General features: G+C 41.7%; 4 protein-coding genes across 4 annotated transcripts; all 4 read left to right on the top strand.

Annotated features, from left to right (window-relative positions):
* The first annotated feature begins 11,028 nt into the window (after nucleotides 1–11,028).
* Nucleotides 11,029–20,621, top strand: LOC112230283 (ADP-ribosylation factor-binding protein GGA3). Its single transcript, XM_024396514.2, has 17 exons — nucleotides 11,029–11,623; nucleotides 12,241–12,325; nucleotides 12,570–12,645; nucleotides 12,739–12,837; nucleotides 12,946–13,069; nucleotides 13,173–13,276; nucleotides 13,669–13,749; nucleotides 13,938–14,075; nucleotides 14,307–14,388; nucleotides 14,498–14,617; nucleotides 14,859–15,095; nucleotides 15,315–15,376; nucleotides 15,530–15,792; nucleotides 17,337–17,632; nucleotides 17,774–17,943; nucleotides 18,575–18,685; nucleotides 19,019–20,621. Exons 1-17 carry the CDS (start codon nucleotides 11,584–11,586, stop codon nucleotides 19,127–19,129), a joined length of 2,199 nt encoding a protein of 732 aa, XP_024252282.1. The 5' UTR covers nucleotides 11,029–11,583; the 3' UTR covers nucleotides 19,130–20,621.
* A 250-nt stretch (nucleotides 20,622–20,871) lies between these two features.
* Nucleotides 20,872–23,377, top strand: LOC112230284 (small ubiquitin-related modifier 2). The gene is made up of 4 exons (XM_024396516.2): nucleotides 20,872–21,016; nucleotides 21,622–21,753; nucleotides 22,112–22,183; nucleotides 22,673–23,377. Exons 1-4 carry the CDS (start codon nucleotides 20,996–20,998, stop codon nucleotides 22,736–22,738), a joined length of 291 nt encoding a protein of 96 aa, XP_024252284.1. The 5' UTR covers nucleotides 20,872–20,995; the 3' UTR covers nucleotides 22,739–23,377.
* Nucleotides 23,378–25,599: 2,222 nt separating this feature from the next.
* On the top strand, nucleotides 25,600–35,917 carry LOC112230285 (jupiter microtubule associated homolog 1). The gene is made up of 5 exons (XM_024396517.2): nucleotides 25,600–25,805; nucleotides 28,912–29,054; nucleotides 33,877–33,977; nucleotides 34,163–34,190; nucleotides 34,499–35,917. The coding sequence occupies exons 1-5, from the start codon at nucleotides 25,750–25,752 to the stop codon at nucleotides 34,660–34,662; spliced, it is 492 nt and encodes a 163-aa protein (XP_024252285.2). The 5' UTR covers nucleotides 25,600–25,749; the 3' UTR covers nucleotides 34,663–35,917.
* Nucleotides 35,918–53,406: 17,489 nt separating this feature from the next.
* LOC112230286 (CD276 antigen homolog) lies at nucleotides 53,407–64,855 on the top strand. The gene is made up of 7 exons (XM_042310634.1): nucleotides 53,407–53,495; nucleotides 55,354–55,436; nucleotides 55,628–55,957; nucleotides 56,798–57,118; nucleotides 58,720–58,845; nucleotides 61,525–61,572; nucleotides 61,967–64,855. Exons 2-7 carry the CDS (start codon nucleotides 55,364–55,366, stop codon nucleotides 62,008–62,010), a joined length of 942 nt encoding a protein of 313 aa, XP_042166568.1. The 5' UTR covers nucleotides 53,407–53,495; nucleotides 55,354–55,363; the 3' UTR covers nucleotides 62,011–64,855.
* The last annotated feature ends 5,307 nt before the right edge of the window (nucleotides 64,856–70,162 follow it).

Here is a 70,162-nt window from a genome sequence, read left to right as displayed (position 1 = left end):
CACCTCCAGGCTGTGTGAGGGCTATTTGACCAAGAAGGAGAGTGATGGAGTAACATGGCCTCCACAATCACCCAACCTCAACCAGATTGAGATGGTTTGGAATGAGTTGGACCACAGAGTGAAGGAAAAGCAGCCAACAAGTACTCAGCATATGTGGGAACTCCTTCAAGACTGTTGGAAAAGCATTCCAGGTGAAGCCAATGATGTTTAGGTATCTGCCTCCAGCTCTATCAGTAATACATACCCTAATACATAAACAATAAAGTACATACGGGTGACTAATTGCAAATTCTGGTTATTTGTCAGAAAGCAGAGATGGTTGCGTCAATGAGGGAAGTCGGTGAGAAGAATGAGGAGGGCAACTGTATAGATACTGCCGAGCTGGAGAAGGCTGAAGCCAAAATCAAAGACCTCCAGAGGCAGCTGCACAGGAAAACCTTCTCCATAGAGAGATTCCAGGGAAGTGCTGGTGATATATGGTTTTACACCGGACTTCATGACCTTTCTGACCTTTTACGACTTCCTCCGACCAAAGCAAAGTGGCCAGCTGCACTACTGGGGCTCTGTTTTCAAAGGGAAGCCGGCAAAAGATGGCCAAGAGTTGGGGAGACACAGACAGCTTGGTCCCATGGATGAACTGTTCCTGGTCCTTTATTCGTCCCCGAATCAGACTTTTAAGGAGGGACCGTTGCTGACTGCTTTGGCGTTTCGGTACAATATCATGTATCATCGTTTCAAGCAGCTGCCCAGTCTGCAGTTTGCACAGAAGCGTATGCCTGTCGCAGTCAAGACAACATACCCGAACTGTCGAGTCATAGTAGACTGCACAGAGGTTTTCATTGAAAGCCACCCAGGCTTGCCGCACAGTCCTGCACCTGGTTCAACTAACATGACCAAGGCCTTAGTGTGCATTGCACCTCATGACTCCGTTATGTACATGTTTGGTCTGTATGGGGGGCCAACCTCTGACAGACAGGTCTTTGGGGGAAGTGGACTACTGGACATGCTGGAAGCAGGGGACGGGTACTGGCGGATCTGAGTTTTGACATCCAGGACTTACTTGTTTCCAAAGGAGTCTGTCTCTGTAGCACCATTTGTGAGGGGGAAGTCTCAGTTCACTGCTCCAGAGATGTGTGACACCCGTCGCATTGCTCACCTACAGATTCATGTTGAACCTGCCATTGAACGGGTGAAAAGACTTCTCCAGCAGCAAGTTCCCATCAGCATGTGCTCAGAACTGAATGAGATCTGGCACATACAGTGCCTTGCGAAAGTATTCGGCCCCCTTGAACTTTGCGACCTTTTGCCACATTTCAGGCTTCAAACATAAAGATATAAAACTGTATTTTTTGTGAAGAATCAACAACAAGTGGGACACAATCATGAAGTGGAATGACATTTATTGGATATTTCAAACTTTTTTAACAAATCAAAAACTGAAAAATTGGGTGTGCAAAATTATTCAGCCCCTTTACTTTCAGTGCAGCAAACTCTCTCCAGAAGTTCAGTGAGGATCTCTGAATGATCCAATGTTGACCTAAATGACTAATGATGATAAATACAATCCACCTGTGTGTAATCAAGTCTCCGTATAAATGCACCTGCACTGTGATATTCTCAGAGGTCCGTTAAAAGCGCAGAGAGCATCATGAAGAACAAGGAACACACCAGGCAGGTCCGAGATACTGTTGTGAAGAAGTTTAAAGCCGGATTTGGATACAAAACAAATTCCCAAGCTTTAAACATCCCAAGGAGCACTGTGCAAGCGATAATATTGAAATGGAAGGAGTATCAGACCACTGCAAATCTACCAAGACCTGGCCGTCCCTCTAAACTTTCAGCTCATACAAGGAGAAGACTGATCAGAGATGCAGCCAAGAGGCCCATGATCACTCTGGATGAACTGCAGAGATCTACAGCTGAGGTGGGAGACTCTGTCCATAGGACAACAATCAGTCGTATATTGCACAAATCTGGCCTTTATGGAAGAGTGGCAAGAAGAAAGCCATTTCTTAAAGATATCCATAAAAAGTGTTGTTTAAAGTTTGCCACAAGCCACCTGGGAGACACACCAAACATGTGGAAGAAGGTGCTCTGGTCAGATGAAACCAAAATTGAACTTTTTGGCAACAATGCAAAACGTTATGTTTGGCCTAAAAGCAACACAGCTCATCACCCTGAACACACCATCCCCACTGTCAAACATGGTGGTGGCAGCATCATGGTTTGGGCCTGCTTTTCTTCAGCAGGGACAGGGAAGGTGGTTAAAATTGATGGGAAGATGGATGGAGCCAAATACAGGACCATTCTGGAAGAATGGAGTCTGCAAAAGACCTGAGACTGGGACGGAGATTTGTCTTCCAACAAGACGATCCAAAACATAAAGCAAAATCTACAATGGAATGGTTCAAAAATAAACATATCCAGGTGTTAGAATGGCCAAGTCAAAGTCCAGACCTGAATCCAATCGAGAATCTGTGGAAAGAACTGAAAACTGCTGTTCACAAATGCTCTCCATCCAACCTCACTGAGCTCGAGCTGTTTTGCAAGGAGGAATGGGGAAAAATTTCAGTCTCTCGATGTGCAAAACTGATAGAGACATACCCCAAGCGACTTACAGCTGTAATCGCAGCAAAAGGTGACGCTACAAAGTATTAACATAAGGGGGCTGAATAATTTTGCACGCCCAATTTTTCAGTTTTTGATTTGTTAAAAAAGTTTGAAATATCCAATAAATGTCGTTCCACTTCATGATTGTGTCCCACTTGTTGTTGATTCTTCCCCAACCCTGGTTTGAATGTCCTGGCGTGGTGTGGTGGTCTGGGCCGCTGGCCCTGGGGTCCCATGTGTTTGTGCTGTCGCGTTCAAGTCGGGCCGCTGTCTTCCTGGCACGGACACGCCTCCTGGCTTTCCGGTCTCTCTCTCGCACTGTCTGTCCAGTAATTAGTATGTAATTGAGCATACATTTCATTACATTTCAAATAGAAAAAGGTATCTGTTATAAGTATGTTTTTGAACATATACTCACCATCAACATGGAAGACAATTTAAGTGTATATCATTTAGGTACAGCTCACATTTTTTGGGGAGCAAGATTTCTGGGCAAGCAAGTGTTTTTTTGTATGTTAAATGTTCTAACTATCTTAGTGTTTATGGACATTTAAAGTATAGTAGTGGTCATTCACATTTTCCTCTTTGATTATATGCTGTGTGTGTGTGTGTGTGTGTGTGTGTGTGTGTGTGTGCCAATGTTTGTGTTGCTTCACAGTCCCCGCTGTTCCATACAGTTGTCTTTATCTGTTTTTGAAATCTAATTTTACTGCTTGCATGATTTACTTGATGTGGAATAGAGTTCCATGTAGTAATGGCTCTATGTAGTACTGTGTGCCTCCCATAGTCTGTTCTGGACTTGGGGACTGTGAAGGTCAAGGTGCGACAAAACTAGGGCCTGTAGGACCTGCCTTGTTGATAGTGTTGTTAAGAAGGCAGAGCATCACTTTATTATAGACAGACTTCTCCCTATCTTAGCTACTACTGCATCAATATGTTTTGACCATGACCGTTTACAATCTAGTGTTACTCAAAGCAGTTTAGTCATCTCAACTTGCTCAATTTCCACATGATTTATTTCAAGATTTGGTTGAGGTTTACAGTTTAGTGAGAGTTTTGTTCCAAATACAATGCTTTTAGTTTTAGAAATATTTAGGGCTAAATTATTCCTTGCCACCTGGGGAATTCCCTGGGGAATTCCTGATTCTAACTGGATTATATTTGAGAGGCTTCCATTAAAGAACAGCCTCTGTGTTCTTTCTGTTAGACAAGTAACTATTTATCCACATTATAGCAGGGGGTGTAAAGCCATAACACAAGTTTTTCCAGCAGCAGACTATGATCAATAATGTCCAAAGTCACACTGAAGTCTAACAAAACAGCCCACACTATCATTTTATCATTAATTTCTCTCAGCCAATCATCAGTCATTTGTGTAAGTGCTGTGCTTGTTGAGTGTCTTTCCCTACAAGCATGCTGAAATTCTGTTGTCAATTTGTTTACTGTAAAATAGCATTGTTTCTGGTCAAACACAATTTCTTCCAGAAGCTTACTAAGGGTTGGTAACAGGCTGATTGGTTGGCTATTTGAACCAGTAAAGGGGGCTTTACTATTCTTGGGTAGTGGAATGACTTTAGCTTCCCTCCAGGCCTGAGGGCACACACTCTCTAGTAGGCTTAAATTGAAGATGTGGCAAATAGGAGTGGCAATATCGTCTGCTATTATCCTCAGTAATTTTCCATCTAGATTGTCAGACCCTGGTGGCTTGTCATTGTTGATAGACAACAATCCTTTTTTCACCTCTTCCAAGTGGCCCCACCCCTCTCCAAAGTTCACAGTTCCTAAGTAATTTCAATACACTTTTATAACTCAAAGAAGTCTTCAACTATAAGGTGCTTTTTTGAGCTCTCCTAGCTGTGCCGTTGAGGAACTAGAACAAGCACACTTGTAGTTGTTGTGTTTGGAACACAGCCCTGCATCCCCGCCGTCACACAATTGCTGTTGTTTAAGCAATCCAAAAACATACCATTATAAATCACAATCTGGGTCAGGTGGGCATCATTTGAAAGTCTGTTCCATTGCCAACATGACTAGCTAAGTTATGAAATCCGATCTTACAATGTTAGGCTTCCACCGGGTAATTCATAGAAACAGATCGTAATTTTGGTGCGCATTAAAAAGGAGTCATGCGTGCATTCAGATTTGTGTTCTGCTGCCAATTTCCCTCACAATAGACTCATTCGGCTCATTCTGTTTTCGAGCAACCCGGGGTAGGAAGCCATGTTACCTTGTAACTGTACATCAACCATAGTGATCATAAACACTAACACTGTATTTGACGTGAGTTTGATTATGTGGGTCCTAGTGTAAAGGGGGTACTCATCTGCATGTCACTCCCATTCTGAACCAGAACATAAGACTGTGAATAAAGCCAGCCGCTGTTGAGCCTCAGACATGTCTGTTGCTCATTCACATTCACAGGTGAAAGAAGCGTCGAACATATCCCATTGTTGACACAATCAAGCTACATCCACGGCAGCTGGACTGCTATTAATTCACACAAGTCAGTCACTCATGAAACAAGATAGAATAGCTTTATTAGGCCTTGGACAAAAGTAGTATTTCGATTGAAAGCTGAAGAAACCAGACCAATATTAACAGATGAAACAACTCTGTGGGTACACGTACCGTATACAACAGGCAGAAGAAACATAGAAAGCTGAAGAGACCGCTTCCTTTGACCACCTAAGCGTACGAAGTGTCGTTTAGTTAGTAAAACGCCACATTTTTTTGTTTCTTTTTTGCCTCCCTCACATCATGAGATGATATCCGGCTAATGTATGTATTATACGTCAGAAGCAGGAAGAGTGAGGAAGTGCTCATCAACAAATTTGTGTCAAGGTGCAGGCAACAAAAAAAAAAGCGACTTAGATATTCCTGGGTAAAAGTATGACTTTTATGTGACTCCTCATTCATGATTTCTTGGTGAGCATAGGCAACATACCGTATGTAAGAAACAGAACCTCTCCAGAAGGGAACACGCAGTCCTGCCATAGGCGATCACCGAACAGAACTCGACACACCTCCATTCCTCTCTGTCTGGAACACCACGTCGCATCAATGTGTTCCCATAATGGCCACTTGCCCCATTACTCAATAGTAGTACGGATGTTTCGAACTCAATCCGAGCTGGTCATCTGAATCTACTACAGCTGACGAAACTCTTGTCAAGTCTTGCTGCTTATTTTAGGTGGATATTCCTGAATTTTGAGCTGCATCTCATGTCCCACAGGTGCATCTTCATCTCCTTCCACCACGATCCCATCTGGGGAAGCAGCCAGGAAGGGAGATGGTGTGTGCACCACTAGGCCGGAGTTCTTCACCTTGTAATGTGGGCTAAGGGCTTTGAATGCATCCTGCTCATGCTCTTTACCAAACTCTGTGTGTATGGTTGTGAACAGGATTGGGTTTGTTAGGTTGTCAGCTAACTTTGTGTGCTTCGTTTTCCTCCTGATCACAGCGAAGAAGTTTGAAGCTGTTTTCTGTTCCATCCGCTCCTAGTGCCACATCATGGTCACCATACAATGTCACTCAGCTTTGTTGCTTCCTTGGACACTTTAGTTGGCCTGTGCCATGACTGAAGTCTGTCTGTACCCGTGTCCTCAGGAGGGATGTTCTTGTGTGACAGGTTCTGGTTGCAGTGCCCCTCTACACTGACCACACAGATGCGCATTGCAGCAAGGGGAGAGCCACCCGGGCAACACGAGGCGCTTCTCTTGTTTTCATTGATGACAATAACTCTGCCTTGATAAGCACTACATTACTCTCCTCCAGCTGTAGTGTTGACAAGCATCCTTTTCACATATCCATCTTTGAAAAACGTGGATCCATTTGCCTTATTAGCTCAGGTCAGCTGCTCTACGGTACTAGCTATGTTTATGTAGATACCGTATGTCCGCGAGAGATGACGGCAAAGATGACAACTTCTGCTCTAGTGGGGTGGATGTAGACCCACTTGTAGCCGGCCTACAATGGCCAGGCGTGCTTCAATTAGAAAAATCAGACTTTCGTAAACTCTTCTGATTAAGTGATTAGATTGTTAATCAGATCTAAGAAATAATATCACATAGTGGCCACTGTCTTTGACGTTAGATCATATTGGTCAACCTTTGAAAGACGAAGTAACGTTAGAGTCCTCGTAAATAAATGCGGCGTCATTTTGGCGGAAAGTGTTACCCGGGGTACGTTCAGTTCGATTTAACGTTTGCTACGTTGAGGACCGGTTTGTGCTGAACGACACGTTTCCCTAAAACTTTCTTGTAGGGATGTGTTATTATCAGGTTTATCTTGACTGATTTGCGTTATATATTTTTGATTTGATTTTGTATAATCAAGCATATGTTTATTTTCTTACCTTTTAATCAAGTCTTATAAATGAAGATGTCTTATTTCACTAGAGTAGCCTTTGCCGATTTTGGTTGTTCACTATTTGAATCGGTCATTTTTCTATATTCCGTGAATATTTTATTTTGTAAAACGGTATTGTTAACATTTTGAAACTGAAACCGTTAAAGCTTGAATCCTTAGTTAAAACAATAACAAGGCGGCCAACCCACCTCTGTTTTGATAAGAAGCTGAGGGATGGGCCTGGAGAAATGTAACCTCTCTCAGATTCATAGACAGAGTGATGGATGCAAGGACTGACCATCCATGATATCAACATGTTTTGAGGCTATGCAGTGTGTGTTTACAAACATTGAAGTAAAACAAGCTTATATTCTGGGTACAAATGATTCTAGCAACAACAAAAACATGTGTCATGTTACAAATGACTTTGTTGTTTTGTTTACAGTTTGGTTTATGCCTATCATATAGTCAATTTAAAGTTTGTTTCCCATACAGACTAGAGAACCACGTTTCTCATAGAGGGCTGTAAAATAAAAGTTTACCCCAAATCCTATCTATCACCATTTTATTACAATGAGGGGATTCTATTAAACAGGCACGAGTGTACCGGGCTATGGCTCGTCACATGACAGGCCGACCCTGTGAGGGTGGCACACCCTGCTCTAATCGGACAACAATCTGCAGCGCTCGGTTATATTGTCAAGGCAGCATGATCCATCGTTCAGAAACATGGCAATGCAGATAAACGTTTTTATCAAAAGGAATCTCTTTTGCATGTGAAAACACAGAATCCTACGCATTACTCCATGTGCTTAACCTACCTTACTTTTGTATTGAGACAACTTTGTCATTGGCCAGAAAAGTACAATCACTTTTCACCCGGTGCTAACTATGTCTACTCAGGCGTCCAAACCAGATTAACAGAATACCTTCAACAATTTATCGTCATTCTTTCTACAGCCCAGTGGTTGAAAGCGTGAGAAATTTGGTCCAAAGACCAAAGTAATCTGTGCCGCTCTGTCATTTTGTCAACAAGGCAGAATGGTGCATCATCCATTTTTTTTTCAATAAAATAAATGTTAGAAAATTCTATCTAATTTTCATTGGGATGGCAGATCAATCTCAAAAGCAATCACTTTTGCATGTGAAAAAACTTTGAACAGGGCACATGGCTCACACCCAGGAGGCAGCCTGGTTCCAAAACGAATGCAATGAACTTTCACCTGGTACAAAACACACCTACTCAGGCGCCCGGGCGAGATTAAACAAACCCCCTCATTGTAGCTGAGCATAACCCTTTTCCTAGGTGACTCCTGCCCCGTAGCACTCACATCTGTAGCCACTTCAATTCACAAAACCGCCCCAACAGATCCACAGATGGCGCAATCTCTATTGCACTCCACACTGCCCTTTCCCACCTGGACAAAAGGAACACCTATGTGAGACTACAGCTCAGCGTTCAACACCATAGTGCCCTCCAAGCTCATCACTAAGCTAAGGACCCTGGCACTGAACAACTCCCTCTGCAACTGGATCCTGAACTTCCTGACAGGTCGCCCCCAGGTGGCGAGGGTAGGCAACAACACATTTGCCACACTGACCCTCAACACTGGGGCCCCTCTGGAGTGCGTGCTTAGTCTCTTCTTGTACTCCCTGTTCACCCACAACTGCGTGGCCACGCACGACTCCAACACCATTATTAAGTTTGCTGACTACACAACAGTGGTAGGTAGGCCTGATCACAGATGACGACGAGACAGCCTATAGGGAGGAGGTCAGAGACCTGGCAGTGTGGTGCCAGGACAACAACCTCTCTCTCAACGTAAGCAAGACAAAGGAGCTGATCGTGGACTACAAGAAAAGGAGGGCTGAGCAAACCCCCATTCACATCGACGAGGCTGTAGGGGAGTGGATCGAGAGCTTCAAGTTCCTTAGTCTCCACATCGCTAAGGACCTATCATGGTTCAAACACACCAAGACAGTTGTGAAGAGGGCATGACAATGCTTATTCCCCCTCAGGAGGCTGAAAAGATTTGGCATGGGACCTCAGATACTACACTGTTCAAAAAAATAAAGGGAACGCTTAAACAACACAATGTAACTCCAAGTCAATCACACTTCTGTGAAATCAAACTGTCCACTTAGGAAGCAACGCTGATTGACAATACATTTCACATGCTGTTGTGCAAATGGAATAGACAACAGGTGGAAATTATAGGCAATTAGCAAGACACCCCCAATAAAGGAGTAGTTCTGCAGGTGCTGACCCCAGACCACTTCTCAGTTCCTATGCTTCCTGGCTGATGTTTTGGTCACTTTTGAATGCTGGCGGTGCTTTCACTCTAGTGGTAGCATGAGACGGAGTCTACAAACCACACAAGTGGCTCCGGTAGAGCAGCTCATCCAGGATGGCACATCAATGCGAACTGTGGCAAGAAGGTTTGCTGTGTCTGTCAGCGTAGTGTCCAGAGCATGGAGGCGCTACCAGGAGACAGGCCAGTACATCAGGAGACGTGGAGGAGGCCATAGGAGGGCAACAACCCAGCAGCAGGACCGCTACCTCCGCCTTTGTGCAAGGAGGAGCCGGAGGAGCACTGCCAGAGCCCTGCAAAATGACCTCCAGCAGGCCACAAATGTGCATGTGTCTGCTCAAACGGTCAGAAACAGACTCCATGAGGGTGGTATGAGGGCCCGACGTCCACAGGTGGGGGTTGTGCTTACAGCCCAACACCATGCAGGACGTTTGGCATTTGCCAGAGAACACCACGATTGGCAAATTCGCCACTGGCGCCCTGTGCTCTTCACAGATGAAAGCAGGTTCACACTGAGCACATGTGACAGAGAGTCTGGAGACGCCATGGAGAACGTTCTGCTGCCTGCAACATCCTCCAGCATGACCGGTTTGGCGGTGGGTCAGTCATGGTGTGGGGTGGCATTTCTTTGGGGGGCCGCACAGCCCTCTATGTGCTCGCCAGAGGTAGCCTGACTGCCATTAGGTACAGAGATGAGATCCTCAGACCCCTTGTGAGACCATATGCTGGTGCGGTTGGCCCTGGGTTCCTCCTAATGCAAGACAATGCTAGACCTCATGTGGCTGGAGTGTGTCAGCAGTTCCTGCAAGAGGAAGGCATTGATACTATGGACTGGCCCGCCCGTTCCCCAGACCTGAATCCAATTGAGCACATCTGGGACATCATGTTTCGCTCCATCCACCAACGCCACGTTGCACCACAGACTGTACATGAGTTGGCGGATGCTTTAGTCCAGGTCTGGGAGGAGATCCCTCAGGAGACCATTCGCCACCTCATCAAGAGCATGCCCATTACATCAAAGTTGGATCAGCCTGTAGTGTGGTTTTCCATTTTAATTTTGAGTGTGACTCCAAATCCAGACCTCCATGGGTTGATAAATTTGATTTCCATTGATAATTTTTGTGTGATTTTGTTGTCAGCACATTCAACTATGTAAAGAAAAGTATTTAATAAGAATATTTCATTCAGATCTAGGATGTGTTATTTTAATGTTCCCTTTATTTTTTTGAGCAGTGTATAAAGGTTCTTCAGCTGCACCATCGAGAGCATCCTGACAAGTTGCTTTTTCCTACTTACTTTTTTAAAACTGCATTGTTGGTTAAGGGCTACGGGCTCAAAAGTAAGCATTTCACGGTAAGGTCTTCAAATTTCATTCGTCACATGCGCTGAATACAACAGGTGTAGGTAGACCTTACAGTGAATTGCTTACTTACGAGCTCCTAACCAACAGTGCATTTCCCAAAAAATATGGGTAAGAATAAGAGATAAGTAACAAGTAATTAAAGAGCAGCAGTGAAAAATAACTATATATACAGGGGGTTGCTGGTACAGAGTCAATGTGCAGGGGCACCGGTTAGTTGAGATAGTATGTACATGTAGGTAGAGTTATTAGTGACTATGCATAGATGACAACAGGGGGGGCAATGCAAATAGTCTGGGTAGCCATTTGACTAGATGTTCATGAGTCTTATGGCTTTGGGGTAGAAGCTGTTTGTATTCAGCGCATGTGACAAATACCATTTTATTCTCCTAATCTGCTAGGTTAATTCACATAACCTGCTTCGTTAGTTTTCCTAACCTGTACGTTAATTATCCTAATCCGCTACTTTAGTTCTATTAACCTGCTACATTAATTCGCCGAAACTGCGATGTACATTTTCCTAACACGCTACGATAATTATCCTAACCTGCTGTGTAGGCTAAACAAACCATCTGTGCCGACATATTAGCATAACATTGGCTGCCTCCTGGGTTTGAGCCAGGTGCTCCTTTCAAAACGCCAGCTAAATGGGTCCCAAACAAAAGTGACATTGTTAAGCACGTGGAGTAATGAGTAGGATTCAGTTTTCACATGCAAAAGTGATTGCTCTCGATAAAAACGTTTCCTCTGCCTTACCAATGAAAACTCTTTGAAAATTCAAACATATTGTAAGGAAAGGAGATGTATGCATCATGATGTAGACAACATGACCGATCGCAGCAATTACTGTTCGATTTGAGATTGTGCTCCTCCCTCGCCGCTTTTTCCCGTTCTCGACCGGTGCCCCGTGGTTCAGCATAATCGAATGCGCCCATTGGTGTATCTGCAGTGAATATGGCGGATGCGGAAGGGGAGTCGCTGGAGTCTTGGCTCAGTGAGTTACATGCTTGGAAATTAAATATGTAATTCTTTATGAATCGTTTTAATGTTCAACAGTTTGGCCATTCACAACCACATCACCAGTGCCAGCTAGAATGCACATTTTATACAAATGCAACAATGGCTATTTTCATTTATTTATCGTGTTTTTGAGTCAATGTTTGGGGCATGAGAGGTTTCTTGCAATGAGCTAACGTTAGCTAGCTATTTTGGCAACAACAGTTCATGTTCACGACACTTTATTGACTCTTGTTAGGTAGCTAGCTAACTAAGCTTCTATTTTTTTGCTAGTTGTCAAGATTTTAGGTGTTAGTTTGCTAGCTAGATAGCTTAGCAACTACTGTAACTACTGTAGTTGTTTACAAATTAACCTCCAGCTGGCTACACAACTCTGTGACTAGCTAACTGCCTACCTAGCTACCTAATTTCCTGCAAGGGCTGCCGGCATTCGACTAGATCTTGCAGTGCTTGCGTCAAGACAAATGTGCAGTAATACATGACATGTTTGGCTTTTATCACGTTCAGGAGTCAGCCATGAGCAGTTTTTTTTATAAAGGAGCCTATGAAAACGCAGTCAGGGATATATATTCATGTGATCCTTCCCCCTTGCAGACAAGGCCACCAACCCATCCAACAGGCAGGAAGACTGGGAGTATATTATAGGATTCTGTGACCAAATCAATAAGGAATTGGAAGGGTATGGATGCTTTTTCTGTGCTCTTCAAGTAACGTTACTGCAGTTCCCCTGGATCATATTTCAGAAGCTGAACTAATTTCTGCAGTGTTACGGTAGTAATCTCATTGTAATCCATAGGGTTTTCTGAAGATGTAATGGTTTTAACTGTTTATTGTTGTGAACTGCAACATCTCAAATTAGGCTAATTTGGAACTGTTGAATCGTTTTAGATTTGTTCTGATATTATATGATAATTTAATTTCAGCCCACAGATTGCTGTGAGATTGTTAGCCCATAAAATCCAGTCCCCACAAGAATGGGAGGCGATACAGGCTTTGATGGTGTGTATAACATCCCACTCTTACATTGAGTATTTAATTTATCACTAGGCATATAATTCTTGGAGCTCTAACATGGACTACTTAAATCTGCAGGTTTTAGAGGCTTGCATGAAGAACTGCGGGAAAAGGTTTCACAACGAAGTTGGGAAATTTAGGTTTCTAAATGAACTCATCAAAGTGGTGTCACCTAAAGTAAGTAGATAACTGTTTTGTATTGGTCCTTAATCCCATCGTTCTGTTATGTCATTTGTTGCTTTGTTAAAATGGAATCCATCCAGCTGAACCCTGTTCCTGTTCCAGTATCTCGGTGACAGAGTGTCAGAGGTGGTGAAGAAGAGAGTGGTAGATATGCTCTTCAGCTGGACGCTCTCTCTGCCCGATGAGGCTAAGATCAGTGAAGCTTATCAAATGCTGAAGAAACAAGGTAGTATTTCAACATTTAAAAATCACCCTATTTCAGGTTTTCATTGGTATTTAGCCTATACTGTAAAGTCGCCATGGCACTTTTAACTGTTGCCTTTTTTCAGGTATTGTCACAGTTGACCCCGAGGTTCCTCTGGATAAGACACTGATGCTGTCGCCCCCCTCCTGGCCCAAGAATCCTGTGTTTGAGAACGAGGAGAAGAGCAAGGTGAGCTGTTTCCTTCTTATGATGTTTGATGGAAGATCTTTGTATACGGACGCTATGAATTTACTTTGTGAAGAACGTTTTAATTGTGTTATCTTTCAAAAATATATGTTTGAATTCTGTCTTTGGGATGCAAATAGCATAGGCTAGATAGATTATGGCTATGTCATGACAATAACAATTACACTATGAAAACCCTCCTGACTGTCTCATCCTCTTTCTCATTGGTCCTGGCGTGTTTGCTTTTCAGAGCTTCACGTTGGTCTATGATCAAACAATGTTTTCTCAAGCCCTGGGATATGTCACAGGGCTTAGCTGCTGTGACTGGACCCTACTGTGGGAAACAGACTAGAGTACTAGAGACTCTGACTTATTATTATCCTCTCTCTCTGTAGCGACTGGCTGAGCTTCTGAAGAGCAAAAAGCCTGAGGATCTACAGGAGGCCAACCGCCTCATCAAAAACATGGTCAAAGAGGTTAGCCTACATGTATCATCATACAGACATGCATCCAGTGATCGAGGCAGTAGTTGTGTAAACAGAGTTGCTACACAAGCATCATAATGACGTTGACGACGACCATAATGACGACAAGTGATTGAATCCGGCCCTCTGTCAGTCACTGTGTCCCAGTGGGTTTAAGGCAGGCGTGTGCTGTGTTTCAGGATGAGGTGAGGCTGCAGAGAGCATCGAAGCGCAGCGGCACTCTGGAGGAGGTCAACAACAGTGTTAAACTGCTCAACGAGATGCTCAGCCACTTCAGCAGGGACCAATCAACAGATGGCGACAAGGAGCTTATCAAAGTTGGTCCACATCTTACTTCCCTATCACTATTGTAGACTCTTCCCCCCTCAAAAAAATTGAGATGGACACTTTTTATAGATTAACTTTGTGGAAAATAAAATGTAATCGCTTCCAAGACAATGAAAGTTTGCCTTAAAAATCTGTATTTTGTTGTTAATACACTTTGGAAGCATATATGAAATGTGATGTCATCACATAATATTATTATTGGTGTTGCTTTTTCATTTCAGGAGCTTTACGGTGACTGTGACAAGTTGAGGGGGACTGTGTTCAAGCTGGCCACAGAGACAGAGGACAATGATAGCAGCTTAGGTAACCAACATGCCATCTTATTGGCCGAAATAGTCAAATCCCTCCCATTGGTCATATTGATTGGTTGGATGAGCCTTCATTGTGACCTTTGACCTCTCGTGACCCCCAGGTGACATATTGCAGGCCAGCGATGACCTGTCCCGCGTCATCAACACCTATAAGAGGATTGTGGAGGGACAGAATGTCAATGGAGAGATGGAGACACTTGGACCATCAACTACAACACAATGTAAGAACATGAGGGTTCATAGATCTTATTTTCTACCAGGGATTGTCCACCTTTTCCTTTCTGAGGCCCAGGTCTGAGGATTCTTTACAAAAGTATAAGCCCCCCTTCATCTGAGAACACATTGGTGTCTTATTGTATTTACCATCTTGGACTGTTTCACCCTCATCTTGTGAACTTCACAAATCATGATAGCAGCAACAAATAAGTGAAACTCAATCAATCTCTTTCCTTCCCTGGCCAGGTACCAAAGACAGCAACCAGTCTGAGATCCTGATAGACCTGGCTGGTCTGGACCTCCAGAGCCCCTCCCCACCTGAGCATCCTCCTCTAGCCCAGCACCCAGACCTCATCCCAGCTGACCTACTGTACGGGTCTGCACCCCTCCAGGATCTTCAGGCCTGCCCTGTCATGGAGGACTCTTGCCCCAGCAAACCCTCTGCTGCACTGTCTCTACTGGACGAAGAGCTCCTCTCTCTAGGTACAGCACAGCACATCCTGTATCAGCACCTTTATGTCTTGGATCTGTTAAGAAAGCATTAGTCTTTGTGATTCATGTTTTTGACATTGAATTCACATAGTAGACTCACCTAATCCCCACATATATTGCCAAAATCTCTCCTTCTTCTGGGAAATGTGGGTTTTCTTGATAGACCAGGATAATAAATTGACTGATATATGGACTGTTTCTTTGTTTCAGGACTTAATGACCCAGTTCCTGCAAAAGATGACTTGAATAATCTGTGGACGACATTTTTGCAGGTAAATGGCCATTTTCAAGTGTCCTCCTAACCATTCAATACTTTCAGAAGCATTTATCTGGTAGAAATATTTATCCTTCCTTGAAATATTGATCTTAACAATATTAGCATGACACACATTGTTTAATGTGATGTTAAACCCTTTCTCTTCCAGGCTCCCAACCCAGTTTTGGACCTGTTTGGCAGCGCCCTCCCAGCTACTGTATTCTCTGCAGCTTCTACGACAGCCGCCAGTTTGGACCAGTTAGGAACTTCTACAACAGAGCCTGTTTCTAAGACAGCCGCCCCTGTCAGTTACCCACAATCCTCAGTGGCGGCCTCCTTACCCTACCCAAGTGCTGCTGCCCTGGCAGTCTCCGCCTCCCTGAACCACAGTCTGCAGGACCTGGCCATGTTGGATCTGGGCAGCCCCAAGAGGTGCTTATCTCCACTACCAATCATACTTTATGTTCCTGTGAAGGCTAGATGCTAGATAGCATGTAGCACACCATGTAACTGTGAGGCTAGAAAGTGGATACTGAAGTAACATTTAAATGCCACCAACTACACTGCTCAAAAAAATAAAGGGAACACTAAAATAACACATCCTAGATCTGAATGAATGAAATATTCTTATTAAATACATTTTTCTTTACATAGTTGAATGTGCTGACAACAAAATCACACAAATTATCAATGGAAATCAAATTTATCAACCCATGGCGGTCTGGATTTGGAGTCACACTCAAAATTAAAGTGGAAAACCACACTACAGTCTGATCCAACTTTGATGTAATGTCCTTTAAACAAGTCAAAATGAGGCTCAGTAGTGTGTGGTCTCCACGTACCTGTATGACCTCCCTACAATGCCTGGGCATGCTCCTGATGAGGTGGCGGATGGTCTCCTGAGGGATCTCCTCCCAGACCTGGACTAAAGCATCCACCAACTCCTGGACAGTGGTGGATGGAGCGAGACATGATGTCCCAGGTGTGCTCAATTGGATTCAGGTCTGGGGAACGGGCGGGCCAGTCCATAGCATCAATGCCTTCCTCTTGCAGGAACTGCTGACACACTCCAGCCACATGAGGTCTTGCATTAGGGGGAACCCAGGGCCAACCGCACTAGCATATGGTCTCACAAGGGGTCTGAGGATCTCATCTCGGTACCTAATAGCAGTCAGGCTACCTCTGGCGAGCACATGGAGGGCTGTGCGGCCCCCCCCAAAGAAATGCCACACCATGACTGACCCACCGCCAAACCTGTCATGCTGGAGGACGTTGCAGGCAGCAGAATGTTCTCCACGGCGTCACATGCACATTTGTGTCCTGCTGGAGGTCATTTTGCAGGGCTCTGGCAGTGCTCCTCCTTGCATAAAGGCGGAGGTATCGGTCCTGCTGCTGGGTTGTTGCCCTCCTACGGCCTCCACGTCTCCTGATGTACTGGCCTGTCTCCTGGTAGCGCCTCCATGCTCTGGACACTACGCTGACAGACACAGCAAACCTTCTTGCCACAGCTCGCATTGATGTGCCATCCTGGATGAGCTGCACTACCTGAGCCACTTGTGTGGGTTGTAGACTCCGTCTCATGCTACCACTAGAGTGAAAGCACCGCCAGGATTCAAAAGTGACCAAAACATCAGCCAGGAAGCATAGGAACTGAGAAGTGGTCTGTGGTCACCACCTGCAGAACCACTCCTTTATTGGGGGTGTCTTGCTAATTGCCTATAACTTCCACCTGTTGTCTATTCCATTTGCACAACAGCATGTGAAATGTATTGTCAATCAGTGTTACTTCCTAAGTGGACAGTTTGATTTCACAGAAGTGTGATTGACTTGGAGTTACATTGTGTTTAAGTGTTCCCTTTATTTTTTTTGAGCCAATTGGTGTTATTGCTTGATCTATTATTTTGAGTGTATGCAGTAGGGATGGGCGGTAGAGAGTACAGTTTTAATGTACATCCATCTGTCATCATCTACTATAGCATGTCTGGTGTGATCAACACCGGCGACCTGTTTGGTATGGGTGAGGCTATGGGTGCCACTGCCTCCCCGAGAATTGGGATCCCCGCCTCCAGATCCAGCCCTCTTCCTCTGGGTATCCTACCGGCTGCTGCTGCTGCAGCCCCTACCTTGTCCCCTAAGACCCAGGCTGATGACAGCCCCCTTCTCCGCTCCCTGTCCCCCATCCTGATTCTCCCGCTGGGGCAGGCCAGCCCAGCTAAGTTCCCTGAGATCTCCCTAAGTAATGTCCACGTGCCCCTGGAAGTCATCAAGCCAAGTGAGTCCCAGGGAGACCTTAGCCTGCCTTCAGGGGTTTCTGGGTATTGTAGTTTGGTCAACATAGATGGCTCAGTACAGTGGCTGGAAGTGCAGATACTGAGTATTTTCTTCCTCTCTCTGTCATTCTGTGATGTGTAAGGCAAGCTGTGTCCTGTGACGGCCTATGATAAAGACGGGGTCCGCGTTCTCTTGCACTTTGCCACCGACTGTCCGCCGGGCCGGCCGGACGTGCTGGTGATGGTGGTGTCCATGCTGAACACTGCACCTCTTCCCGTCAGGAACATAGTTCTACAGGCTGCTGTACCCAAAGTAAGGCTGGCTTGGACAGTGGACACTCGCACTGTTACAACCTATTCAATTACACTGTGGTCTGTACTTACACTGTAGTACAGGGATAATCAACTAGATTCAGCCGTGGGCTAATTCTTTTTCTTGAGCGGATGGTTGGAGCCAGAACATAATTACAGATCAATTGTAGACTGCAAGAAGATATCAGAATTTAAAACCTTGCTTACATTTTTATATGACCACATATGTGTGGGAATACTTAGCAACAGATCCCCAACATTAAAGTCACTTGGAGCTGATTTCCTGGTGTTTTGACAGTATTTTATGTCCAACAATGGAGAGAAAAAAGTTTGCTCAGAACCTGGGGGGCCAATTAAAACCAACGCTGCCAGTTGGGGAACCCTGCTGTAGTTGGGGAAAAGAACTCATGAGCATCATTATTTTAGCATACTTGAATCCTCGCTCTCCTGACAAGTGAGATGTTCAGTGAGGTACTGCTTTAGATAGGCAGTGAAGTTTGCTCAAACTATAATATTTGTTAGTTAATAAATAAATAAATAAATAAATATATATAAATCACAGCCTGTCTTCAAACTGCCACTGATAACCCCCCCCAACACCACCTCCCTGTTTATTCCTTCCCCCTTGCCAGTCGATGAAGGTGAGACTACAACCGCCCTCGGGAACTGACCTGGCGCCCTTTAACCCCATCTTTCCCCCCACCGCCATCACTCAAGTCATGCTTCTGGCCAACCCACTGATGGTGAGAGTCCTCCTAGTGTAGTCAATGAGAGTTATTCATCTGATATTTGCATGAGTTGAAAATGTGGTTATTATAATGTAATAATATATTCCACTTAGTAGATGTTATGGTACAGTGAGTGCATACATTTTGTCTGTGTGATCCCTGCTAAGATTCAGGATCCATTAATCCATCCTTTACTTGTTACTTGGTCTTTTTGATTCCTGACATAACCTACCCATGTCTCATATCCCCTGGATCATTTGTGTGCTCTAGTTTGAAATAGAAAGGATGCTACAATGCTAACCTGCAGGCTAAGCTGGCATGCTAACTCTGTGTGTGTCTCTCTCGCAGGAGAAGGTCCGGATGAGATACAAGCTGACGTTCACACTGGGAGAGCAGCAGTGCACAGAGACTGGGGAGGTGGACCAGTTCCCCCCAGCGGAGATATGGGGGGCTCTATAGCCCCCCTAACCGCAAAATGATGCCAAGGACAATACAGTAACACATGGTGGGGACAGCTTGAGCTTGAGTCAGTTGACACTACAAAGACTATTTGGGGGAGAATCAATGTATTTGTGAATGTTTCATATACTAGTAAGTTATTAAGCGCTATTATCATTGTGCCATTTGTTACATTGTTCTTCTGTTAGGTGTCATTTTAAAACACATTTGACTTCAAGCCCAATCTTCTCTGAATGGAATTGTTACAGAATTGCTGCACTTTAGAAATACCGTACAGACTTACAATGTTTGGTTTTAGAGCAGTCATATACACTTGGAAATGTAACTTTCAACGGTCAATAAGAGCCAGCCTAGCAAGTGATAAGAGTGGAAGTTATCACATGATATATATCGGGCAGTTACACAAGACTGTTACAATGAACTACCAGTAATTGGACAGGGACAATCTCCCGATTTGTCACAGTTAATGGGAAAGAAGCCCTAGACTAGTAGCATACATGTATCTCTTTTCCACCTGCCCCCTTTCACTTTATTCCAATACAATACCTCGGTAGAAAATGATGGTGCAGATAAATGACAGTACAGATAGCTAAATGCTGAACACTTGCATACTGTTGTTGAGAAGAACTTTGAATATATTCAATTGAATTATTTGTATTTTTGGGAGCAGAGCGCTATTTATCTGGTCAGGTGGGATTTTTCTATTTCTACCTATATATTTCTATTAGTGGTATTTTGACATGTTTCAGTTATGGGAGGTGGTGGCCTGCCAAGGTGTGTGACTGTGAATCCTTAAGTATTTATTTTTAGGTGCTTGTCATGAAATTATTGGTTTCCAGAGATGTTGTTAGCGAAGCAAGCTCTGTCTACTGTTTTGAGATCAGTTTACTGCTGAATTCGTCCTTGCATACTGAACTCTACCCTGCATACTTGACTTTGAATGGCTTGGTAGCAATTTAATATTAGTTTGTAGAAACCTGGGGCTTATCCAGGAGGGTGAAATACCACAGCACTTTCAGATAGACCTGTATTGAGTAGAACGAAGGAGTTTGAATAGGTAAGTTTGTCAGACATTACATTTCTATCTGCGACGTTGTAAACTTGTATCCCCATTCAAACAGCGCATGGGTGAAGGTGCTTTGCCTGCAGTGGTACAATATGACATGAATCAGTCACTCAAAATAGGGTTTATGGGTGTCCCTTGCAATGTACTAGTATGTAACAAGAGTGTCTGACTATCTATGTCTGTATTCAGTCTGTCTGCGTTCTGAAGCCATTTTCTGTTATCAGTACCAATGTTACAATGGGAGGACTCTTCCAAACTTCAATATAAATTGTTGCTGTATTTATCGTCCATTTCAGAGACTGGCAAATTAATTAATGTGCATTAATGTGTGGTTCTTTAATGAGATTGAACAGAAGTATGTACTGTAAATGTATTTTCAAACAGCTGTTTCACCGCATGAAAAATTAAAGTCTTAATTTTAATGAATTGCCACATTCTGTATGTTCATATGCCTGCCATGGCTGCCCTAACCTACTTGCGCCCATACAGTCTGATTACCTGCGATGAAACACCTTTAAATAATCAACCCTCTTAGAAAATGTAATTTTACTTTGTATTTTTAAGTTTAGTTTCACACCAACAAGCAACACTGGGCACACACACTGTGAATGCTCAGAAATGTAACACTGCACACACACTGAGTGCTCAGAAATGTAACACTGCACACACACTGAGTGCTCAGAAATGTATCGTCATGGAAAAAGAGCAGCACAGACTGCTCTCCAAACTGGCGCGGATGGAAGTGGCGCTCCTGCCGAAGCGTGGTGGAGAAGGCGCACAGTCGCTGAAGTGTAGCAGCCATGGCAGACGAAAAACCCAAGGTGAGCAATGATACGTATTTTATTCGCAATATTTACAGTGAAGTTGTATTCTCGTTATGTTGGTCTGTATGATATTCTGAAAAGGTTTGAGGTTTAGAGCAGCTAATTTACTAAACCGGTTGATTTACTAGGAAATATTTCAGAATCGGTCTGGACAGCTAGGCTAACTGCTAGCGTGTAGATAGCTAGCGAATAATGTCAGTTGTAATGTGCCTTATGGGATTTAGTCACTGTCAGTAAACATAAGCAGTTTAATTTTCTAATTTAAATGTAATATTCATATTGTTCATGTGTTTTCTTGTCATGATGCAACCTAGATGACTAGCTAGCTAACATCGAGGGCCCGTGCCCGAATAACAGTATGGCAGCTAGCTAGCTACATACAGTAGTTAGCATGCTAACATGATCAATTAGCTTGTTGTAAACATTGCATTGTTAGGAATTGGAGTATTCCTTGCAGACCATTGCACTTCACAATAATGTCTCTATCCAATATCATCCGTGATTTGAAAGTTAGTTTTGATGTGAATGATAGTTTAGTTACTAGAGAATGTTCCAAATATCCACTCCCTTCTCTAATCATATAATGTTTTATTTGTTTTTAGGAAGGAGTAAAGACGGAGAACAATGACCACATCAACTTGAAGGTGGCAGGACAAGACGGCTCAGTGGTGCAGTTCAAGATCAAAAGGCACACACCCCTCAGCAAACTCATGAAGGCATATTGCGAAAGACAGGTAAGGCAACATCAACATCCATTGACTGACAAACATGCATGTGTAGCACATGGGGATGTGTGAAACTTACTCCTCAGCCTGAAGTGTCCCCACTTGCGCTAGCGAATAGCTAGCTTTTCGCGTGGTGGTGACTGGTAAGACACTTCAGGTGGGCGGTCACGTGTGCTACAAGGCAGAGGTCCCGAGTTCATGCAAGGTATGAGCCTAATCGGGGGAAGTTGTACTCACTAAGCAAGCAACATGACATGTGCCCAGACTGAGGGCTTTATTACAATGCACAAGTTCCCTTGATTGAAATATTGTGTATTTTATAGTATTTTAAGTTCATATTTAAGTGTCTTGTGATGCCTTTCCACAGGGCCTGACGATTAGGCAAATCCGGTTCCGGTTCGATGGGCAACCAATCAACGAGACAGACACACCAGCACAAGTAAGTTGGTGGATAAGGTTTGTTATTGTTCCTCATATCATATGGTTGAGTTGACTGTTCATTGGCAAACGTTTTTATCCTTTGCCGGGGGCTGCCTCAAGGACAACAGTTCCCTGGAGGCAGAGGTTCAATCCCTGTTCCTCCACTTACTTTCTCTCCTGTAATCCTCTCATCTTTATATTTATTTCACCTTTTATTTAACCAGGTAGGCTTGTTGAGAACAAGTTCTCATTTGCAACTGCGACCTGGCCAAGATAAAGCATAGCAATTCGACACATACAACAACAGAGTTACACATGGAATAAACAAAACATACAGTCAATCTTTAACATTCTGATCTGAACCTGTCAATAAAACTTCAAAATACCACCCAAAAATATTTAAACATGTTTTATCCTGCCCATTGAAGCTGGTTTACTTTGGTAGAAAAATGCTTATAAATTGCTATGATGCTATAACTGATCTTGACTATGACTTTTGTTTTTTCAGTTGGAAATGGAAGATGAAGACACAATCGATGTGTTCCAGCAGCAAACGGGAGGTTTTCTTCACTAGGGTCCAATGTTCCCCACCAACACCCCTACCTCCCCTAATAATGTATTTTCTGAAACTCTGCTTTTGAATTTCAAATCGACCTCTAACTCCTATCCCTGGCACTTCATGCAGATCTGAAAAGATTGGACCAATATGGTAATATCTGACTTTCTGTGTTTATCGCCATGTTGGATACTTCCAATCCTTTCAGTTCTACGGAAGTAGGAGTTTTGTCAATTTGGGATTCAGCATACCTAGTTCTACAAGTGTCAATACCATTCACTCTGATATTCACAAAATGCACATAACATACTGTTGTATATTATATCATCCTTGCATTTATTCTGTACATAAACAACTGAGTGAGGATACCTATTGTCAGATCCTGTTTCATGTGCTGAACTAATCCAGCAATCAAATCCTACAATTCTGGAAAATGTCTTTTGGAAGGTGTGTGTAAGTTCTTTACATCTATATCATCTGTTTTGACGATTGCTGGTCAGAGTTTTCTGTTTTTGTTTTCAGAGATGGATTCTTCTTCTTTTTTTATATATACTTATGTTGTAGAAGTTGTTTGTGATGCAACTTGTATTGATGTTCTCCAATAAGCATTTAAATTGACTCATCTGTTATTGTTGAAATAAATGTCATCTTTTTTTATATTTGTCTCGGTCATAGATATATACAGTGCCTTCGGAAAGTTCAGACCCCTCATCTTTTTCCACATTGTTAGGTTACAGCCTTATTTCTAAAAATGTATAAAATCTACACACAATAACCCATAATGACAAAGAAAAAAGTTTAACGTTTTTGCAAAAAAAATAAATAATTTAAACTGATTTACGTAAGTATTCAGACCCTTTACTCTGTACTTTGTTGAAGAACCTTCGGCAGCAATTACAGCCTCGAGTCTTCTTGGGTATGATGCTATTTGGGGAGTTTCTCCCATTAGCTAGATCCTCCTAAGCTCTGTCAGGTTGGATGGGGAGCGTTGCTGCACAGCTATTTTCAGGTCTCCAGAGATGTTCAAGTCCGGGCTTTGGCTGAGCCACTCAAGGACATTCAGAGACTTGTCCTGAAGCCACTTCTGCGTTGTCTTGGCTCTGTACTTAGGGTTTTCCTGTTGGAAGGTGAACCTTCGCCCCAGTCTGTGGTCCTGAGCAGGTTCTCTCTCTGCACTTTGCTCCGTTCATCTTTGCCTCAATCCTGACTAGTCCCTGCCTCTGAAAAACCATCACCACAGCATGATGCTGCCACCACCATGCTTCCCTGTAGGGATAAAGAGTTCAATCTTCGTTTCATCTGACCAGATAATAATTTTTCTCATGGTCAGAGTCTTCAGGTGCCTTTTGGCAAACTCCAAGCGGGCTGTCATGTGCCTTTTACTGAGGAGTGGCTTCCGTCTGGCCACTACCATAAAGGCCTGATTGGTGGAGTGCTGCAGAGAAGGTTGTCCTGGAATGTTCTCCCATCTCCACAGAGGTACTCTAGAGCTCTGTCAGAGTGACCATTAGGTTCTTGGTCACCTCCCTGACCAAGGCCCTTCACCTATTGCTCAGTTTGGCCGGGCAACCAGCTCTAGGAAGAGTCTTGGTGGTTCCAATCTTTCCATTTAAGAATGATGAAAGCCACAGTGTTCTTCTGGACATCCAATGCTGCAGAAATATTTTGGTACCCTTCCCCAGATCTGTGCCTCGATGCAATTCTGTCTCGGAGCACTACAGACAATTCCTTCGACCTCATGGCTTGGCTTTTGGTCTGACATGCAGTCAACTGTGGGACCATATATCGACAGGTGTGTGCTTTCCCAACTCAAACAATACATTGAATTTACCACAGGTGGACTCCAATCAAGTTGTAGAAACAGCTCAAGGAGGATCAATGGAAACAGGATGCACCTGAGCTCAATTTCGAGTCTCATACTTAAGGGTCTGAATACTTATGTAAATAAGGATTTTCTGTTTTTTATTTTTAATAAATGTGCAAAAATGTCTTTACCTGATTTTGTTTGTCATTATGGGGTATTGTGAGGAAATTGTTTTATTTAATACATTTTAGAATAAGGCTGTAACGTAACAAAATGTGGAAAAAGTCAAGGGGTCTGAATACTTTCCGAAGGCACTGTAGACCTCTGCATGTTCAGATGGTAGAGAGGAGATTGATGATGCCATCATTTACAGCAATCCTGACATTCAAAGATGTATGTACACTAGGCTTATTGAATTTATCCTGGCATGTACTCTTGATGATGGGCATCTGATGTCTCAATACATTTTGTTAGGAAAAGTGCAATTTAATGATATGCCTGTGTGCCAATCTCACACAAACTGTAAAAGGTAATTAGGGCCCTGTGTTTTGGTTAATAATGTCAGTTAACTTGGATTTGAAGCCTTTTCCCCAAAATTAAAGCAATTGTCTTGAGGATGGTGCTGGACCATCAGACATAAAAAGAAAAGGGGGATGTTTGATGAATAAGATCTGATATGATTGGTCAAAAGTGCAATTAGTGGAATTAAAGATCAGAATTGGGCTGCCTGTGTAAATGCAGTCCAGGTAACCTTCTGTCTGATTCATATAGTCTGATTTTTCATGATTGTTCTCTATTGTATCAACTGATTGGTTCTGTATGGGGTGGAAAAACAGAAGTATTTGTCAGGAAAGGATTTATCTCAAATTGTTTGATTGTACAGAAAGGAGGGTTATAACCTCTAGATTCAGACAACATATGGATCATTTTTTGGTTGCTGAGGACAGTGCGCTTTTCCTTGGGCGCGCAGGTCGTACACCGATTCTCCAATCAAATGCATGATTAATGAGTCAGGAACCAATCAAAAGAACGAATCGTCATTTTGTGGGTGGTAGTTAAACCATGGAAACGCCCTCTTCACGTTTTCGTTTTAAAGGCCGATTGATCATTTTGCTTGTACCGGGTGGAGTAAAACGAGTCTGAGGTGGTGAAATATTGGTCTAAAAACGCCAAAATCGTCGTGTTATTTGCGATAGCTTATCAATTCTTACCAGTCTCTCACAAAATGACGACGACAACTATATATTCAGGCATGGAAGCCGGAGCAAAAAGCAGCTCCAGGTAAGCATCATGACATGTCAAGAGCCTTGCATTTTCAGCCAAATGTCAAATGATGCACACCTCATCTAGACAGCTAAGTTAGCTAGCTAACCTTTAACTATCTGGTGAACAATAGCTAACTGTCAAACAATACACTTTTTTCTTAACATATTCGTATTAATGACTTTGTACTTGATTTGCGAGAGGATGTATTTTACGATAAATGCAACTGTGGCCACAACCACCGTTGATATTTGCCTCTTTTGTATATGGACCAGGCTAACGTTAGCTTGCTAGCATTTAGCTAATGAATGTCGCTAGCTAACGACGTGCTCGTAGGTGTGTAAAAGCAAGCTAATGGTTCTAACTGATTGCCTTCAAAGGAATCAATATTTGCTTGTTCTTTTGTCCAATGCAGGGTGTATGACACTAGAGACAGACTGCTAACATGAAACTTGTCGTTGGCTAACATCAATTAGTTAATTTTATGGTTGGGTGGGGCCCCATGTGGAAGATGCTTTTTATAGCCGACTAACGTTACTAGTATCTACGTTGCCAACCACGACCATGCAGCCCTCGTCCATAACTAGATTTGCTAAAAATTAATCACTAAACATATATTTGTCTAGTTACTGACTTGCAAAACCAACTATGCTATTCAGACACGAATTATTTTACATCTGGTTTGTGGCTTGATTAAGGTTAATATCAGGCCGAAGCAGCAGCCCCACATACAATGACATCTGGATATTTTATGACCCACTGGTTGTAGTGTGGGCTGGGGGAACCTAAAATGTATTTTATGGTGAAAATCGATCAAGTGGGCTTGCACCTGGTTTACATTTATGCAAACACAAGGCATGTAAATCAAAAATATATAGTTTTAATTGATCATCTTAGCAGAAGGTATTGCTTTCTATCATCTCTGAATGCAGAGAAGCTGCCATTTCAAAGATTATTTCATGCTTTAAAAATCCTCAAGTTTGGTCTCCATGGGTTTGTCACACCCGTTTTTCATCCTCTTCTAAGACCTCAGCGTAAAGGTGGGTTCACTCACTGCAGGAAGAGAGTGGAGCCAGCAGGAGCCCGTCTCTAACATGAATTTAAAGCATTTAGTGTGTCTGCATTTAGAGGTCGACCGATTATGATTTTTCGACACCGATACCGATTATTGGAGGACCCCAAAAAAAAGCTGATGCCGATTTATTTTATTTATTTGTAATAATGACAACTACAACAATACTGAATGAACACTTATTTTAACTTAATATAATTCATCAATAAAATCAATTTAGCCTCAAATAAATAATGAAACATGTTCAATTTGGTTTAAATAATGCAAAAACAGTGTTGGAGGAGAAAGTAAAAGTGCAATATGTGCCATGTAAGAAAGCTAACATTTAAGTTCCTTGCTCAGAACATATGAAAGCTGGTGGTTCCTTTTAACATGAGTCTTCAATATTCCCAGGTAAATAGTTTTAGGTTGTAGGAATTATAGGACTATTTCTCTCTACCATTTGTATTTCAATAACCTTTGACTATTGGATGTTCTTATAGGTACTTTAGTGTAACAGTATAGCTTCCGCCCCTTTCCTCGCTCCTACCTGGGCTCGAACCAGGAACAGATCGACAACAGCCACCCTCGCAGCAGCGTTACCCATGCAGAGCAAGGGGAACAACCACTCCAAGTCTCAGAGCGAGTGACGTTTAAAACACTATTAGCGCGCACCCTGCTAACTAGCTAGCCATTTCACATCGGTTACACCAGCCTACTACTCTGGAGTTGATAGGCTTGAAGTCATAAACAGCGCAATGCTTGAAGCGCAACAAAGAGCTGCTGGAAAAACGCACGAAAGTGCTGTTAGAATGAATGCTTACGAGCCTGCTGGTGACTTCCACCGCTCAGTCAGACTGCTCTATCAAATCATAGACTTAGTTATAACATAATAATAACACAGAAATACGAGCCTTAGTTTCAGGATTTGACCATATTAATGACCTATCATCTCGAAAACAAGCTGTTTATTCTTTCAGTGAAATACGGAACCGTTACGTAATTTATCTACCGTTGGCATCCATAAGTCTAAATATTCCTGTTACATTGCTCAACCTTCAATGTTATGTCATAATTATGTAAAATTCTGGCAAATTAGGTGGTCCAAACTGTTGCATATACACTGACTCTGCGTGCAATGAACGCGTGCAATTTCACCTGGTTAATATTGCCTGCTAACCTGGATTTCTTTTAGCTAAATATGTAGGTTTAAAAAATATATACTTCTGTGTATTGATTTTAAGAAAGGCATTGATGTTTATGGTTAGGTACACATTGGAACAAGGACAGTCCTTTTTTTGCAAATACGCACTGCATCGATTATATGCAACACAGGACACACTAGATAACTACACATGGTTGATGATGATATTACTAGTTTAACTAGTGATTATGATTGTTTTTTATAAGATAAGTTTATTGCTAGCTAGTAACTTACTTTGTCTTACTGCATTCGCGTAACAGGCAGTCTCCTCGTGGAGTGCAATGTAATCAGGTGGTTAGAGCGTTGGACTAGTTAACTGTAAGGTTGCAAGATTGAATCCCCGAGCTGACAAGGTAAAAATCTGTCATTCTGCTCCTGAACGAGGCAGTTAACCCACCGTTCCTAGGCCGTCATTGAAAATAAGAATGTGATCTTAACTCACTGGCCAAATCAGTGTCCAAAAATACAGATTTCCGATTGTTATGAAAACTTGAAATCAGCTCTATTTAATCGGCCATTCCGATTTAATCGGTCGACTTTTAGTCTGCATAGATTAGCTCCAGTCAATGTGTCAGCTAACCAGGCCACCGTAATGACAGTTATCAGAAAGGCTTTGAAAGGAATTGGTCTTAATGTAGTGTTGCGCACCAGACACTGACTTCATCCCCAAATAGCCTGGTGATGATTCCCTTTGTCCTGTGCAAAATTTCAGACAGGTGTGTGTACTTTTTTATTTATTTTTTATTGGTTCTTGAGCAGGAACTCTTAGAGGGTACAAATCCTAGTTTAAGGCTATACCAGTAAGAAAGATACAAGTTAGGCTAGTTATTTATTTTACTCAATACTTTTCTAATTGCTTTGTCGCTTAGGGTCCTGCGCCCACCTGGAGGAGCCTCCAACATCACTTTTGGCAATGATGAGGAAAAGCCCCCCAATCGCAAAAACAAGATGGCCTCCAACATCTTTGCTGAACCAGATGACCCACACGCTCATCGGAGGAACAACCCACCTGGTAACCCATCACCCTCCACAGCCTCTTGTATAATACCTATAGCTGTATGTAGCCTATGTAATTTATCAATAGTTCTCTGTGCGTGTCCTTAGTCTTTAAATCTTAAATTAATTTCTCAGTTTAATGTCTTATTCAGTTTTCAAAGGTCTTAAAAAATGCAACTGAGATGACTACAGTGTTTCCGTTATAGTGCCGCTACTCAATTGTGACCATTGCGGCAATTATTACTAATTTTAACTTAAAATAATACTAGAGGCACACTTCAAAATGTTAGCACTATGCAACCATATGTGTGCACGTCATGTGAGTCGGGCTGTTGTCAGAGGAGAGCGAATGGTTGCCTATACATTTAAAAATACTTTTTATTTTTTTATTAGGATCCACATTAGCTGTTGGGGCCACATGAAACATGACATACAGAACATTAATAGACAAGAACAGCTCATGGACCGAACTTTATTAATAAAAAAATAAAGGCACACAGCCTACATATCAATACCTTCACACAAACTATCTAGGTAAAATAGGGACGAGGCGATGTGTCTTGAGGTGTTGCTTTATTTGTTTTGTAAAACCAGGTTTGCTGTTCATTTGAGTGATATGAGATGGAACAGAGTTCCATGCACTAATAGCTTTATATTATACTGTACACTTTCTTGCATATATTCTGGTTTTGGGGACTGTGAAAATTCCCCTGGTGGCATGTCTGATGGGGTAAGTGTGTGTCAGAGCTATGTGTAAATTGACTGCAAACAATTTGGGATTTTCAACACAATGTTTCTTATAAGAATTAGCCCTTTGACTACAATGAAGAGCAAGACGTGCCGCCTAACAAGCCTTTCCTTGCATCACTCGACTGGACAATAATCAAGATAAGACAAAACGAGCCTGCAGGACTTGCTTTTTGGAGTGCGCTTTCAAAAAAGCAGAGCATCTCCATTATTATGGACTGACCTCTCCCCATCTTTACAACCATTTGAATCTATGTTTTGACCATGACAGTTTACAATGAAAAGTAACACCAAGTAATTTAGTCTCCTCAACTTGTTCAACAGCCACACCATTCATTACCAGATTCAGCTGAGGTCTAGAACTTAGGGAATGATTTGTACCAAATACAGTGCTCTACCAAATACAGTGCTCTTAGTTTTTATGTTCTGGACCAGTTTATTACTGGCCACCCATTCCAAAACTGTTACATCTCTTAAGGGTTTCAGTATTTCATTCGCTGTGGTTTCTGACACGTATATGGTTGAATCATCAGCATACATGGACACGCATCCTTTGTTTTATACCCAGTAACAGGTCATTGGAAAAAATAGAAAAGCGGGCCTAAAGAGCTGCCCTGCAGTACACCGCACTTTACTTGTTTGACATTGTGAGAAGCTTCCATTAAAGAAAACACAGTTCTATTAGATGGCTCAATCACAATATGGCAGAGGTTGAAAAGCCGTAACGCATACACTACCATTCAAAAGTTTGGGGTCACTTAGAAATGTAAAAAAAAAATTGTCCATTAAAATAACATACAATTGATCAGAAATAGTGTAGATGTAAAACTGAAGTTGGCCGATTAGGACTGTCTCACAGTCGGCGTTCCAATTTATTCCAAAAGTGTTTGATAGGGTTGAGGTCAGGGCTCTGTTCAAGCCAGTCAAGTTCTTCCACGCCGATCTCGTTCTGTATGGACCTTGCTTTGTGCAAGGGGGCATTGTCATGCTGAAACAGTAAAGGGCTTTCCCCAAACTGTTGCCACAAATTTGGCAGCACAGAATTGTCTGGAATGTCATTGTCTGCTGTAGCATTAAGATGGCTAGCTGTTGCTCAGGGATGCAAACTAGTCACCTTTTTGCAGTTTGAATCCAAAATGGGTGATTTGTGTAGATATGAGAAGTTTAGGCGGGGGGCTTTGGATGACTACTGGCTGTGAACAAGTGATGCACGTTTGGATACAGCCAGTATTAATCCAATCGTTCACATAACGGAATGCAGCACGCGATTGAAGAGAGGAACAACCAATTTGCTAGTTACATCATCAGCACACGCTCTGGAAAGGCAGTTGACCAGTTAATTTACAGCAGCACGTCCCCTGAACAACGAAGAGGTAGGTGAGAAGGTGATGGCGCGTACTTAAAACCACTGGCATTTGAAAAGCTTGAGGTGGGGGTGAAAGTATGGTACAAGTATTGTTAGCATTAAGTATCTTGCCAGCTGGATTTAATTCTCTGTTAGCCAGCCAGAGAAATGTTGGGCAACATTTGCCAACTTAACTGATCAAATTGAGTTTATGGTGTGAAAAATATCTGGCTAGTAAGGTCAGACGGCTACAACATCAGATGAACGTTAGTAACCTAACCATTCACTATAGTATTAACTGGTATACGACTCCTTGCCATTCCTCAAGTTATAACGTGTTAGTTGCTTACCGGACCCTGGCAATCTGAATTGTTCATTGTTTTCCCTCTACAGTATGTGGTTAATTTTCAGATTGAGAGAATTTGGTGAAAATGATTCATTGCTTGTTAAACAAGTGGAGCTGTGCCTGGCTTAAGATGGATGTCACCACTGTATAGAGGTAGGAAAGTATGGTGTTCCTTCCATCATTCAATACAGGAAATAAAAAGGGGTATGCCAGGTGTACTCTGCCTGAAAGAGACCCTTTGTTGGCATAATTGATATCCTGCTCTGCTGGTACAGTATAGAACAGATGGCCTAAGGCAGAAGATGTACAATGTAATGTGTAGCCCTAAAATAATGCTTTTGTTGAACTTGACAGTAACACTTGTGAGTGATTATTACACTTAAAAAAATAATACACTCAGTGAATGTTACTTTTGCACACATGTAGCCTTGTGTACTTGATCAATGTCTACTATAGTTCCCACTATAATAGAGCAAAAATAGAATGCCTGTTTCATTCTATTTCAACTTAAGATGGGTTTTTTCTTCTCCCAAGAGTGGTTTTCTCCCAAAACTTGAGTGTCATTTGCAGTAAAGTCTAGCCAACAAATAACATTTGGATTGCTTTCTTTATGTTTTTTTAGCTGTGAGTTAGATTCACATTAACAACTTTCAATTTAGACTGATAATGTAGTTCATATTCTTTTTTAAATTAGTTAACACCTCTATTTCCCCCTAGCAGGGATTTTTTTTTTAAATCAGTGCAAAAAAAAGTTATTTTTGGGCCCTCACCAGTTTGCATCCCTGGACTTGCTAGCTAATTGGTCCTGGGAGATAAACACGGGTTTTTACCTGAAATGCTTTTATATATATTTTGTGGCTCTTTATAGAATTCTGATGGTGGTATAACTTTAAGGTGCATTACCGTCACTGACTGGAGTGTGGACCTCCCATCTTTCAATAACCCACGTGGGTAAAGGCTCGTAATGACCAATGAGTAGCTTGAAGAGGTGGGACATGCAGTGTGTCAAATGGCTAAAATGGAACCAAGTTCTATTGTAGCGCCTGGCTATAAAGTCTGAATTCACGTGAGCCGTTTTGTTTGAAATTTTTGAATAACATTTTTATTTTGCAACACTCACGGACTAAACGTGTGCTGTCTGGTCAGCATGTTAGCCACCTGTTGCACCCTCTACAACCACTGTGACTTATTTGACCCTGCTGGGCATCTATGAACATTTGAAGAGTTATAATCTCCACCCTGTGCAGCCAGAAGAGGACTGGCCACCCCTCAGCCTGGTTTCATCCTCGGTTCCTGCTTTGAGTTTTTCTTAGCCACTGTGCTTCTACGTCTGCATTGCTTGCTGTTTGGGGTTTTCGGCTGGGTTTCTGTATAGCACTTTGTCATCGACTGATGTAAAAAGGGCTTTATAAATACATTTGATGGTTATGACTGACTTGATCATTGCCCTTGCTAGTTTGCCTTGTATTAACATTCCCAGTATTGGATACTTTTTGTCCAAAATATTGAGTCACTGAAACAAGTAAGGCATCAGGCCAGCTGCTATTTACAACCTGATGGTAATGTTTGTTGGACTACCAAGAAATGTATTGGTGAATTATTACCCATGCATTCAACTGAATCCATCTATTCTGTCAACGATGCATTACTTTGCATTATGGATTTATTTTTTATTTTTTTTTGGGGGGGGGGTGCTGTAAAATAATCTATTTTTAAATCCAAGTTTAGGTTTGCAGAATAAACTGGGAATTTTTATATTACTGATATTATGATTGTCTGTTTCACATTTGCAAATCGGTTGACACTGTCAGTTCCACTTTAAGAGCCAGCCCTCAATATACTACTTTTTGCCAACAGGCTCATTTCTGGAAGGGGATATCAGCAGGTGTGCGCAGACTTCACAAATGGTATTAAGTCTTAAATTGAACTTCATCGACCCTGGAGTTGCTCTGTATGTGGGATGCAAGTTGCAACTTCCTCCACAAGAGGGCAGATCATGTTCATTTATGATAATGTGATTCATGTTCGCTTCACAGATATTATAAGAAAAGCGGTCACCGTCTTTGGTCGGGACAACAATTGACAAACCACAATCAACAGCCTGATCAATGCTATGGGACGTCATGCTGCCTTGAGGCAAATGGTGGTCACACCAGATACTGACTATTTTTATATATATATATATCTCATGAGCAGTAGGCTCAATTCATGAAATGGCAGAGCTAAGCCGTTTGTTTCATTCTTTGGATTTGATGAGGTGTTTGGCTACTTAGAACTCTTATCAAGCATTTAAAATGTTATCACTGGCATGAGATGTCTGTAAATTTCAATGTAAGCCCTCGGTGATTTAGCCAGGGAATGAGTCAAACCATGTTTAGTGTCATTTCTGTGTATCTACAGGTGGGAAGCCCACTGGAGTGCTGTGTGGAGAACCCTCGGCCCCACTGAGGAGATGTGCTGCCCAGTCGTCCTCCAACAACCACGAAGACTCCAACGCCGGGGTGAGATGGCTCAACACTGATCTCACACACACACACACACACAATCTAGAATTTCCCATGTTGACGTTTCCTCAAAGTTAAACAGTAGGCATTCTTTGTTGAGGACTTTCACTTTGCTTTCATGTAGTTGGCCTACTCATTTCTGTTCTAATAATGTACCCTTTTTCCCCTTCATCTTCTCTTAGAATGGAGACAATGACATGGGAAATGCTGGTGAGGACCATTTTAATGTATTGTTTGCTAACTTCCACTGTTAATAAACAAGTTGTCCAGATTTAAGACAACATGAATATGTATTGTAAACTTCCTAGGTTAATTTTACTCACAAGAATGCTAGTTAAATTATAGCTAAGAGATTGGGGGGGGCATGATTTGTAGTGTTTAATGTTTACCATTTATAGTGTTTGTGTATATTGACTTGACTTTGCTATTACCAGATGTTTAAAAGCTTCAAGCAGCCGTATTACGTTTTAAATGCTTGAGTCTCAAGCATGTTCACCTGGCTGCTTTCCCATGTTTAGATAACGCTGTTGAGGTCGTTCCCACCCCAGAGCAGAGGGATGAGGCTCCCCAGCCCGCCGCAGGGGCTCCCCAGCCCGCCGCAGGGGCTTCCCAGCCCGCCGCAGGGATGACGTCAGGCCGCAGGAACCCCCCAGGGGGCAAGTCCAGCCTCATCCTGGGTTGAGGTCCTTCTCTTTCTCAGAACTCCGCCGTCCTTTTCTCTTTTTTTAAAAGAAGAATCTCCACCTGTTCATCCGAGTCCAGGAATTGCGTCCCGTCCTCTTCTCCCTCCCCGAGTCTATTGTTTTGATACGTTTTTTTTTTGGTACGTTTTTTGTTGACAGAAGCACTTTATGTACCTGATCCAAGCCCCTGGCATCTGTAGTGCTGTAGTCACAGGCCTGCTGGGTAAAGGGCATGAGGTTTAAGTTGTCCCTCACTCCATCTGGTGTCATTGGCAAAAGTTCTGATGCGCAATCAATAAGGTTTCGAAAAACACAAATGGATACATATGAAGTTGTTGCTTTTGCACCGTGTTTATTGAATGGCAAACTGCATGCACACGCCTGGTTTGTTCAAACATTTTGGTGAAGCCTTTGTTAAAAAAATATATAATAATAAATTAAAAAAGGGAGGGGGAGGTAAGTTATACTGTGAATGTTTTTATTTTAAGGTTATGCTGGACTAAATTGAGTCATTATTAATCAATTGGAGGGGTACATGATCTAGTGTTGCATGAAGTTCGGGACCTAAACATTTCTATGGAAACTAAAATCCACACGGGATCCAAGCTGTCAAATCAAACCCTGGTGTTATTTCTGAAGACTAAATTCAGTGAATATGTCCAGAAAATGGGCTTATGTCATGAAATGGAAAAATAAGATAGGATTTTTGTATTGTGTTTGGTCCTTACATGTCAGTTTTAACTTCAGTGCCAGGTTTGAGTGGTTTTTATGATCTTTTTTTAAAGGGGGGAAACTTTCAACAGGTTAAAGTATGCCTGTTTGTGTGTGGTACTCCATCTGATAGAATGACAAGTGACCTTATGACAGCTCTGCCTAGTTCTCGTTTTGCATATTTATTATTTTTTTAATTCTCGATGTTGGACACAATTTGGTACGTTAAGCAAATTGTCCAGAGTTCTTGTTCAAACTTCTGTCACTGTCTCTTACAGGTCTGATGCCTATTTTACTGTCTGCCTTGTACAGGAAAACCTGTAGTTTAATGTATGTATTTACCCACACACGGTTCAATTTTGCTCAAACGTAATTTGAATGAAATTGCACACATGGCTTTAGTGAATTCATGTTGAAGTGCTTTTCTGAAGATGTTGAATGGTCAGCTGGGCTACATGACCGTTACTTGTTCATGCAGGTTTGTTTATCACTGTAAAAGTCGCAATGAATATTGGCACAAATTAAATGTCATTTTTGACCATACCATACTATGTCTTTATTTCTGATGGCAATGGTGCAGTTGGCTGTAGTTTTTCAATGACCTAAATAAATGTATCTACTGAGTGGTTTGAGCCCTGAATGCTGATTGGCTGACAGCCATGGTATTTCAGACCCTATTCCATGGACCCCTGTGTTGTACAGTGCCTTTGGAAAGTATTCAGACCCTTTGATATTTTCCAAAATTGTTAGCCTTTTTCTAAAATGGATAAATACAAATCCTCAGCACTATACACAATGACAAAGTAAAAATGGGTTTAATACATTTCTTTAAATGTATTAATCTTGAAATACCTTATTTACGTAAGTATTCAGACACTTTACTAGGAGACTTGAAATTTAGTTCCGGTGCATCCTGTTTCCATTGAGCATCCTTGATGTTTCTACAACTTATTTTATTTTTTTTACCCCTTTTTCTCCCCAATTTCATGGTGTCCAATTGTTGTAGTAGCTACTATCTTGTCTCATCGCTACAACTCCCGTACGGGCTCGGGAGAGACGAAGGTTGAAAGTCGTGCGGCCTCCGATACACAACCCAACCTAGCCGCACTGCTTCTTAACACAGCGCGCATCCAACCCGGAAGCCAGCCGCACCAATGTGTCGGAGGAAACACCGTGCACCTGGCAACCTTGGTTAGCGCGCACGATGAGACAAGGACATCCCTACCGACCAAGCCCTCCCTAACCCGGACGACGCTGGGCCAATTGTGCTTCACCCCATGGACCTCCCGGTTACTTCAGAGCCTGGGCGCGAACCCAGAGTCTGATGGCACAGCTGGCGCTGCAGTACAGCGCCCTTAACCACTGCGCCACCCGGGAGGCCCGATGTTTCTACAACTTGATTGTAGAAACCTGTGGTAAATTCAATTGATTGGACATGATTTGAAAAGGCACACACCTGTCTACATAAAGTCCCAAAGTTGACTGTATGCCTGGGCAAGAACCAAGCCATGAGGTCGACGGAATTGTCCGTAGAGCGCCGACAGGATTGTGTCTTGGCACAGATCTGGGGAAGGGTACCACATTTCTGCAACATGGAATGTCCCCAAGAACACAGTGGCCTCCATTCTTAAATGGAAGAAGTTTGTAACAGCCAAGACTCTTCGTAGAGCTGGCCAAACTGGGGAGAAGGGCCTTGGTCAGGGAGGTGACCAAGAATCCGATGGTCACTGACAGCTCTAGAGTGCCTCTGTAGAGATGAGAACCTTCCAGAAGGCCAACCGTCTCTGTAGCACTCCACCAATCAGGCCTTTATATGGTAGTGGTCAGACGGATGCTGCTACTCAGTAAAAGGCACGTGACTGCCTGCTTGGAGTTTGCCAAAGGGCACCTAAAGACTCAGACCATGAGGAACAATATTCTATGGTCTGATAAGGAGTAACTGTCAGTCCTTTTGAGTAAGTCTTTACCTGACAGTCGTGTCAAAAGTTCATTTTTCACATGCGCCTAATACAACCGGTGTAGACTTTACCGTGAAATGCCTACTTTCAAACCCTTAACCAACAATGCAGTGGCTGTGTGCACCTCTGTTATTGACACAGTTCCTTCCGACACTGAATTCCAGCAGGACTGAGTCTGAGCCATGCTGGAATATTGATGAGGCTCTCTGCATTGTCCCCAGTGAATCCTCCTTTGTCAGGCTGCCATTCTTCCCCTGTGTCACTGTCAGGCCTTGCAGTATCCTGTATTCATGGATGCCAAGGGAAACCAGCCCCCCCGGTGCATCCTGTTTCCATTGAGCATCCTTGATGTTTCTACAACTTGATTGTAGAAACCTGTGGTAAATTCAATTGATTGGACATGATTTGCGAGTAAAACATTGCCCCTCTTCCTTAGTATGTGTAGGCCATCTATCTGATGCTGTCTGGTCAAAAAGATTGACATTGTTGCATTGAATGCAAGGGAAGCCAACGAGCATATGGCCTCCCTTGATTAAACAAATAATAATAGTAGCCAATCAGTGTTGTAGTCTGATGCTGTAAATCAGTTGTCAAACTCATTCCATGGAGGGCCTAGTGTCTGCAGGTTTTGGGTTTTTCCTTTCAGTTAAGATCTAGACAAGGTGAAGGGAGTTCTTTACTAATTAGTGACCTTAATTCATCAATCAAGTACAAGGAAGGAGCGAAAACCCGCAGACACTCGGCCCTCCTAACTGGACTTTACCGGACAGGTCTTGCTCTCTCGGTTTTGTGACGAAACAAAGGTGTGGTTGAGTTTATTCTGCCACTTATTGTCTCTGGCCTATATGTCACGGTGTCAAGGGTTTTGCTTGTGCCTTAACGTTGTCTCTGTTTGCCAAATGTGGAATGAAAGCAGTCAAAGCCCCCTGGACTAACCTAGTCGGTGCTTTGAGTCCTCAAAAACAGAGCTTTCAAGAGGATCTCGTTGTGGTGGGGTCATTAAGTCAGTTCATTACATTACACTGACTGCTCTAATAGACATCCATGGACAGCCCTTCACTCGAGGACTCTTTGTCAGAAACCTATTGATGCTGCTTGTCTCCTTTGTTTACATTGATAGTATTATTGATCTCATGCTTTGTAAATTGTACGAGGATGTATGATGCAATAAATCCAACTGACTTATCTGATTAGCAGCTGTTGAGTAGGGGAGTTCCGCATGCTGTCTGGAAGGTCAGGTGGGGAGACTGAGTGGTTTTTGGCTTGCCCCGCAGGCAGGATGTTGAATTTGAGTTTTTCCAATTGAACTCTCACACTTCCTGCAAACTTTCATTTCTACATCATAACTCACAACCCCTTGTGAGGGTCAATCCATGAAATGGCCAAGCTAAGCAGTTTTAGTTTCATTCTACTTCATTAGATGAGGTGTTCGGCCGCTTATAACGCTATCAAGCATCTAAAACGCTATCACCTTTGACAATAGACGTCTGTAGATTAGAATGTAGCTCTCTATCACTTGGCTGTTTAGCCAGACAATTCGCTGGCAATAAATGAGAATCAAACTGGTGGAGAGCTGCCCAGTCCTCCTCCAACAGCCACGAAACTCCAACGCCGGGGTGAGATAACGTCTTAACACTGTGTTCGTGTGTGGGTGCGACATCAATCTAGAATTTCCCATGTTGCCATTTCCTCAAAGTTAAACAATGGGCGTTCCTTGTTGAGGATTTTCTCTTTCACTTTGTGTTCATGTAGTTTCCCTACTCCTTTCTGTTATGTTTTCTAATCACTTACCATTTTTCCATTCATCTCTGTATCACATCAGGCAGTGATTGGGAGTCCCATAGGGCTGCGCACAATTGGCCCGGCGTCGTCCGGCTTTGGCCGGGCTAGGCCTGTCATTGTAAATAAGAATTTGTTCTTTAACTGAGATTGGCTATTTAAAGAAAGGTTAAATTAAATTCTAAATTCAAAAATCTCTTGATATGTGGAATGCTGGTGAGGACAGTTTAATATGTTTTTCTTGTGCTCTTGCTGAATAGTATTTTTCTCCTGTCATACAGGAGTATTGAAGGCCTAGTGCAGTCATTTTCTACAAAAAATATGTATTTATTTATCATGGAGTGCTGCAGCACCACCCTTACTTCCCGCAGCTATGTTGAAATGTTGAATATTTAGTGCATATAGGTTTGTTTCTGTCTATGCTATTACCACATGCTTAAATGCTTAAGAGTCTCTGGTATGATATCTCCTTTCCCATGTTTAGATAAGGATGTAGGCGCAGAGGCCATTCATGCTCCAGATCAGAGGGACGAGATGCTCCAGCTGTCAGGAGGGTTCTCCCAGCCTGCCGCAGGGATGCTATCAGGCCACAGGAACTCCCCAGAGGGCATGTCCAGCCTCATCCTGGGTTGAGGTCTCCTTCCTTTCCTATCGCTCTCTTTCTCCGAACTCTGCCATCCTATTCACAAACCGTTCATTTGAGTCCAGGAATTTCGTCCCACCCTCCCCTTCCTTTCCTCCCTCCCCGAGTCCATTGTTTTGATACCCGCTCTTTTTTAATATTTGTAAGAGTTCTTTGACAGAAGCACTTTATGTACCTGATCCAAGCCCCTGGCATCTGTAGTGCTGTAGTCACAGGCCTGCTGGGTAAAGGGCATGAGGTTTAAGTTGTCCCTCACTCCATCCCGGTGCCAATGGAAACCTGTTGATGCTGCTTGTCTCCTCTTTGTTTCCGTTGATATTGATCGCGTATGATAAGTAATACGATGACATATGATACAATAAATCCAACTGGGTTGAGTTCCCTCTCCTTCCTTCCCTACCTCTCTCTTTCTCCAGACTCCATCCTGTCCTCCTCTTCCTCTGCTTGCTAAGGGCAAATAGAGCCACTCTACAACTTGTTACTAACCCAAACACAGGAGGGAACAATCAAACAAGAGCTAAGGATTTATAAAATAATAATAATTCTAGTTATATTATTCTTTTCAACTTTGTTCTGATTTAATATCTTCAGTTTTGTTGGAAAGGAAAGGGTTAACACTGAAGATAAAAAAATATATATCCAATCAGGATTTTTCTTTGGTGGTCTCTGGGGAGATAAATATAGCTAGCTAGGCCATCAGAACCTAGAGAAAGATTTTGGGGTGAAACAATTGAGTGAATCAACCAATCACATTTGGATTTGAAATGGGTGGGACCGGTTTTACAAAAAAAAAACGTATGGATACTTCTGCCTTCCAGAAGGCCGGCCAACAGGTGTTTAAATCAGGTTTATTTTTGGGTCTGAATTAAAGTTGAACATACTTACAGTGGGGCAAAAAAAGTATTTAGTCAGCCACCAATTGTGCAAGTTCTCCCACTTAAAAAGATGAGAGGCCTGTAATTTTCATCATATGGTACACTTCAACTATGACAGACAAAATGAGAAGAAAAAAAATCAGAAAATCACATTGTAGGATTTTCAATGAATTTATTTGCAAATGATGGTGGAAAATAAGTATTTGGTCACCTACAAACAAGCAAGATTTCTGGCTCTCACAGACCTGTAACTTCTTTAAGAGGCTCCTCTGTCCTCCACTCGTTACATGTATTAATGGCACCTGCTTGAACTTATCAGTATAAAAGACACCTGTCCACAACCTCAAACAGTCACACTCCAAACTCCACTATGGCCAAGACCAAAGAGCTGTCAAAGGACACCAGAAACAAAATTGTAGACCTGCACCAGGCTGGGAAGACTGAATCTGCAATAGGTAAGCAGCTTGGTTTGAAGAAATCGACTGTGGGAGCAATTATTAGGAAATGGAAGACATACAAGACCACTGATAATCTCCCTCGATCTGGGGCTCCACGCAAGATCTCACCCCGTGGGTTCAAAATGATCACAAGAACGGTGAGCAAAAATCCCAGAACCACACGGGGGGACCTAGTGAATGACCTGCAGAGAGTTGGGACCAAAGTAACAAAGCTTACCATCAGTAGCACACTACGCCGCCAGGGACTCAAATCCTGCAGTGCCAGACGTGCCCCCCTGCTTAGGCCAGTACATGTCCAGGCCCGTCTGAAGTTTGCTAGAGAGCATTTGGATGATCCAGAAGAAGATTGGGAGAATGTCATATGGTCAGATGAAACCAAAATATAACTTTTTGGTAAAAACTCAAATCGTCGTGTTTGGAGGACAAAGAATGCTGAGTTGCATCCAAAGAACACCATACCTACTGTGAAGCATGGGGGTGGAAACATCATGCTTTGGGGCTGTTTTTCTGCAAAGGGACCAGGACGACTGATCCGTGTAAAGGAAAGAATGAATGGGGCCATGTATCATGAGTGAAAACCTCCTTCCATCAACAAGGGCATTGAAGATGAAACGTGGCTGGGTCTTTCAGCATGACAATGATCCCAAACACACCGCCCGGGCAACAAAGGGAGTGGCTTTGTAAGAAGCATTTCAAGGTCCTGGAGTGGCTTAGCCAGTCTCCAGATCTCAACCCCATAGAAAATCTTTGGAGGGAGTTGAAAGTCCGTGGGCCAAAATACCAGCAACAGTGTGTGAAAACCTTGTGAAGACTTACAGAAAACGTTTGACCTCTGTCATTGCCAACAAAGGGTATATAACAAAGTATTGAGAAACTTTTGTTATTGACCAAATACTTATTTTCCACCATAATTTGCAAATAAATTCATAAAAAATCCTACAATGTGATTTTCTGGATTTCTTTTCTTCTCATTTTGTCTGTCATAGTTGAAGTGTATCTATGATGAAAACTACAGGCCTCTCTCATCTTTTTAACTTGCACAATTGGTGGCTGACTAAATGACCGAGACACTCAGTGTGGTCTCGAGACCGAGACTACAGTGTGGTCTCGAGACCGAGACTACAACCCTGGAGAATGGGCATACTAATGTCATGAAATGGAGAATCTGATTTTTTTTTAAATAATTGTATCTGTACTTTTTACATGTCAAAGTTATAACTTTAATGGCAGTTATGAGTGCTGGGTGGTACGTTAAGCAAAGTATCCAGAGTTCTAGTTCAAACTTCTGTCATGGTCTCACTTACAGGTCTGATGCCTATTTTACTGTCTGCCTTGTACAGGAAAACCTGTGGTTCAATCAATGTACAGGTAGGTATTTACACCCACAGGTCAATTTTGTTCAAATATCATTTGAATGAAATTGCACACATGGCTTTAGTGAATTCGCATTTTCAAGTGCTGCTCTGTAGATGTTGAAGGGTCAAGCTAGGCTACATCACCACGTTACTTGTTCATCCAAATTCATGCAGGTTTATCGCTGTAAAAGTCTCAATTAATATTAGCACAAAGGAAAATAAAATGAACATGATAGTCACTTCTTGACCATACACTGCTGTATCATTATTTCTGATGGGAATAGGGCAGTTGGCTGTGTAGTCACTCAATTACCTAAATACATTTAGATTCAGTTCAATAATATTACTGTACATATTAACTGCAAAATGCCCTGGCTGTGGCCATGTGAAAGCCGTGACATTTCACTGTAACATTCCTTTCCAATTTCTGTCAGGCTGTGCATCAAAGTTTTGAATACTCCCCCATTCATCTGTGAGTCCTGTCCTCCTCTTCCTCCCTCCCTGAGTCCATTGTTTTCATACACTCTCTTTAAGATTTGTAAGAGTTCTTTGACAGAAGCACTTTATGTACATGATCCAAGCCCCTGGCATCTGTAGTGCTGTAGTCACAGGCCTGCTGGGTAAAGGGCATGAGGTTTAAGTTGTCCCTCACTCCATCTGGTGTCTGGGTGGTGTTCAAAACATTGAAGCACAGTCTGACAGTAATTGGAAAGGAATGTTACAACCAAATGTCATGGCTTTCACTTACGAAGTCGTTGCTTTTGCACCGTGTTCATTGTTTGGCAAAAACTGCATGCACTCCTGGTTTCTTCCAAGCGGGCCCCCAGTGTCTGGTCTGGAGCGTGAAGTCACAAGCTCTGCTGGTCGGCTACTGCGACGGCGGTACATTCCCCGACAGGATTTCCTGCACGGCCTCTGCCATGAAATCACAAAGACCCCCAAAAATTTCAACGGCATTCACAATGATTCCAATTTTTTGGGGGACTTCTTCTCCGCTTGTGCCTGTACAGTTTATGACCGTTCCAACAAATAATACAAAGTCCACCTTTTTAACATGTAGCATTTCACTATCCTTCGGTTGATGAGAAACCTTCACTAGTGGTGGTGGCTCCGAATACCATAGTTTCTTCCACCGGCACTCGTTCCTTCCAATCTTCTTGCCACCTCGTTCTCCTCCACCCTAACAGGGCACTCGAGGAATCCGGGCGCATTTTCACCTCCACAGTTGCAGCATTTCACTTCATCTGGCATATGATACTCTTCCCTTCTGCACACACTTGACCAAATGACCATGTATTTTACATTGATGACACTGAAAGGGGCTTGTGCACAAAAGCTCTTACAGGGCATTTCATGAATCCTATCTTTCTATGAGAAGGGAGAGACTGATCAAAAACAGTAGCTTGGATGAAGTGAATTTATTTCAGTGGAGGCTGCCTCATAATAATGGCTGGAATTAAGCGGGTAGAATGGCATCCAACACGTCGTTGATTACCATTCCACTAATTCCCCTCCAGCCATTACCACCAGCCCGCCTCCCCAATTAAGGTGCCACCAACGTCCTGTGATTTATTTTCTCCATCCACCGTACAGGTCAGTCGACGGGCACCAACCACTCCATCGATGTCTTCAGTAATGTCCTCTGCCTTGTATTTCTTCCGCCGCACCAGAAATAGCCCCCTTTGATTGGCGCCTTGCTACGAAAATCCGTACAGGAAACAATTCACTCAGATATATTTTTGAGTCTTAACACGCTTCTTCTGCTCCGCAGACACACAACCAAATCTAAATATAGACCACTTCTTGTGACTCTTACCGCCTCCACACTTTCCTTCAAAACAATCCAGATTTTCCTTGTGATGTTAAATTGACTTCCCAAGTAGCGTTGATCCAAAACTCTCACTCCCGACTAAAAACCAGTCTAGTGGTTTCCTTTTTACTTATCTTGTTTCCCTTTTTCTTCGCCATGGTAACCCACTCATTCTCACTTCCTGTACATATTAGCTTCACCCGACTCACTAGCAGTTTCAAACAAAACCTCAGTTTCCGCCATCTTCTGCCTCGAGCAGATTAAATGGTGATGTTCTTCTTCTATAGTTTAATGCCGTTCGAAATTGTTAAATGTGCATTCCGCCACCTACTGTGTGGGTGGATTATAAGGAAAAAAATATTTGGTTTATAAATAAATAAAATATCATACAAACTATCAAAACAAAGAAATGAACTAAACAAAATCAACCTGCTGTTCTGTAATTTAAAAAAAAAGTATAATCAGGTCCCAACACAGGCTCAGAATCCTCCTGTGATGGTGGAACATTTCCTAACAACAATAGTCCTTCTAGTGCTTATGCCATGAAGTCTTGGAGCCCCAAACACTTCTCAGCTGCAGATATAATGATATCCAGCTTCTTGGACTTCTTAGACACTAGTGCAGTACAATGAATCACTGTGGCTATAAATGCCACAAAATCCACCTTCTTCACAATGAGTGTATCCAGATCACCCGATTGACTTAAAACACTACTAGCAGCTGGTTGCAATGCCTCCACCGCCATATCTTCAACACTGTTGTCTATTGCCCCTTTGACCCTCTTCACCGCCTCCACATAGAAGATCTGCTGCACAGCTCTGATCCTTGACACCTCAACCTCCTTCACCTTTACATGGCACTCAAGGAAGTCCGGAGTATGATCCCCATCACAGTTGCAACGTTTTCCATTCACAGATTCTTCAATGTCATACTTCTCCCGTCTGCAAACATTTGACACGTGACCATATCCTGTACAATTCTCACAGTGTAATGGTTTGGACACGAATGCTCTCACTGCATACCTCAAATATGCAAGCTTCACATATTCAGGTAGAGTCCCCTCAAACAACAATATCGACAGGCTTTTCTCCTTCCTTCCATGTACCATACAGGTCAGGCGACGTGCACTGAGAGTGGTACTCCTCATCTATATCCAACGAGACCCCAGCTATAACTCCTTTGGCAGGAGCCCTGCTCCGACGATCAGTACAGGTTACTTCTGACGTGGACAATTTAGTCAGATCTAGTGTAAGCTTCTTCTGTTCTTCATCAACACAATTAACCAAAACAAGGCCGCTTCTCGTCACCTTGACTGAATCCATCTTTCCCACTGTTTTTCTTCACAGTTCTTGATTTCCCAAATTTGATTTCCTTGTCCAAAAAGCTCAGTCCAATAAGAAAGGCATTATTGGACCAGTCCTTCTACTAAAACCTTTGCTCGTTTTATTCTAGTCTTTATTTCACTAATTTCCATTCATTATCACATCTCAGGGGTGCGTGCTTAGTCTCCTCCTGTACTCCCTGTTCACCCACGACTGTGTGGCCAAGTACGACTCCAACACCATCGTTAAGTTTCCTGACGACACAACAGTGGTAGGCCTGATCACTGATAATGATGAGACAGCCTATAGGGAGGAGGTCAGAGACCTGGCAGTGTGGTGCCAGGACAACAACCTCTCTCTCATTGTCAGCAAGACAAAGGAGCTGATCGTAAATTATAGGAAAAGGAGGGCCGAAACAGGCCCATATTAACATTGACGGGACTGAAGTGGAGCGGGTCGAGAGTTTCAAGTTCCTTGGTGTCCACATCACCTACAAACTATCATGGTCCAAACACACCAAGACAGTTGTGAAGAGGGCACGACAACACCTTTTCCCCCCAAGAGACTGAAAAGATTTGGCATGGGTCCCCAAATCCTCAAAAGTTCTGCAACTGCACCATCGAGAGCATCCTGACCGGTTGCAGAGCATCCTGACCGGTTGCATCACCACCTGGTATGGCAACTGTTTGGCATCTGACTGTAAGGCACTACAGAGGGTAGTGCGTACGGCCCAGGAGATCACTGGGGCCAAGCTTCCTGCCATCCAGGACTTCTATACCAGGCAGTGTCAGAGAAAGGCCCCAAAAAAGTAGACTCCAGTCACCCAAGTCGTAGACTGTTCTCTCTGCTACCTCATGGCAAGCGGTACTAGAGCACCAAGTCTAGGACCAAAAAGCTTCTTCCCCCAAGCCATAAGACTGCTGAACAACTAATTGAATGCTACGCGCTGCTTATTATCTATGCATAGTCACATTACAAATGACCTTGACTAACCTGTACCCCCGCACATTGACTTGGTGCCGGTACCCTTTATATAGCCTCGTTATTGTTATGTAAATTTCTTGTGTTACCTTTTGATTAATTAGATTTTTTAAACTTTAGTTTATTTAGTAAATATTTTATTAACTCTTTCTTGAACTGCATTGTTGGTTAAGGGCTTGTAAGTAAGCATTTAAAGGTAAGGTTGTATTCGGCACATGTGACAAATACAATTTGATTTGATTTGACTTCACTTGCTGCACTTTCAGATTCAAGAGCAGTCGCCATTTTCTCCTCTCCACTTCCAAAGCTTTAAATGTTTTCAACATTTAAAAAAATATAGAATTGTATTTTTAGTTTTATTTTATTCATAATGCAAAAATCAACTTACATTGCTACATCAAACATGTCTAACAAACCAAACACAGACAAAAATATCAATAAAATAATACAAAAATATATGCAATTTAAGTGCAAATATATTCACTCTGAAAAGATCTTATTATAATGATTCAGGAAGATGTTATTCTTGTTGTTATTCACTAGGGTTAGTGTTTTAATAAGATAATTACATTTAATCAGAAAAATTTGTAATTTTGGTATATAATTTTGACATTTTTGTTTGTGTATAAAGTATTTGGCAACAAGAATAAAAACATTAACAATCATTTCAGTGGTTTTGTTATCATTGCAATAGTAACATATATCTTTCATGTCAAAAAGATAGGCAGTGTTCATAATGGTAAATAACAAATTTACATTCAAAGAACAAGTGAGACAGATTCTCACCTTCTTTGTCACAGAAAACGCAGATATCATCAATAGCCACAAATTTGGAAATCATAGAATTACATGGATATATCTTATGTAAAATGTTGAAGTGCACTTCCTTAACTTTGTTTGGTGTACAGTATTTGTCAGGCCTTAACCATGCATTTTTCCAGACAATGTCAGGAATAAGCATGTTCCAGAAAAACTTTCCTCTCGGTGTAAGTTGGGAGTTGTGAATGAAGAATTTGTCTTATATATTTATTACAACAAGATTTCTCAAGTAAGCCCACGCCTTCCAATCTGAGTTCTGGATAAACTTTGTGATTATTCACAAAATGAAGATGAGTTTTCATTAGTGTAGTTAGACCACTGGGAACGGCTTTGATCACAGAAATCAACTCTCTGAAAGGTATTGGAAACTATTTCAATGTTATAAATTGTTTATGTGAGAATATTACCCTTGTTGTCGAAAATATCAAGAACAAAGTCAATATTCCTCTCATGCCAGCTGGGGTAGAACAATGACTTATTCCTTACAGTTATGTCTGAATTATTCCACAAAAGAGCTTTATGTGGGGGAAAATTGTGCAGGAAACATATTTTCCAGGCCATTAAAGCTTGTTGGTGAAACCTAGCCAATTTAGCAGGTAATCTTTCAGGAATATAATTACATTTCAGTAAAAATTGAAGACCTCCCAATTTATTAAACAGATTATTTGGAATGAAATACCATATTGAATCAGTATTGATCAAACATTTTCTCAACCAGTTTATCTTGAAAGTGTTATTTATGTCAACAAAAACCAACACTTCTAGACCGCCTTCAGCTCTTTTGTTAGAAAGGACATGTTTTTTTAGTTTGTGAGACTTATTTTTCCAGATGAAGTCAAGAAAGGCCATATTGATCTCTTTACAAGTAGCTGGATTTACACATAAAGATGATGAGGGGTACACAAAACGACAGTCCCTCTGCCCTGGACAGAAGTACTCTCCCAAGTATAGAAAGATCTCTTTGTAGCCAATTATTAAATATATTTTTAGTTCTCTTAATTTTAGGAGAGAAATTCAAATGTTGTCTGACTAAGTGTTTATTTGACAAATGTATTCCTAAATATTTAACACAGTCCTTTACAGGAATGTTTTCTATTTCTTTATCATCAGAGTCAAATAAACATAATATTTCACATTTAGAAACATTCAGCATTAATCCTGATGCAATAGAAAATGCAGTTATAGCATTAAGGGCATGGGCGACCTGGTCTTTGTCTCCTAAGAAAAGAGTAGTATCATCAGGCAGTTGACAGATTTGGATTTCTTTGTTAAAAATGGTTAAGCCATACACATGTGCATTATTCAGAATATCTAGAGATGGAAGTTCCACAACCAAAATGAATAAAAATGGCGGAATTGGGCATCCCTGTCGTACACTTCTGTTGATACTGAATATTTTGGAAGTATTAAGGTTTAGAAGCACATAACTATTTATATCTTTGTAAAATATGCAAATTACTTTAATAAAATGTTCACCAAATCCAAAAAGTTTAAGATACCTAAAGAGAAATTCATGTTCAATTGTGTCAAAGGCTTTACAGAAGTCCAAAAATAGGGCAACCACATCTGAGTCAATTGCATCTGAATAATCTATAAGGTCCAAGATTAAACGAATGTTAGAGCTTATGTGACAGCCCTTCATAAATCCTGTTTGAGTCTCATTTATAATGCTATCTATTCCTTTCTTTAATCTTTTGGCATAAACCAGAGCAATCAATTTGTAATCAACATTTAATAAAGTAATTGGTCTCCAATTGTCAATGAGAGAAGGGTCTTTATCGGGCTTCGGAATCAGTGAAACAAGGCCCTGTTTCATAGTGGAGACCATTTCCCCATTTTTAATGCAATCTTGAAAGATATTGAAAATTGGGTCTTCTAGTAACTCCCAAAACTGTCTATAGAATTCAACTGACAGGCCATCAGGGCCAGGTGATTTACCTTTTTTTCATTGAATTCAGAGCCTCTTTAATTTCTCCAATTGACACAGGTGAATCGCAAACTGAGTGGAAATCATTCTCAATTACAGGGACATAATTCTGAATGTGGCAAATGTAGCTTTCACAACCATCTCCCTGAAATTGAGAGCTGTAAAGTGTTTCATAAAAGGAATTGACAAATGATGATATTGTAATGGGATCTTTGCATAAAACATCGTTAATTTGGAGTGCAGTTATAGATTTTCTTTTGTAGTTTCTCTTTTCAAGTGAAAGAAAAGTAACTAGTGTTTCTTTCCCCCTCTTCAATTCATTTTGCTCTTGACCTTACAAAGGCGCCCTTTGCCAGATCCGTGTAAATCTGTTCTAATTCTAGTTGTAAAGACCTGAACACAGACTCCTCTTCTTCAGATAGATTATCTTTCTTTAGAAAACTGTCAAGATTGCTCATCATCTCCTTTTCTCTAAGGTTCTTTAATCGCATCAGCTCTTTGGCCCGTTTAATGGCAACCACTCTGACTTTATATTTGAAAAATTCCCATCTACTTCCATGACCGATGTCTTTTCTTGCAAAAATATCTTTAGCTAATGATGTGATGTTTTCGATGAGAGCAGTATCTTTAAGAAGGGTGTTGTTTAATTTCCAATATCCTCCAGTACCTGTTGATTTTTTTAGTAGCTTGTAAATTCAGGGAAATCAAGTGATGATCAGAAAAGCAAGCCAGCTGATCATCAAATCAAATCAAATGTATTTATATAGCCCTTCGTACATCAACTGATATCTCAAAGTGCTGTACAGAAACCCAGCCTAAAACCCCAAACAGCAAGCAATGCAGGTGTAGAAGCATGGTGGCTAGGAAAAACTCCCTAGAAAGGCCAAAACCTAGGAAGAAACCTAGAGAGGAACCAGGCTATGTGGGGTGGCCAGTCCTCTTCTGGCTGTGCCGGGTGGAGATTATAACAGAACATGGCCAAGATGTTCAAATGTTCATAAATGACCAGCATGGTCAAATAATAATAAGGCAGAACAGTTGAAACTGGAGCAGCAGCACGGCCAGGTGGACTGGGGACAGCAAGGAGTCATCATGTCAGGTAGTCCTGGGGCATGGTCCTAGGGCTCAGGTCCTCCGAGAGAGAGAAAGAGAGAAGGAGAGAATTAAAGAACGCACACTTAGATTCACACAGGACACCGAATAGGACAGGAGAAGTACTCCAGATATAACAAACTGACCCTAGCGCCCCGACACATAAACTACTGCAGCATAAATACTGGAGGCTGAGACAGGAGGGGTCAGGAGACACTGATGATCTACATCTATAACAAATTGTAACAAACAAGGGGAAATTAGGAATAAATCTATTCTATATTTATGTGACATAGTTTTGTTGGTCCAGATATAACCCTTAGCATCCGGATTGAAATAACGCCAGGCATCCTCAACACAGAGATCCATGCATAATGTAATGATAATGTTACTATTTTGAGGGTTTTGAGTCGTTCTAGGAAGAAAACGATCAGCAGATGCATCAGGTGTTTCATTAAAATCCCTTGAAATAATTAGAAAGGCCTCTGAGTATTTGTTGCGTAAATCCTGTACTTTCCTGGTAAATTGGGTAAAAAGGGTCTTATTAGGAGCATGTGAGTTATGTCCGTATACATTACAGATGATGAAAATAGCATTGTCAAATTTAACAGTTAGTATGACCCATCTGCCGTCTTGTGAAGATGTGGATTCTAGAATGTCACATTTAAACTTGTGCATAAGTGTCAAAACACCAGCAGAATGATTTGACCCATGACTGAAATAGGCCATATCTCCCCATTGTGCTTTCCAACATTTCAAATCACTTTCACCCGAATGAGTTTCCTGAAGAAGGACAAAATCTGAGTCACTGCGTTTACAGTATAAAAATAAAGCTTTTCTTTTTGTAGGATTTCTCAAACCCCTAGCATTCAGACTAACAATATTGAGTGAATTGAAAACGAACTCTTGCATTAAAAAAGAAAGAACACAAATTAGACAACAAGTATTAATGTGAACAATAAAACAAACACTGAACCTTGAGAGGATTACTCCGACGGAAAACTACGCTCAGCTGAGGCAGCGGTGGTTAACAGAATAACAAATCTATTTACTTCCTTTTCTTTGGCAAGTGTTCATCAGTTGTAGTTCGAACGATATGTTTATTCGTGGCAGTACATTAACTGTACTCATGGTAGTACTCACAGTTCCAATTTGGTTACCCAGTAATCATTCTTCCTTCGATAAACGCGTGTGGGCCCTTGAAACCCGCCTTCTTTCCCTCTTGTCGCGCCTTCTGTATAAGAGGCCGCAGTTTCTCTCTGGCAGCCTGATCCTGCGGTATCAGAGCTTCTTTGATGCGGAGCTTCTTCTCGTCCAGAAACGTGTTCCCCTAGGCCATTTTCCATATGATGTCCCTGTAATGGTGCATAGTTAAGCGCAAGATGATATTGCGAGGGGGTCCATCAGATCTTCGTTTCCCAAGTCGATGTACCACATCAATCAAGTCTCTTCGCCTGTCTGATGCACAGAGCCACTTTTCCCAGGATATTAATGACAACTTCTCTAATATCCTCTCCCTCTACCTCTTTTACACCTTGGATTTTCAGATTCCACCTGCGAGAGTTCCTTTGAAGTTCAGCTACATTCTCACACAGCTCATTATTTTTGGATTGCATTTTCTTCAGCTCATTCTCTAGGAACGTTATCTTTTCCTTGTTCTCGCTCACAGTTTTGTGTAGTTGATTGACAGTTTATGACAGATTATCGATATTCTTTGATGTTTCTTCTGTAGCCCGCTCTATGATGGACAGGTTGGAGAGCGTGGCGTCTTGTTGTTTTGTTGTGCCATTCAGCCCCATAGAGCCCAACAGTGGAGGTGTCCATAAAACCTAGCGGTCAAGAAGGGAAATGGTTCCAATCGTTTTCCACAAATCATTTTTCCCACAGTGGATTTTTAGAAACACTTAAAATAAGGGCTGTGTTTCGTGTAGGTTTACCCTGGCGTGACATTTTGATAACCATGTAAGTCTCTCTCAGACATGTGACAAGCTGCGACAGTGATATTCAATGTTGAAGAAATGTTCATTTCATCACAGAAACAGATACATTAATTACAATACATGACTCAGTGACTAAGGCAACCACTTTTTTAAATTGTTGAATAAAATGTAGTTTAAATTACTTATCCACATACAAGTAAATCATCAACCTATAGTCCTTTACAAATAATTGTACTTTTTTTACAAGCATGATTTGCGTAAAAAAATCGTATTTGTGTAGGCCCACTTGATCTGGACCCAAGGCTGCTCAATACCCTTCCTGGTCTCCTTCCCAATGAGGAGGATGGGTTTTATAACCAAGTTCATGCAGCTCCTGCACTTGAAACACCAATGTTAACACTCTACATTTCTGACCTTTACAGAAAATTCAAAAGTCAACCAGTGTTTGGATGAATTGGCTCTAGAACAGTATTCTCCAACTGTAGGGCTACACAATCACCCATCAGTCCAATGATGACAAAGTTCATTTAATGCTGTCCATCCGCCATTTGTTCAATTAAATAATTGAAGGCCCCTCCGTCCATGAGTTCTGCTATTCCATGAGGTCCCCTAGTCCCGACGTGACGATGCTATCCCCAAGCCTGATAGACCGACCTCCTCTCTGCTTTCTTCGTGTCAAAGTAGAAGTCCTGCATGTGCGGAGGCATATATGCACAAACAAACGATAACTTGTGGGGGACATTTATTTTCACATGAGAAAAGCAAAGGAACTGGGTCTAGGCAGGTAGCCAAGTGGTTAAGCGCGTTGGGCCAGTAACCGAAAGGTTGCTGGTTCGAAATCCTGAGCCAACTAGGTGAAACATCTCTTGAGCAAGGCACTTGCTGTGGTCCTGTACATATGACAAATTATTAAAATGTCTAAAACAGACCTTTGTTTGTATGTTTAATCATTTGTTATTTTGGATATTTTATATAAATTCACTAAGGTATAAGGACCAACCCTCTCCTGAACGGTCACCTTGCCGCTGTTAAGAGGCTTGCGTACTGCAATGACCATAAAACGACCAATGCGTCAAATCGAAACCGAAAGTTTTGACAGTGTAATATTTAAATCAGATTCACTCTAACCTTCCACACTGTAACAACCTGAAGCATTTGTGCGGTAAGATTTTAACGTTTTCCGTGTCTCTAGCCTAGCTTCTCTTTATATTATTTAAAGTTGATTAATTGTTGACCATATTGCTTTACAAGTGTGCGTTTACCGATTAAAAAAAGAGCCGCCAATTGGCTCCATGATTTGCTCAATACTGCTATTATTGATTTTTGAGCTCAAATTTAATGCAGATAGGTTACAAAATAATTATCGAAAGAGGGTGAATCCTCACTGCAGAAACAATAAATAAAGGGGAGATTGTGAATCTGGTCAATGCTCATGTTTGCTGTGTGTTAAAAAAAACAACGTAATATTACATATTTGGCCAGGTAAAAAAAAATCTGAACGCGCATTTCACGATCTGAAAAAAATGATAGCCTTCATTTGAGCTTTACGTTGAAGATTAGCATTTTCTTTCATGGTTCTATGTACATTTTTAAAAATTTTGAGAGAAGAACCGTTTGGGAACCCAATGAGCCTTCTCTTTTAAGTGAACAGAGGCAAATGAGCCGGCACCCCGAAAAGACTCAGAATGCCCATTATAGTACAGACGTCAATTCAACGTCAATGTTGGTTCAACATAATTTCATTTAAATGACGTGGAAACAACGTTGTTTCAACCAGTGTGTGCCCACTGCCAGTGGGTGTCTATTTGCATCGCAAAACTATGTATATTTGCCCAGTGAAAGGTCTGAATGCTGCATTTCCATGCAGGTTATGTTTAATTTTGTTTATCAAACATGTTGGAGCTTTCTCTACATGTATACTATATGGAAGTGTTTGTTTGTTTTTGGCTTCAAACCACAATCAAGTTAAGTGCTAAGTTCATGGGCTAAATTGTACTGGCAGAACTTCCTTCTCATTTACTTCCCCCTAAAGTGAAGTGTAATGGGATTCTAGACAACGAGTGTGCTAAATAACAAATTGAAGAGGGGGGTATTGCACATTTGTCCCTTGATTATTGCATACATTCTTGCATCTGTAGGCCTATTTCATGCAACTTTCAATTAAAGGTCCCTCCAGAAGCCCTCACTAGGGAGCCCAAAAAATGCCCTTATTCTCCCATTGCAGCTGTTTAGTCCTTTGGGCATTGTGTAGCTGCATTGGCTCTAGAAACGCTGAGGATTTTATGGGGGAGAATAACTCCAACAGCTTTAGTGGCCACTTGAATGACTTTAAAACAGTACTGTCATCTCCCACACAATTGTTTCCTTATTAATAGAATGTGTTTCCTTCAGTGAGTGTTATGCTCTTTTGTCTATTTGTATAATGTTCACATTTTGTTGCATTTCTCTGTCAAAGAAATAGTTGAAACAGACATGTTGACAGTCCAGATGGGAGGTGACCAGTAGATAGCTAAATAGGGGACAGTGGACGGTGTTGCCTATGTTAGGCCTTTATTCACAATGTACTTAGTTAAGACCTATTCAGCACTTTACTTTTAGTCCAATTGGATTTGTTTCTGTTAGCCACTGTTTTATTTTCATTTTCAGAGAACAGTCCAGAGGCACTTTGTGAGTGACAGGCAGTCTATAGACTTACCTCTGATGGATTATGGGTTCTAACTCCTGAACTTGGGATATGGTTAATTATCAGGTATCCTATTGAAATATTGAGGCTTAGGTTTAGAGGGTCTACACCAGAAGTGAATGGTTATCTGTAGGAGGAAGGTATATGGTGGGTGCAATGAAGCTGGGAATGTACTGAGTGTAGAGAAAACAATCATATGTGGAAGACATTAATAAGGGGGGAGAGTCGTGGATTAGTGATGAAGGGGGTCGAGTTCAGTTACTCTGATAATTAAAACCTAACACCTCATACTGCTGTGACAAGTGTTGTCATTGTACATTTCTCTCTTCCCACTCAGGAATCCAAAGATGAGCTTAGCTACCACCTTCCTGTTTTTTGCGATCCATTTAGCCTGTATCAGAGCTGGAAATTCCTCTGAGAGTAAGTTGTGCCATGAATGCCATAATAATGGTTATAGAATGTTATATACACAAATGTATTTATTATTTTCAGCTGATTGTTAACTAAAAGTTCGATAAGATTGGTCACATTATGATAAAACTGACTACTATACCAGTAATTCTGTCTTGTATTATTGTCAATTTGTCTCTGTCATGATATTTCACTCACAGCATTTGTCAAACTGGAGTGTAATGAAGAATACCATGGGGTTTATGGTCAGCAGTCATTGCTGCAGTGTAATGTCAAAGCTGTTGAGAACGTGACCATCTTGACCGTGACCTGGAAGAGGGTGGAAGCTGATCCTCTTTTGTTGGAATTCCATAAAGATACATCTAACCTAACACCTGGATTTAAATTTGCTGAGCCATCCTGGAACAAGGATAATATGAATGTGTCCTTGTTGTTGACAAAGACCAAGATGGCCGATAAGGGGGTGTATGAATGCATGGTGACCACAGACCGTGGTGATGATACAGCTACAACCAGCCTCAGTGTCACAGGTGAGTCCTGTACTGTCTACAGTTCAACCAAGTGTGATTATAAAAAGATAAGCACCTTTCAACACAGGTTCATGAAAGGAGAAAACTGAACAGATATTCAGCCTCTCTTGGAGGTCAATATAAGAATTGAATACAACAGCTTTTTAAATGTGTCTCAGCTCATGGCCTTCATCAGGGTGTTATGATGCCGATATGCCGAAACGTGTTGAAATGAAGTTCTATTCAACTTCCGTTGTTGTCTCACACACACACACACACACACACACACACACACACACACACACACACACACACACACACACAGTTATGATACAAAGTTGATGTTAGGAAAGGATGTTTATTCTGGAATATGTTCAGGGGGAGTTCAGATCTATTTTGTGTGTGTGTGTGTGTGTGTGTGTGTGTGTGTGTGTGTGTGTGTGTGTGTGTGTGTGTGTGTGTGTGTGTGTGTGTGTGTGTGTGTGTGATTGGACAGTACAGCAGGAGCCAGAGTTACTTTCTGTTTCAGAATGACAGTGCTCAAATGGCACAGAGTAGTACCAGTGGGAATGTCCACAACTAGCCTCCATAATGTCATTCTACCCACGACATGCAATCAGTGTTTACACAATAGGCCTAGTGTACACAGACTACATTAGAACGTGTGTTAGAGATAGAAGAAATGTCTTTCCAGTTCATTAAAAATCACTCCTCCAGTAATCTCATTCCAAGTTATAACCCTCGGATGGACGTTGAAAAGGTGCAAAGTCTGTCTTAACGATGTTTACCCGCTGACGTTGTATAACTACTGGTGTAGCAAATATCACCCACATGTATGATAGATTTCTCTCTCTCTTCCAGCTAAGTACATAACTCCAACCATGAGCTCCATCCCTGAGACCAACATCAAAGAGAACACAGATGTGACCATTTTCTGCAACTCTACAGGCGGGCAACAGACAGGGTTGATCTGGTGGTTTGACCAGGATGGCTACAATTGGACGCACCGGACTGAACTGGTGGCCAAAGAGACTGACGATGGACTGTTTAGCCTCTCCAGTAAATTCACAGTGCAGAAGGCTACATCCAGTTACACAAACTACACGTGCAAAGTGCTCAATAGCAATGGTGCCGAGGAGGGGGTGGCATCATTTGTGATCCAGTTAGCTCCGCAAGTCTCAGGTACGTGCTGCCATGGCTGCTACCTATGGGCATGAATATGTTGGTGATGTCACCCTTTGTAAAAGCAGAGTCAAGTCCAAAACATGCCAGTCTCTCGTATTCCCTCGTCCTGACCCTGATAATTGTAGGACATTTCAGCCTCAATCTAGTCTACATTTATTAGTATAGGCCTTTTTACGACGTCTTTATCATGTGGGAGCACAATAAAAGTCAGCCTTATAATGAGAGAACAACATGTCACTGAGGAGTGGAGTAGGTCAGGCCATAAAATGCTCCTCAATCTGACTGAACATCTTCCTTGAAACTGGAAAAAAGAAAAGGAATGTCTTGGTTTGGGGAAGAAACAACAGATAGCAATAGTAATGGCATCTTTTTGTAGGCATTAACTCCCCCAATGGTTTGTTCGACAAAGCCTATGGGGAAAATTAGTTTCTCTAGGGTTTTTGGATAAAGGCCAAAAATAGGGTCTGTGGTAAACATAGGCTTAGGAGATTTTATACGTTTAGTTCTACGAGATAAATCTTTGTCAGTTAACATAACATTTTGTGAATTTTGAAGCCTTTATGTAATTTAATAAAGCACATAAAGGCTTCATAATTCATAAAGGTCATGTTACCCTGACTGATATTATCTCATAGAACAAAATGTATAAAATCTCCTAAACCTGTGTTAACCTCAGACCTTATTTTCGGCGTTTATCTCAAAACCGTATTTTTCCCCCATGAATTTTCGCCATAGGAATGGCTGAACGAACCAAGAATAACTAATTTGCGGGTTTTAGGATTACAAGCCGGCAAGCTCTATTCATGTGTGTTTCAACAGGAATCCAGAAGCTCTTCGATGTTTGCTTAACCCAGTCTACTTGTCATCTGATGAGCCTATAGGAAATTACTAGGTTGATTTGATCCAATAGGTCTATAGAGAGGGAAGTAATGATAGTGGAGTTGTAACTACCTGCGCCAGTTGCAAATTAGAGCTCATAGTCTCCAATCTGTCTCTAAGGCTCCCTCTTGTCACGATTCAGTGCAGTCATCATAATACCTTCTTACCAGAACATTCTGTCTCTGCAGTTGTGTTTCTCATCTCTGGCAGCCATTTTGAATATTCTTTCTGCTCTGCGGTCCTCCAGCTGTTGTTTTTTAGCCTGGCTGGGGATATTTCAAGACAAAGGATCCATCTAATGCCAAAACTAATTGTTCTTAGCAATGAGAAGTAAAGTAGCCCTTTCCTGTTGTCAATGACCAAAAGTGCCCTCTTTGGCCTCATGGGTGAAATGATTATGAATATTTTTCAGAATTTCAAAACCAATAAAGATTTAATTTTTTTAAACAAATCCGGTGTTTCTATGTCAAAAGGTTTTGTTGAATTTCAGTCTTCAAGATTTGTTTTAGACTAACAATCTCTCTGTGTGACCTTGATTTAGCCCACTGCAGTAAAAGGTTATTAAGACACATGCAGATTTGAACAGAGCTCAAGTCTGTGTGTGTGAAACGCCCTGACACTGACTTTGACCCAAGCACAACTAACCTTTTTCTCTTGACTTCATATGAATTGCCTATTTATTTTGTAACTCCCAATTTATGTCCATTTTGTATGTCCAGAAATAAACGCTGACCATTTGGATTCTGATTCCACCACCCACTGGCTAGCCCCGGTTGTAGTCATAGGATCTCTGGTCATTGGACTCCTTGCTGCGCTGCTGATATTTAAGAGGCGCTCCGCCCTACGTAAGTACATGAATTGTCATACTCATACAGTAGAGACTGTTGTCTGTGTATAACTCCATTAACAAATATCATTACATGGAGCTTTGATCATGTATCTCATCATGTATATGTTTTTCATGCTAGCTTAGTGCTAGATTAACCTGCTTATTTATTTCACCTTTATTTAACCAGGTAGGCTAGTTGAGAACAAGTTCTCATTTACAACTGCGACCTGGCCAAGATAAAGCGTAGCAATTCGACACATACAACAACACAGAGTTACACATGGAATCAACAAAACATATTCAGTAATACAGTGGCCCTGTACAGTGGTCCTGCCTCTGCCAAGCCTACATGCTCTGGCAGCCATCCATTTTTTCTTTGCATTGGGTATTACACAACCTGTAATGTTATCTGGTAACTCAGCCAATCATTTAGAGTAGTCAAATCAGTGGCATGTTGTGGCATGCTATTAACCATGAATAACAGTATAGTTAATACTTAATCCAATCCATATTGCTATTATAATATACACTGAGTATACCTGACATTAGGAACACCTTCCTATTATTGAGTTGCAAACCCCTTTTGCCCACAGAACATCCTCAATTTGTCAGGGGATGAACTCTACAAGGTGTCGATAGCGTTCCACAAGGATGCTGGCCCATATTGACTCCAATGCTTCCCACAGTTGTGTCAAGTTGGCTGGTTGTCCTTCGGGTGGTGGACCATTCTTGATACACACAGGAAACTGATGAGCGTAGAAAAACCCAGTAGTGTTGCAGTTCTACAATTGCGCCTGGGACGTACGACCATACCCCGTTCAAAGGCACTTAAATCTTTTGTCTTGCTCATTCACCCTCTGAATGGCACACATACACAATCCATGTCTCAATTGTATATCAAGGCTTAAACCCTTCTTAAAACGTGTGTCCTCCCCTTCATCTACACTGGTTGAAGTGGATTTAACAGGTGACATCAATAAGGGATCATAGATTTCATCTGGATTCACCTGGTCAGTCTATGTCATGGAAAGAGCAGGTGTACTTGATGTTTTGTATACTCAGTGTTTAATATTATAATAATACTATTATCTATGAATGGATTAAGCATTAACTACACTAGTAGGCTATTTATTGTTCATCAACATTACTTTTGGTTTAAAGATGATCTTTTTTGATTTCATTTAGGTTTTGTGTCATTTTTGAGAGGAGCTCGAAGGCAGTCCATATTTCCGTTAATGAGTATGTCCTTCGATATTCAGTATTTATTGAAATATTGAATATTTTATATTTATTTGTCACTTTAGATTTATGGTTTCCCATCTTTCCTAGACAGTTCACAGAATTCCCTGTAAAAGCAATATATATACTTTCTAATGACCAGCATCATATTTGGAATGATGTTTTATGTTTTTGTTTTATACTTTTATAACTGTTATAAATTAGAACTTTGTATAATACTTTTATAGCTGTTATAAATTATAACAACACTCCATAATGCATTCACATAGCCTGAGTGCCAGTCTGTTTGGGCTATCATTCCAAATCCTTGTCACTCATTGTCATGCCTAACATTTTTGTCTTGACAATGAGCTATGGAGTTGGCAAGAGTAGTATAAACAGATATTTGACCAGGCTAGCATTCACGTGATTTTGGTTTGTGAAACTCGCCACTCAGCCTTGGACAGTAAAACTGGGGAACTGTGGCCACTCACCCGGAACACATTTCTGTCTGTTCTCACCCTTCCAAATCTCCTTACTAACCACATCCTCCATCAGTTCCTCTTTAGTGTTGCTTCAGAGGGAGATACTTTGTTTACATTGTGTCTGTCCCAGTCCGTCCCGGTATCTGTCCCTGTGTAATATCTGATATGCTGTACATACAGTATCTGTCCTATCAGTACAGGGCAGGAATGGGCCTGGTTTCTTGTCCCAGTCCGTCCCGGTATCTGTCCCTGTGTAATATCTGATATGCTGTACATACAGTATCTGTCCTATAAGTACAGGGCAGGAATGGGCCTGGTTTCTTGTCCCAGTCCGTCCCGGTATCTGTCCCTGTGTAATATCTGATATGCTGTACATACAGTATCTGTCCTATAAGTACAGGGCAGGAATGGGCCTGGTTTCTTGTCCCAGTCCATCCCGGTATCTGTCCCTGTGTAATATCTGATATGCTGTACATACAGTATCTGTCCAGAAATGGGCCTGGTTTCTTGTCCCAGTCCGTCCCGGTATCTGTCCCTGTGTAATATCTGATATGCTGTACACACAGTATCGGTCTTAGCTTTCCTATTAAACATGACTATTATGGTGATTGAATGTAGGTCAAAGGGAAGTGTTTCATCCGTCACAAGTGGAGTATAAAATGGAGTCCGGATGATTACTAATTGTTTACCAAACCAGTTGGCGACAATTTTGCATTGTTTCAATGGGGAATTTTGTTAGTTTAGCTACATGGCTGTGGTGAAGGGAGATTATGTATTTGGGTCATACTATTATGTAATGCTGGGTGAAATATGGGCCTATCTGCACTGTGAAGGAAGGTTTGCTATCTTGACTAACTTTTCTCTTTCCGCCCGACTCTTAATTTCATTGAACTTTGAAGGAGGCAATGTTCCTCTGGAGATTTAAATGTTAGATGGCATTCCTCCACAACATGTCACAGATCATATTCTGACTTAGCCTTTTTCTTTTTTAGGTGACCACCAACCAGACACCAGGCATGATGGAGATGTTGAGGCAGAAGGTACTGTGTCCATGTGCTCAATCTACAAATAATATATCTATATTTATATTGTACATGTACAATGAATATATCTGTCTAAAATATATTGTATTTTCTATTCTGCATCAAGGTTTCTTAGGGGACATGATTTTTTAAATGATTGAAAAGTCTCTCCTGTTTTTACTTTCTATTATTGTAAAACATTATTTTCTCTTCTCTCTCTCTCTCTCTCTCTCTCTCTCTCTCTCTCTCTCTCTCTCTCTCTCTCTCTCTCTCTCTCTCTCTCTCTCTCTCTCTCTCTCTCTCTCTCTCTCTCTCTCTCTCTCTCTCTCTCTCTCTCTCTCTCTCTCTCTCTCTCTCTCTCTCTCTCTCTCTCTCTCTCTCTCTCTCTCTCTCTCTCTCTCTCTCTCTCTAGGTCTAAACAGTGACAGTCCACAGGACCAACGTGACAGTTTCTAGTAAATGATTCGTTAACGGGCAGTCTCTGGAAGGGACTGTTTCCTTGACGATCAATAATGGGCTTGTCACCATCACAATCTTTTGATGGACTGTTTCCTGTTAAGTGTCCGATGACAGTCACTTTGGCACTCAGGTCATTCTGATTGAGGCATCTGTTCCTTCATAATCTACTGATGATGGCAGCCTTTAAGGTCTGTGGTTGATTACAAATGATATGTAACTGCCCTATACATCAATGTTTCTATACAGGGTTGCCATGGTGTCATAATGCTCTAGATTCTACCACTGCAGAACATTGGTATACTGTAATACCAGGTAATCTAATCAATGTACACACTGTACTACAAGGTGCATGGTTTAACATTCCACGTTTCCTATACTGTAGATTTGACCATAGTGGTTGTTATTACTATACTGTAACACCAGACCATCTAATCACTATAACTTAACACACGGTTCTGTACCATTCAATTTGAACACAGCACTTTTCTGAAAACATGTAGTAAAACTGTTTTCCCTTCTGAAAGAGGGTTTCGCAAGACTGTACAACAACCACTCTTACAACCAAAAGCCAGCCTGTTGCTCCTACCACAGAGGATTTGTTTGTGGCCTTCCTCTTACTCCTTTCTTCTTGTCTTGCGCCACCTGCTGGTCAAGATTCAGGTCTATATTTATATAGATACTAGCCTTTAAACACTGTGGTTGATGACTTTAACAGTCTATGTTTAAAAGCCTAACATGATTGGTTCTGTACAGCAGGGTTCCCCAACTGGCGGTCCACGGGTCAAATTGGTTTTCATAAATGAACTATTAAAACTAGGAAATCAGCTCCAAGTTATTTTAATTTAAGAAGTCTGTTCCCAAGTATTCCTATGCAGAATAGAGAGACACGTGATCATATAGAAATGTAAGCTTTGAAGGTTATTGGAAGGTTATGTAAGGTTTGAAATTATTCTGTTCTAGTCAAACATTATATATTTTTGGGCTTCTTGCGTTTAATTTGCAGTCTACACATTTTTTGCAATTATGTTCCCCCCCCACTCAGGAAAAAAAAATCGGCCCACGGCTGAATCTAGTTGATGATCCCTGCGGTATGGGGTTGCCATAGTGTCAGTATACTGTAGATTCTACCAGTATGATTGTTAAAACTGTACTCTTAACACCAAGCCATCTAATCCTTGTAACGTTTCACACTACACTAGAAGGTTCATGAGCAATGTTTCCTCTGATTTTTTTAATCACTGAGCAAACTTCAGTTCCGCTGAGCGCAAACTTGAATGTTGTGAAAATTCTGTCCCACTTCCGAACACTGAGGCTGTACCCACTTTTAAGTTAGTTTTAACAGTGGTCAAGTCAAGTTGGCTACTGTGGCTATTTGATTATAATGTTGGCCTACCAGAATGGTCTACCATCAAAAACAATGGAACAAATGCCTCCTATAACATTTGAACACGGAAATAGCTGTTCTATCATTCAGCCTACAGTAGCAGCCAATGTGTGGTGTTCAATGTAGGGCTGCATTCAATGAGACTTTTGAAGAAAACATGCCAGGCTTGACATGAACTTGTTTCTCCACTTGTCCTTCAGACAAGGAGGTGACTGACAATGTTGCTGTGTTGTTTGTTTACGCGTGTAGAAAGCACTTTTCCAAAAAAGATGAAGTAAACTGGTTTCGCCTCTGAAAAGACGGTTCGGGTAGATACTCTACTTTGATTCTGCTCCAATGTGTATGTGAAGAAATGCTAGGCTAAATATAAATAGTACATCACTTTTGACTAGAAGAAATTTGGGAGCCATTTTGAATTCACCCTTTGACTTGACTTTGTGTCACCTCTGGAACGTATTGTAACATTAACCCAACCTTGTTACCAACAGCCAGCCTGTTGCTTCAACAGTTCTACCGCAGCAGTTTCTTTTGATTTGTCCTTCCTTTTTTCACCTGGTGGTTGATTATGAAAAATGTGGAAAAACATTTAGAAAACGTTTTGTGGGGCAGCAATTGTCTTCTATTTACATAATGATTGTTTCAGTTCCCATGATGTTTTACTGCTATCATGTTGCTGTTGATGGCATTGCAAATCGACTTGAGAAATCTGTTGTTGTATTGTGGCAACTTGAAGTGAACGCTGTCCACAACAAGACTACACCTCCCACAATTCCTTCCAACTCCTCGACAGTGTCCGTCCCTTCTTACTTAAGTGCACACTTGGTAGTTGTCACTGTAGATACAGATATGATGAACCTATTTCTATGCCAGTCAGCATGGAACTAGTCAGGGCTCTTCCACAGGAGGCCGGACTTTGATCTTTTTTTGTTGTTGTTGATTTTGGCTCCGATCTACTATGGTGGCTTGAGATGTTTGTGCGTCAAGTTATGATTATTTCCCAATTCAAACAAAAAACAAGACATGTTATTTCGTAGTGTAAGAGGTCAAGATGAGAGAGGGATCCTGTCTATATATGAAGTGATTATTAAGTGATTTGTTAACACGTTTTTTTTTTTAAAAGACAACTTCCTGTTTTCAGCACATAGATATGCCTGCTTGAGGCCTGCTCTGCATCTAACCCCATATAACAGACTTTGTTATTGCTACATTTGGTATGTTTTTATATGTGACTTTGTTTGTTATGAATAAATCATTGAGATTAAAGCTTTTTTACTTTGTCCAGATATCACATGTAAATAATCTATTGTATAGTATGTCCGGGTATATTTTGCACTGTGAAATTCTGTTCATTAAATATAGGACAGTGAGAAATTTGTTACACTGAACGTTTTGTAAATACTTTCACTTGTTGTTTTTTAAATACTACCATCTTTAAACAAATAAAAAATCATTATTGATGGGGTGGCTAATCTGCATTCTTTTATGTTCTAAGATCTAAACTGTTTTAATACGTTTTAAGGAAGCAAAAGCAGTAAACACATTGTGAGGAAAATGTATATAATTACGGCACAAAGGAAATGTTTTTTTCTTCTTCAGAATGATGTTTTATATACAGTACCTTGCAAAAGTTTCCCCCCTTTGGCATTTTTCCTATTTTGTTACATTACAACCTGTAATTACATTACAACCTCTGACAAATCAACTGTAAATTTCGGTGTTCCTCAAGGTTCCGTTTTAGGACCACTATTGTTTTCACTATATATTTTACCTCTTGGGGATGTTATTCGAAAACATAATGTTAACTTTCACTGCTATGCGGATGACACACAGCTGTACATTTCAATGAAACATGGTGAAGCCCCAAAATTGCCCTTGCTAGAAGCATGTGTTTCAGACATAAGGAAGTGGATGGCTGCAAACTTTCTACTTTTAAACTCGGACAAAACAGAGATGCTTGTTCTAGGTCCCAAGAAACAAAGAGATCTTCTGTTGAATCTGACAATTAATCTTAATGGTTGTACAGTCGTCTCAAATAAAACTGTGAAGGACCTCGGCATTACTCTGGACCCTGATCTCTCTTTTGAAGAACATATCAAGACCATTTCAAGGAATGCTTTTTCCCATCTACGTAACATTGCAAAAATCAGAAACTTTCTGTCCAAAAATGATGCAGAAAAATTAATCCATGCTTTTGTCACTTCTAGGTTAGACTACTGCAATGCTCTACTTTCCGGCCACCCGGATATAGCACTAAATAAACTTCAGTTGGTGGTAAATACGGCTGCTAGAATCCTGACTAGAACCAAAAAATTTGATCATATTACTCCAGTGCTAGCCTCTCTACACTGGCTTCCTGTCAAAGCAAGGGCTGATTTCAAGGTTTTACTGCTAACCTACAAAGCATTACATGGGCTTGCTCCTACCTATCTCTCTGATTTGGTCCTGCCGTACATACCTACACGTACGCTATGGTCACAAGACGCAGGCCTCCTAATTGTCCCTAGAATTTCTAAGCAAACAGCTGGAGGCAGGGCTTTCTCCTATAGAGCTCCATTTTTATGGAACGGTCTGCCTACCCATGTCAGAGACGCAAACTCTGTCTCAACCTTTAAGTCTTTACTGAAGACTCATCTCTTCAGTGGGTCATATGATTGAGTGTAGTCTGGCCCAGGAGTGGGAAGGTGAACGGAAAGGCTCTGGAGCAACGAACCGCCCTTGCTGTCTCTGCCTGGCCGGTTCCCCTCTTTCCACTGGGATTCTCTGCCTCTAACCCTATTACAGGGGCTGAGTCACTGGCTTACTGGGGCTCTCTCATGCCGTCCCTGGAAGGGGTGCGTCACCTGAGTGGGTTGATTCACTGATGTGGTCATCCTGTCTGGGTTGGCGCCCCCCTTGGGTTGTGCCATGGCGGAGATCTTTGTGGGCTATACTCGGCCCTGTCTCAGGATGGTAAGTTGGTGGTTGAAGATATCCCTCTAGTGGTGTGGGGGCTGTGCTTTGGCAAAGTGGGTGGGGTTATATCCTTCCTGTTTGGCCCTGTCCGGGGGTGTCCTCGGGTGGGTCCACAGTGTCTCCTGACCCCTCCTGTCTCAGCCTCCAGTATTTATGCTGCAGTAGTTTATGTGTCGGGGGGCTAGGGTCAGTTTGTTATATCTGGAGTACTTCTCCTGTCCTATTCGGTGTCCTGTGTGAATCTAAGTGTGCGTTGTCTAATTCTCTCCTTCTCTCTCTCGGAGGACCTGAGCCCTAGGACCATGCCCCAGGATTACCTGACATGATGACTCCTTGCTGTCCCCAGTCCACCTGGCCGTGCTGCTGCTCCAGTTTCAACTGTTCTGCCTTCTTATTATTCGAACATGCTGATCATTTATGAACATTTGAACATCTTGGCCATGTTCTGTTATAATCTCCACCCGGCACAGCCAGAAGAGGACTGGCCACCCCACATATGCTCTCTCTAATTCTCTCTTTTTTTCTCTCTCTCGGAGGACCTGAGCCCTAGGACCATGCCCCAGGACTACCTGACATGATGACTCCTTGCTGTCCCCAGTCCATCTGACCGTGCTGCTGCTCCAGTTTCAACTGTTCTGCCTTATTATTATACGACCATGCTGGTCATTTATGAACATTTGAACATCTTGGCCATGTTCTGTTATAATCTCCACCCGGCACAGCCAGAAGAGGACTGGCCACCCCACATAGCCTGGTTCCTCTCTAGGTTTCTTCCTAGGTTTTGGCCTTTCTAGGGAGTTTTTCCTAGCCACCGTGCTTCTACACCTGCATTGCTTGCTGTTTGGGGTTTTAGGCTGGGTTTCTGTACAGCACTTTGAGATATCAGCTGATGTACGAAGGGCTATATAAATAAATTTGATTTGATTTGATTTGAATTTAAATGGATTTGATCTGGATTTCATGTCATTTACATACACAAAATAGTCCAAATTGGTGAAGTGAAATTTAAAAAATAACTTCTTTAAAAAAAAAATAAGATTTTTGGGGGAAGTGGTGCGTGCATATGTATTCCTCCCTTTGCTATGAAGCCCCGAAATATGATCTGGTGCAACCAATTACCTTCAGAAGTCACATAATTAATTAAATTAAGTCCACCTGTGTGCAATCTAAGCATCACATGATCTGTCACATGATCTCAGTATATATACACCTGTTCTGAAAGGCCCTAGAGTCTGCAACACCACTAAGCAAGCGGCATCACGAAGACCAAGGAGCTCTCCAAACAGGTCAGGGGCAAAGTTGTGTGGAAGTACAGATCAGGGTTGGGTTATAGAAAAATATCAAACTTTGAACATCCCACAGAGCACCATTAAATCCATTATTAAAAAATTGAAAGACTATGGTACCACAACAAACTTGCCAAGAGAGGGCCGCCCACCAAAACCCACAGACCAGGCAAGTAGGGCATTCATCAGAGAGGCAACAAAGATACCAAAGATAATCCTGAAGGAGCTGCAAAGCTCCACAGCGGAGATTGGCGTATCTCTCCATAGGACCACTAAGCCATACACTCTACAGAGCTGGGCTTTAAAGAAGAGTGGCCAGAAAAAAAGCCATTGCTTAAAGAAAAAAAATAAGCAAACACGTTTGGTGTTTGTCGAAAGGCATGTGGGAGACTCCCCAAACATATGGAAGGAGGTACTCTGGTCAGATGAGACTGAAATTGAGCTTTTGGCCATCAAGGAAATGCTATGTCTGGCACAAACCCAACAGCTCTCATCACCCTGAGAACACCATCACAGTGAAGCATGGTGGTGGCAGCATCATGCTGTGGGGATGTTTTTCATCGGCAGCGACTGTGAAACTGGTCAGAATTGAAGGAATGAAGGATGGAGCTAAATTACAGGGAAATTCTTGATGGAAACCTGTTTCAGTCTTCCAGAGATTTGAGACTGGGACAAAGTTTCACCTTCCAGCAGGACAATGACCCTTAGCATACTGCTAAAGCAACACTCGAGTGGTTTAAGGGGAAACATTTAAATGTCTTGGAATGGCCTAATCAAAGCCCAGACCTCAATCCAATTGAGAATCTGTGGTATGACTTAAAGATTGCTGTACACCAGCAGGAACCCATCCAACTTGAAGACACTGGAGCAGTTTTGCCTTGAAGAATGGTCAAAAATCCCAGTGGCCAGATGTGCCAAGCTTATAGAGACATACCCCAAGAGACTTGCAGCTGTAATTGCTGCAAAAGGTGGCTCTACAAAGTATTGACTTTGGGAGAGGTGAACAGTTATGCACGCTCAAGTTTTCAGTTTAAAAAAAATGTATTTCTTGTTTGTTTCATAATAAAAAATATATTTTGCATCTTCAAAGTGGTAGGCATGTTGTGTAAATCAAATGATACAAACCCCCCCAAAATATATTTCAATTTCAGGTTATAAGGCAACAAAATAGGAAAAATGCAGAGGGGGTGAATATTTTCGCAAGGCACTGTAAGTAGTTACAGTACCTGAAGACTGTATTTTTAGCCCAGCGACAGTACATTAGTACACAGTAGCAAAACGTAGCAAAACAATTTGCAACGGGAAACGTATCGTATGTTCAGGTGGTCCCTCTCCCTCTCAGCTTTCATTTAGTCCCTTGTGAATACAACCCTGGATTGATTGAACTGAAGTTAGACATGTGACACTGAACAGAAGGCAACATGTCCACTAGAGGAATTTCTCTCCTCACATTAAAATGATGACGCAAAGCGTGAGAAGAGATATGAGCTGAGTTTGATTAACATTGAGAAAAATCGACATCTGACAGATAAATAACATGAACACAACATGATGTAACTTTGATGTGCTTTAACATGCCTGTAGTTATGTGAATGCAACAAAGTTAACTTACAGATGGATCTGTTGTGTTTTTATAACAATGCAATCCATCTGAACACTCCACTCACCATGTTTTTTGACTAACACAATAAACCATTGAAATTATAATAACATGTATAGAATTGGATTAAATTAAGAATTCTAAATTAGACTGCAGTAAGACATGAAGGTGTGGTTGACTATGAGGGACTGTGATGTCAGATGTATCCTATTTCCTGTCTTTCTAAGTAGATGTCAGACAGAGACAGACAGCAGTATACAGGCAGCTGTGGTGATGGTGATGTCACTGCTGAAGTGTTTGCTGTTCTTCTTCTCAGTCAATGAATTGACCACAGCAGCAGGTAAGGCAAGCTGTTTATTCCCAGCCAATCAAGGTTGATTCTGTGTTCAATCATGTTCAATCATTAAAGTGAAGGTTCTGAGTCTTGCAAATGTTTCATTTTGTGTATCCAACATTCCACATGTCAAGTATACTATATGGATGTTTTTTTCTCTCAAACCACAACCATGTTAGCGGGGTCCTACGTCCTTTTGTCCCTTGATCATTGCCTGCATTTTTGCAACTATAGGCCTATTTCATGCATCTTTCTGTAAAATGTCCTTCCAGTAGCCCTCACAAAGGAGGAAAAAACCCCTTATTCTCTCATCGCAGCTGTTTATTCCTTTGGGCATTGTTCAGCTGCATTGGCTCCAGAAGCAATGAGGATATTGTGGGGGAGAATAACTCCAACAGCTTAGGTGTCCACTTGAATGAATTGAACAGTACTGTCATCTCCCACACATTGTTTTCTTAATAATAAAATTTCCTTCAGTGTGAAAATTGACATTTCCCTCCCTTACTAGCTCTGACTTTGCTGATTGCTACTTCACTGAGGAAAAATGTATTCACAATGACTGTGATATGTGGTTGATCCAGCTATCTGGACTA

The sequence above is a fragment of the Oncorhynchus tshawytscha genome, linkage group LG32, assembly GCF_018296145.1.
Source record: "Oncorhynchus tshawytscha isolate Ot180627B linkage group LG32, Otsh_v2.0, whole genome shotgun sequence".
Classification (NCBI taxonomy): Eukaryota; Metazoa; Chordata; class Actinopteri; order Salmoniformes; family Salmonidae; genus Oncorhynchus; species Oncorhynchus tshawytscha.
This window is presented reverse-complemented; position numbering and strand designations above follow the sequence as displayed.

Coding starts and splice junctions, on each gene's coding strand:
- LOC112230286 (XM_042310634.1), top strand. CDS start 55,364: ATGAGCTTAGCTACCACCTTCCTGTTTTTTGCGATCCATTTAGCCTGT. Junction 55,437..55,627: donor AGCTGGAAATTCCTCTGAGA/GTAAGTTGTGCC, acceptor TTTCACTCACAG/CATTTGTCAAACTGGAGTGT. Junction 57,119..58,719: donor GTTAGCTCCGCAAGTCTCAG/GTACGTGCTGCC, acceptor TTGTATGTCCAG/AAATAAACGCTGACCATTTG.
- LOC112230284 (XM_024396516.2), top strand. CDS start 20,996: ATGGCAGACGAAAAACCCAAG. Junction 21,017..21,621: donor TGGCAGACGAAAAACCCAAG/GTGAGCAATGAT, acceptor ATTTGTTTTTAG/GAAGGAGTAAAGACGGAGAA. Junction 21,754..22,111: donor AGGCATATTGCGAAAGACAG/GTAAGGCAACAT, acceptor GCCTTTCCACAG/GGCCTGACGATTAGGCAAAT.
- LOC112230283 (XM_024396514.2), top strand. CDS start 11,584: ATGGCGGATGCGGAAGGGGAGTCGCTGGAGTCTTGGCTCA. Junction 12,838..12,945: donor TCAAAGTGGTGTCACCTAAA/GTAAGTAGATAA, acceptor TTCCTGTTCCAG/TATCTCGGTGACAGAGTGTC. Junction 17,944..18,574: donor TACAGGCTGCTGTACCCAAA/GTAAGGCTGGCT, acceptor CCCCCTTGCCAG/TCGATGAAGGTGAGACTACA.
- LOC112230285 (XM_024396517.2), top strand. CDS start 25,750: ATGACGACGACAACTATATATTCAGGCATGGAAGCCGGAGCAAAAAGC. Junction 29,055..33,876: donor TCGGAGGAACAACCCACCTG/GTAACCCATCAC, acceptor GTGTATCTACAG/GTGGGAAGCCCACTGGAGTG. Junction 33,978..34,162: donor ACGAAGACTCCAACGCCGGG/GTGAGATGGCTC, acceptor ATCTTCTCTTAG/AATGGAGACAATGACATGGG.